Source organism: Gracilinanus agilis, chromosome 2, assembly GCF_016433145.1.
Source record: "Gracilinanus agilis isolate LMUSP501 chromosome 2, AgileGrace, whole genome shotgun sequence".
NCBI classification, from domain to species: Eukaryota; Metazoa; Chordata; class Mammalia; order Didelphimorphia; family Didelphidae; genus Gracilinanus; species Gracilinanus agilis.
Window position 1 is genome coordinate 282,739,941 of NC_058131.1, and position 72,089 is coordinate 282,812,029.

Here is a 72,089-nt window from a genome sequence, read left to right on the forward strand (position 1 = left end):
ATGCTTTTTGTGGCAAAGCCTTTGGTAGATGTCCTCTTGCTTATACACCATTTGAGAACTTACAAGTTGATTTTATCTTTATGCCAAAAGCTGGACAGTATAAATTTTGCCTGGTCATAGTTGATCAGCTGACCAGATGGCCTGAAGCCTTTCCTACTGCTTGGGCCACAGTGGCTTTTATTGCCAAAATCCTCCTAAAAGAAATTATTCCTTGTTTTGGACTGCCAGCACAGATTGATTCAGATAGAGGAACCCATTTTATGGATTCGGTCTTATCACAAATTTATTCATTTTGTGGGATAACTCCTAAATTTCATACACCTTATCTTCCCCAGAGCTCCAGCCAAGTTGAATGGATGAATAAAGAACGTAAAATTAGGATTAGCAAATTGTGCATGGAGACATCTAAAATGGCCCAAAATTCTCCCTCTGGCTCTATTTTATCCCAGAAGCCAACCCAGAGGTGATTTGCACACCTCACCATTTGAGATGCTATTCAGACATCCACCTATGCAGGCTCAACCATTTACCCCTGCCTATACTTCATTGTTAGGAGGGGATACAACCAATGCCACACACATCAAAGAATTACAAACCAAATTGTGAGAGCTCCATGATTCTGGACTGTTCAGGCAGGTCCCATAGACTTCTCGCTTCACTAAACACAGGTGATAGCAGGTACATAAAGAACTTCAAATGCCCCGGTCAACTGAACCTGCTTATGATGGACCATTCCAGGTCCTATTGACTACTCCAACGGCTATTAAAATTGGGGAGGACTCATGGATTCATTGTAGCCATGTAAAACGAGTGTCTTCTGTTGATACTGAATAATTGACCTGTATTGAAGTTGACTATTGATTGTATTTGTGACTTGCTACATCTGTACTTTGTATTTTTTTTCATTTTGTTATTGTTGTTGTTTCACTGTATTTGAACATATATTACCTCTATTGAATTGACATGTATTGAATTGATTCACATTTTGTGCTTTTTATGAAATTTTGTGTATTTTTTTAAATGTATTATTGCTTTTATAACTCCATTCTTTTACCTCATTTGTACTCACATTGTGGATCATGGCTAAGTTAAGAGGAAATGCATCTAAATTCTTGGGTAAGAACCTTTATATTCTACCCCTCCTTAAGTGACATGAATTGCAAGATACATATACTTATATTTATATTTCTTTTCTCTCATTGTCACTGATTATAGTATATATATATATACATATATATGTCTTAAAATTTTAGCACATTTTTTATAATTACATGTGCAATTTTTATATTTGTCCTAAGCATGTCATTTGTCTAAATTGAAAGAGTTTTTGATTATTAGATTAGTGTAGGTTTAGTATATACATTTGTTCTAACTGTAACTACCTGCCCAAAAGCCTTAGACTATTGAAACTGCCATTGGTATTTTGCTATTATGGGACTTAGTACATATGTCTGATTCTACGAAATGTCTGATTCAATGAAATGGGATCAACAAAGAAGTACAGATTTCATGAATATAGTGCCAAAGAAGCACATACCTGCATGATGCTAAATGAGCACACAGGTCAAAAAGAGAAACCAATCCTACTAGGATTGCTAAGACTTCTATGCCAATAAAAAGGACTTGAACCTAGTATGAGCATTGAGGTTGCAATGCTTAACATATGTTAAGACGTCGGACTCTTTGAACTACACTCCTTATAAAAATTTATATGTCAAGTACCTAACAATTGGCTGTTCTGGCTCCATATTATATCCCTGAGAAGAAATGATGAAAGAAGAAAAGAAGAAACTATGTAATATCAGACCAATAAATATAAATCTAGTCCTTTTTCCTAATTTCTTACTATAGTGGCTGACTGTGGTACTGGCTGCTAAGTGGGTAAGTGCATGATATTGGACATGGATTACTTTAATTGGACATTATTCAAAGATCTAGTGTGATTTTCTATTTTTTTTCTTATCTAGAATTTTTTCCATATGAAATTTCAGGATTGGATGTTTAAAATTTTTCATCCACTACTTATTTGGCTTTTTTGTGCTAAATTTTCTGATGAATTTGATTGGTAGTGATTCATATGCCTCATGCCTCAACCATGTTTTCCCTGTGCGATTTCACTGTTTCTTCCTATCCTCCTCAGGGGGAATGTGTTTTTATTTCATATGGAGAATTTAGGTTGTTTCAGAAAAGAAGTTTACTGCCTCCTGGAATTGAAATGGAGATGCCCATAGAGACCATATGGAGAAAGCATGATCCAGGAGTGTAAGAGAGCAACTGGATGTGAAAAATTTTGAACTTTGGGGGGGTTTTAAATTAATTTGTCTGGTTTTAAATTAATTTGTTTTAAATTAATTTGTTTTGTTAAATTCACCTGTTTTGTTTAAATGAATTTGTTTTATGTATATATTTATTTTGTTGTGAAAAAAAAGGGGGACTGCCCCCTGAATATTTTTTAAAAGAAGCACCATTTGATTTCTTTATATTGTAAAAATTGTTAACTTTCTCCCCTTGTATTGATGTATATGCCCTTTATTTATTGTGATTGTAAATTTCTTTATGTTTGTTATGATCCATTGGGGAGATTGGTCTCCCAAAGGAACACAGGGGGGAACGTGTCATTTGGAATGGTTGTAAGCCCTGGAAGACTACAACTCCCAGGACTCTCTCTGTTGCAACTTCCCCTGACAACTCCCACTTCCTTTGTGGGAGGTGTCAGGGAAAGTATAAAAGGAAAAGTTTGGTGCCTTTTCTCTCTGTCCACCCTGGAAGCAGTGCTCTCTATCCTGAGACCCTGATCTCTCTCTTGGAGCCTTTTTCCCTTTCTTCCTACCTCCTAGTTTTCCCTAGACCTTTCCCTTTCTAATTAAAATCAAACCTAGTTATTCAAACCCTAAAGTTGCTCTCTGATCATTCATTTGAGGGCTGTGGTCAATTTCCCCCATGGGGGGAGAAAGGACTGGGGACCACTACCTTCCTTTCCCTTCTTCTACCTTCCTCTCTCCTTTCTCCTATCCTCCTACCTTCCTCCCTTCACTTTACACACACACTTCCTTCCTTCCTTCTTTCTCTTTTCCTTCCTTCCTTCCTTGCTCCTTTCTCTCTTTCCTGCCTGCCTTCCTGCTTGCCTTCCTTCTTTCCTTTTTTTCAGAATTAAATTATCTTGGTTTACTCATGAATAATTAATATTCTCAAATTATATAGGTCCATCTTGTTTTGTATAAAATGTGTTTTGTAGTAATATAATTCCTGTTTATCTCTAGGCAAGTAGATTCTTGAGCATTTTATATTTTCTGTTGTTAGTTTAAATGCAATTCCTCTATCTCTTCTAGCTGGATTTTATTGATAATATTTAAAGTGCCTCAAAAGTCTTAGTGCAGTTTTACATATCAATAGCTATAGATTAAGTAAATGCTAATGACTTATATGATTTTGTTTTATATCCTGTAAATTTACTTAATTGTTTAATGAGTTTTTAAGTTGATTCTTTGGGGTTCTCTAAGTAAATCATCATATCATTGGCAAAAAGCAATAAATTTGTTTCTACTTTACCTATGATTATTCTCTCTAACTCATTTTTTCCCTTATTTCTATAGTTATCATTTCTAGCATTATATTGAATGGTAATGTTTTACCCTTGATCTCTTTGGAAAAGCCTCTAGTTCATCCCCATCATAGATAATGCTGGTTCTTGGTAAAATATATGCAACTTATGACATTAAAGAAAGATCCACTTATTCTAATGCTTTTAAATATTTTAACAGGCATTTTGTTGTTTATTGTTAAAAGATTTTTCTGCATTTTTGATGTAATAACATTATTCTGTTTTTTGTCATTAATATAGTCAGTTTTATAATCTTCATAATATTGGACCAGACTTGAATTCCTAGAATAAATTCCATAGTGTATAATATTTGTGATATTAAGATATTATGATGCTACAGCATCCTTGCTAGAATTTTATTTAAAAATTTTATATAAATATTAATTAAAGGTACTGGACTATAGTTTTCTTTTTCTTTTTTGACTCTCCCTGATTTAGTTAATAAGATCCAATTTGTATCATAGGATTTCATAAGACCTCTTATTTTCCTATTTTTCTTTTTTTTTCCCAGTTAATTTGAATTAATTATCCCTTAAAAGTTTGATAGAATAAGCTTTTAAATTCACTGGACTCTAGATTTCTTTCTTTGAGAGTTCATTTATGACTTGCTCTTTTTGTCTAAAATTGAGTTATATAAGTCCTGTGTTTCTTGTTTTAAAAACATTTACATTTTACATTTTTATAAATATTAATTTCTTTCATAGAGATTGTTAGGTCACTAGGCATACACTTGAGCAAAATAATTCCTAATAATTTCTTTGATTTCTTTTTTGAGTATGGATTTACCTTTTGATACTGTCAATTTGGTTTTCTTTGTTTTAAAATTGTTTATCTATTTTATTATATATCTTGTATTTTATTTTTAAAATTACCTTCTAATTTAGTTTTTTTTTTTTGCTTTAAATTTCACTAAACTGTTTTATGATTTTCAGGATTTCTATTTTGTTACTTAATTGAGGGAAGGTTTGATTTGTTGGTTTTCTAGGATTTTTTTTAGTTGCATTTCAATTTGTAAATCTGTTCAGTTTCTCTTTTATTAAACCACTATTTATTAGTGGTTAGAGAGATACATGTTCCTTTAAGGTCTTGCTTTGACTGCATCCCCCAAATTTTGATATATTGCCTCATTGCTGCCATTATCTTTAATGAAATGATCTGTTGTTTCTATGATTTGTTCTTTCATCCACACATCCTTTAGGATTAAGTTATTTAGTCTCCAATTAGTTTTTAGTAATTTCTTTAGCAGTCCTTTATTAAATGTATTTTATTGTATTATAGTTTACAAAATATTCATTCAATATTTCTGATTTTTCTTCATTTGTTTAACTTTAACAAATGTTCAGTTTTTGTGAACATGCAATGCACAGCAAATATATATCATATATTTGAAAGTGTCATGCACAGCATACATATGAAATATAGAGACCCAGGATATATACACATACATACACATATGCATATATATTGTGTGTGTGAGTTCCTTTCTGGATTTGTATCCCTGTTTCCCATAATAGCTCTTTATGGAGGGATTCTTTTTAGCTTAGCCCTTATTACAGTCTACTTCCTGACTTCAGACTATTTTAGAGCCATGCTCTCTGTACTTCAAGAAGAAAGGACTGGGCTGAGCTTATATCCTTTTAATTCCTTCTTTTGCTCTATTAGGATATTGAATTTTATGTTCTTCCAAGATCTCAAGGACAGCACAGTCTGGAGACCTGCAAGCTTTCAGTGCTCTCAAAATGGTATGAATAGGACAAAGTCTGATCACTGCCCTCCTGGTCTAAGTGCTACAACTTCCTGATCTTGGTTTATGTATGAGCAACACACCTGTGAGCTTTCCCCAAGTTGGAGTGTTAGTGGACTGAAGTTAGATTTAGTCACTCTCACTCAGATGGAAATCTCTGAAGGTCCAGAATGACAGAACTGTACATTTCTCTTTCGTCAGGGATTCCTGTCCTAATCATTCTCCGGAGGCCTAAGACTGGATTGGAGGCTAGAAATGAGACCCTTCTTTACTCCTGGAATCAGAATCACACATCTACTGGTTGCTTCTGAACATGCTCCTCTCGGAGTCTACAGCCTCCTATTTGTTTCTCACCCTAGGATACCATCCCTTGGCATAAGCTCCTTCCCCCTTCAACTCTATATCTTGGACTCACAATTTAGTTAGTGAACATCAGAGCTGGCAGCTGGAACTAGTTCTGCCAGTTTTGAGCTGTGTGACCATGGGCAAGTGACTTGCAGTTAAAATTTTATCATCTCTCAAGTGAGAAGGTTGAATTAGAACTCTATTTCCTACCAGCTCTAACATTCTATGACACTTGTTTAAAATCTTTTTTGACTTTTGAAGCTGACAACTTGGCCTCTTCATATCTTTCCAATCTTTTTATATCTCACATTCCCTCCATAATCCCACTTCCCAACTCTGTGATCTAATGACACTGGCCTTGATGGTCCTAGAACAAAACACTTCATCTTCCAATTCAATTCACTTTCACAAACTATCTCCCATGCCTAGCATGTTCTCTCTCCTCATTTCTACCTCTTGGCTTCTTCCAAGTCTTGGCTAAAATTCCAGCCTCCACCAAGAAGCTTTTCTTGAATTAAGAGAAAGTGAATTCCCATTCTAAATAGCTACAAAATATATAAGGTATCTTAGGATCAATCTACCAACAGACACAAAAGTCTTATATAGATCCAATTACAAAGTGTTTCTCCAAGAAATAGAGAATAACTTAAATAGCTGGAGGAATATTCTGTATGCATGGCTGTGCCATGCCGATATAAAAATATATATATTATAGCAGATGTTAATTTACAAATTTATTACTATACTCATCAAATTGTCAAAGGTATACTTAATAAAATTTGGAAAAAATAATGACAATTCATTTGGAAAAAAGATCCAGAATTTTAAATGAAATGATAAAAAAAAAAGGTAGAGAAGAAGGGAAATGGTACTTCCAGTTATCAAGCTATCTTATAAAGCAGGAATCATCAAAACTGTCTTATATTGGTTAAAAAAAATAGATCAGTGGAAGAGACTAGACAAAGAAGAATAAGAAATAATGGAACTCAATAACCTGATGTTTGGAAAGCTAGGAAAGATAAGTTACTTAGGGAAGAATTTCCAATTTGATTAAAAAAAAAACAACTGCTGACCCAGCTGTGTGACCCTGGGCAAGTCACTTGACCCTCATTGCCTACCCTTACCACTCTTCTGCCTTGGAACCAACACACAGTATTGACTCCAAGATGGAAGGTAAGGGTTTAAAAAAAAAAACTGCTGGGAAAAATGGAAAGTAGTCTGGCAGCAATTAAGCTTAGACCAACATCTTACACCACACTCTATATACTTTCAAAATGGATATGCAACCTTAATATTAAAGATAATAGATTTTAAAAATTAGAAGAGAGGAAGATCATACATTCACACAGTTATAGGCAGAAGATATATTCTTAATCAAATACAATATAAAGGTAATACAAAAAACAAAACAGATAACTTCAATTACATGAAACTGAAAAGCTTCTGTACAGACAAAATTAATGTACTTGGAATAAGAAGAGAAGCATTTGTATGGGAACAAATCTTTGTTTCAAATTTCTTTGATAAGGATTTGGTATAGAAGATATATAAACAATTACGATATATAATAAATTGTATGGATATAGTTCTGTATTATAGTATATCTAAATCTATTACTCCATCAGTCTATCTATTTATCATTAAAAGTCATTTTCCAATAGATAAGTGATCAAGGTGATCATAGTTTTAAAAAAAAAGAATTACAAAATATAAACAACCACATGAAAGAAATCTCTGAATCATTTGTAACAATACAAATAATACAAATCAAATCAATCCTGAGATTTTACCTTATACTCTTAAATCTGACAAAGATGACAAGAGATGGAAATAGTAAATGCTGAAGGAGTTGTGGGAAGATAGGCACTCTTGTGCTTTGTTGTTGAAGTTATGAATTAATTCAACCATTTTGGAAAGCCTGTTTAGAATTATGCAAATAAAGTGACTAATATGTTCATACCTTTTGTCCAGATATTCAATTATTAGGTTTATGCCCAAAAGAGGCCACTAATAAGAAAGTACCCATATTACATAAACATATTCATAGAGGTACTTAAAGTTTATTTTTATTTTCATGCAAAACAAACTTCCATATTGATCATTGCTGTAAGAGCAAACTCATACATAAGCAAAACCCAAAAATAAAACCATAAATACACTGATGTGAAAGATGGCTCCAATAGTTCTTTCTCTGGAGATAGATAGCATTCCCCATTGTGTCTTTCAGGTTTGTCCCAGATCATTGCATTGATAAGAGAAGCCAAGCCCAATATTGCTATTACTGTGTACAATGTTCTCCCAGTTCTACTTATTTTGCTCTGCATCAGTTCCTGCAGATCTTTCCAGTTTTTTCTGAGATCATCTTCTTAACATTTCTTATAGCAAAACAGTATTCCATCACCAACATGTACCACAATTTGTTCAGCCATTCCCCAATTGAAGGACATCCCCTCAATTTCCAATTCTTTGCTACCACACCACAAAAATTGCTGCGATATATATTTTTGTGCAAGTAGGTCCTTTCCCCTTTTTTTATTATCTCTTTAGGATACAGACCCAGTAGTGGTATTACCAGATCAAAGGGTATGCATTGTTTTATAGCCCTTTGAGCATAGTTCCAAATTGCCCCCCAAAATGGTTGGATCAGTTCACAACTCCACCAACAATGCATTAGTGACCCAATTTTGCCACATTCCTCCAACATTTACCACTTTCATTTATTGCCATATTGGTCAATCTGATAGGTGTGAGGTGGTACCTCAGGGTTATTTTAATCTGCATTTTATAGCAATACATTTTGTGATAGTACAGAATTGGAAACAAAGTAGATGTTCATTGATTGGAGAATGGCTAAACAAATTGTGGTATATGAATGTAATAGCATATTTTGGGCATAAATTATGAAGAATGTAATGAATACAGAGAAGCATGAAAAGATTTATAAGAACTGATAAAGAATAGAGTAAATAGAGTCAAGAAAAAAAATTGACTAGAGCAATGTAAATGGAAAGAACAACCACACACAAATCAAAAGAGAATTTTATAAAATTATAAAGAACCAGCATGGCTTGAAAGAAGACATGCAAGAAGATACTACTGCCCTTGCCATTTGGTGAGGTTGGAAGTCCTTAGTGTTCCATATTGCACATAGCTTCAGTGTTTTTTTTAACATGTTGATTTATCACTAATGCTAGGTTGCCCCCCCCCTTTTTAACACTTACCTTTTGTCTTAGAATCAATACGGTGTATGTATAGGCTCCAAGGCAGAAGAGTGGTAAGGGCTAGGCAATGGGGGTCAAGTGACATGCCCAGGGTCAAATAGCTGGAAAGTGTCTGAGGTCAGATTTGAACCCAGGACCTCCTGTCTCTGGGCCTGACTCTCAATCCACTGAGTTACCCAGCTGCCCCCCACCCCTTTTTTTTCTTTAACAAAAAATACTATTTGCTATATGGGGTAGCTGTCTGGGACAGGGAGAGGGAGAGACACTGGGGGAAACTATGGCAATATTAAAAAGATACCAATAAAACCTTATTTTAAAAAATACTTTCCCAATTTTCCTTAATTTGAGTGCTTTCTTTATGTTGATTTCCTCTGATTTGCCCAGTTTACATCTTGTTGGTACATAGCTATTCGTATGTTTTTCTCTGCTATGTTACGATTAAAAATAATAAAGGCTGCTATAATAATATAAATTAGTATTTTAATGAAAGCCATGCTGATAGAGATAAAATCATTAGACCATGCACATGTAAGTATTCAAACTCCTGTGTGCTCAGGCAGCTAAAGAGACCAGTTCAAAGTCACTTCCCCCTATTTAAAGCTGTCCCTCACCTTGAATACGTAATCCAAAACAGGAAACCCGTTGTACCACGGGAAGTGTAGTTTTTAAGGTCCCCACGTGTCCATAGAAAATATATATATACTTTTAGATGGCATTTACCAAATTCCAATTAACAGCTAGACAAGTATTTCTAGAGCTTAGCACAGTGCCTGCCATTATAATAGGTGCTTCATAAATGCTTGTTGATTGACTGACTGACTGCTGCATGTCAGGCGCTGTGGTAGGTACTGGAGATTCAAAGACAAAAATGAAAATAGTCCTTCCCTTTTAGGAGCTTGCTTTCTTCAGATCTGAAAGGGGTCAGCAGCAAGCGTGCAGAACCCTTGTTTCCACTGTAGTGCAGAATTTGTGTCAAATGACATTTCTGAGTATTATTAATATGTAATAAGAAAATGTTTTCTCTCAAAAGGATTTGCTATATTCCCATAGCCATCCATTTAGCAGCTATTCACTGAGTACCTACTGTATGCTGATCACGATGAGAATAACAACAATAATATAGCTAACGGTTTAGAGTCTCTTAAGGTTTGAGAACATTGTAAATGTGTTAAAACATTTGATCCTCACTGGCTCTGTGAGGTAGACTGATTGTTATTGTTATTTTGAAGATGAATAAACTGAGGCATCTTTTTTGGTACGTAGGTAACACAGTGGATAGAGTATTGGGCCCAGAGTCTAGAAGATATCTTCCTGAATTTGAGTCTAGCCTCAGAAACTTCTTAGTTGTGTGACCCTGGGCAAGTCATTTATCCTATTTGCCTCAGTTTCCTCATTCATCAAATAAGCTGGAGAAGGAAATGGCCAACTACTCCAATGTCTTTGCCAAGAAGACCCCAAATGGGGATGTTGACTTTAAATGATCACCCTATTTTAAATATTAATAATATGGAAATAGAGTTTGAACAATAATACATGTAAAACCCAGTGGAATTGCTCATGGGCTCCAGAAGGGGGAAGGAGAGAAGAAAGAATATGAATCATGGAAAAATATTCTAAATTAACTCATTAAATAAGTTTAAAAAAAAGAATTTGAGAATGGGGAGCAGCTGAGTGGCTCAGTGGATTGAGAGCCAGGCCTAGAGACAGGAGGTCCTGGGTTCAAATCCAGCCTCAGACACTTCCCAGCTGTGTGACCCTGGACAAGTTCCTTAACCCCTATTGCCCAACTCTTACTGCTTTTCTGCCTTGGAACCAACACACAGTAATGATTCTAAGACCGAAGGTAAGGATTAAAAAAAAAAAAAAAGACCTCAAATGGGATCACAAAGAGTCAGACATAACCGAAACAACTAAATAAAAACTGAGCCCAAGAAAGGTTAAATGTCAGCCCTGGGGAGAATACGAAGAAATAACAAAAGGTTAGTTTCTGCACTAGAAGACATTATGGTTCGGAGATCAACATATATTTTCTAGAAACATTTCCCCAAAACTGAACAGTGTAAATCAATGAGAATTTAGGATTCTGTTAGCTGAAATCTCTTTTCTGTCCAGCTTTCTGGTATCTTACTCATAAGGCATACCTGGCTGAAGTAAGCTGGGGTCAGGGATCCGGAGGTCAACGCAGGCAGGCAGGTAGTGGTAAAAAGAGTCTTGAAATAGAATGCTTTGAAGTAGGACAAGTTCCAAGCCTCCCTCTAGGGCTCCCTCCATCCCCACCCTTGTCTCGTCCTCAAGCTCATTCAAGGGCGGTGGGATTCCTTCTTGCTGGTCTCCATCTGGGGGCCCTCTAGAGTGACAACGTTTTCAGAACCAAACATCGGGTCACCTGTTCTGCCAAAGCTGTGTGACCCTGAGCGAGTCAAATAACTTTTCTGTGCTTCAGGCAACCTCTCAGGGTTTTAAGTTACAGACAGGTTGCGGTGTGTCTTGGTGGGGAGGATCCCTCCGCTCCTCTGCTCGGGTCTGACAGTGGGGTTCCCTCCCCGCTCTGTCCCCCGCCCCCCCCCCCATTTATGATTTTATTAATCATCTTTGTCTAGCTGCTCAAAGTGCCCGTTAGTGTCTGCGGGGCAGGGTCCGAGGGATCATTCATTCATTTAAGGAGCATTCAGGGAGTAAGGGCTCCGCGGCTGATAACTCAGAAGCGCTTCAGGGAAGGGAGAAACGAAGTGATTGTGGAGGTCCAGGGAAGGGTTTTTATGAAGCCGGGTGAGGAGGGAGCCGGGATCTGGACGCCCGCGGCCCCTTGGAAGCCAGCCAGTCCTCGATGCCACTCTGTAGATAAGGAAACTGAGGCTGGGGCTCCAGCGCAAGCGCCAGAAGCATCAGAGCCCCTCAGCCCGACCATCTGTCACCACAGAGGAACACATATGCTACACTCATGACTCTGGATGTGTGGAGTGGGGGAGAGGGCGAGGATCTCAATGTTTCTTCAGCCTGCCTTTCTCCATCTCGGGCGACTGCTGTATATTTTTATTGCGACGCTTACTGCCTTGATTCATTCGGTTACTATTTGCTGAAATATTGGAATTTCCTCGGCATTTCAATGGTTTATGGGAAGAGGCGGCATGGCAAGTGTATAAGAGAGCCAGCGCTTTGTGAAAGGTTCGGGGACGTGTCCGGGGTCGTGATAGGTCTGGACCAGACTCGGCGGGCGCTGCATGGAGTGTGGAGCTTCCAGTCAGGAAGACTTCTCTTCCTGAGTTCAAATCTGGCTGAGGAATGCTGGGGAAGTCACTCTAACGCTGTTTGCCTCAGTTTCCTCATCCATCAAATGAACTGACGAAGGAATTGGCAAACCAGTCCAGGATCTTTGCCAAGAAGACCCCAAATGGGGTCCCAAAGAGTCGGACACTACTGACCAACGACAACAATTTGTTGCTGGCTCATTTCCGAGTTCTTTATGCTCATGCTAAACATTTTAAAGTTGGCTTCCCAAGACTATTTCAGCCGTCTTTCTCATACATCCTCCACGATGATCTGTTAGTGTCGGTTTATCAGCTAGACTTCCCGAGCATTTAGAAAGGTGTATTTTAGGAAGATAGCTTAGGAAGAACAGTCGAATCCCTCAAACTCTCAGACTGTGGCATAGTCTCCTATCAGAATGCAGGGGAAAGTTGGCTTAGACTTTGGGAGTCCATGTGTCGAAGGGTAAATCATAGCTGCCAGTGACTGGAAGTCTTTTCCCCCTTTCTGAAATTCCCCATAGGCTTGGTAAAGCCTTTATTCTGGGCTTCCTGTTGGGATTCTGAAGCTGACATTCTTCTGTGTGTCTGGTTTGTCTAGGCTCCTGATACAGAAACTGCTGACAACATCTGCTGTCCCAGGCAAAGGCTTCCAAATTTATGACCCTCTGAAGTTTGATGGGGGAAAAGAAAAGACAGATTAAAGTTGACTTTTTTTTCTCAGTGGCTTGATTGGGATGACTTCTACCACTAAGCTGCTAGGAACAGGAATATTCTCAGTTGAATTACTTTGCTAATTTTAAATTTATTTATTAAAAAACCCTCACCTTCTGTCTTAGAATCAATATCCTGTATTGGTTCCAAGGCAGAAGAGCAGTAAGGGTGAGGCATGGAGAGTTAAATGACTTGCCCAGTCACACAACTAGGAAGTATCTAAGTCTAGATTTGAATCCCGGACCTCCTATCTCTAGGCCTAGCTTTCAATCTGCCCAGCCACCTAGCTGCACCCTTCCTTGCACATTTGTGTAAGACCTACTGGATGTGATCAGATTCTTTCAACTAATTAGGACAGACTTTTTGTCACGCCTATTTGACATGCCTTTGGTTGTTTGATTTAATATATGTTTTTAAATGTATATAATTTTTAGATTTCTATATTGATTTACATATTATTATCATTTTATAATTTCAAATATATAATAATATCTAGACCTTGTTCACATCTATTCACCTTTCTCATCATTGACTTGATGGAGGTTTTCTTCCCTGACAAAGGTATCAGGGCATGACATTTAAAAAAACATTCTTACCTTCTGTTTTAGAATCAATATTAAATATTAGTTTTAAGGCATAAAAGTGGTAAGGGCTAGGCAACTGACATTAAGTGACTTGTCCAAGGTCACACAGCTTGGACATGTCTGAGAGCAAATTTGAACCCAGGATCTCCCATTTCTAGGCTTAGGCTCTGTATCCACTGAGCCACCTAGCTGCCCCCAAAGCATAAACATAAAATCTTGTTAGTTACTCTAAGTGCATGTGAGAATTTGATAGGTTAACCCAGTCTCCCCTGACACTTACATTCACATTTTGCAAATCTTAAATTACTTTATAAATGATAGTTGTCGGCATTATTCCAGCATGGTCCTACCTGCTAGGGCTTATGTTCAGTTAGGATGGTTTTCTGGACTCCAGAGTTATGCCATCACTACAACAGGGCATCAGGATAGGGCTTTGACTACACCAGCTTCTCTTTCAGAGTGTATTTCTTCCCCCTGCTTCTCTGTGTACTCTTGGTTCCAGCCATAGAGAGATACTGCCTAGTCAACTCTCATCCTGCCTCCTGTCCAACACCTGCATTCAGTTGCCTCCTAGGCTCAGAAGGCGCCCTATACTTTCTTCTTATTGATATCTTTCCCATACCCAGCACAAGGCACTTCCTTCTCTATGCTATCTTCTCTAATTTCCTCAGTGACAATGGATAAAGCAACAGGCCTGGAGTGAGGAGAACCTGGGTCCAAATCTGACCTCAGACACTTCTTAGCTGTGTGACCCTGGGCTAGTCATTTAACCTTGATCACCTAGCCCTTGCCACTTTTCTGTCTTAGAAGTGATGCTAGGACAGAGGGTAAAGGTTAAAAAAAAAAAGTAACCCTCCTTGAATCTTTGATTCCTCTTTTATATTCGAATTATTTGTGCAGAGGTCTGATTCCAACTTATTTAATGATAAGTTTTAGAAAGGCAAGGGAGGATGCCTTTTTTCAGCTTTGTATCACATTCCTCCCAATGGCCACTCGGTGCCAAATACGGGGCTTCATACACAATAGGAACTTAATATTTTCCTAATAGTTGAGTCCCAAGGCTACAATTTTGAGGCCAGGCTGCCTCCTTGTGGTCATTGATTATATGTCCTCTGTTTGAGGAGAGCTTTCCTTTTTACCCAGAAGTGCTTTCACATCTCCTGAAAGCCTTCTTCAGGCTTTGCAAGAATCAGAAAAGTATGTAATACTATGGAGTGGTAAGAAATGACAAACAGGTTAATTAAAAAAAGTGGAAAGACATATGTGAAATTATGAAGAGCAAAAGGAACAGAAATATTGTTTGAAGAAAACTGATAAATAGAAATCTGCATGACTTAGTTTTATACATACTACACACTTACATACATACATACACACATACATATATATATTGTCAAATGTTGCCTTTTTTAGTGTGGGGAGGGGAGAGAGGAAGATACCTGGGAGTTTTAAAGTAACAAACAACTAATTAATTTTTTTTTTTAAGAAAGAAAGCAAGATATTATTAAAAAAAAAAAAGAACCAGGAAAGTGGAGCTCAAATTCTTTTTAGGTCCTTATCCTACTCATATCCCCATCTAAGTCCCCATGATCATTCACAAACAATGAATGCTTCCATCTCTCTTCCTACACTCTTGGACCAAGTGTCCTGGCCATTGAGATTCCTAGAGCCATAGGCATCAGGAAACTGTTTGAGATCATCAATTGTCAGAGCTAGAAGGGACCTCAGAACATAAAATCTCTCTCCTTAGCTTTAATCTTGCATCTCTAACCTGTGTATTCACGCCCACCTAGATTCCTCTTTGGTACTGAGAATTCTTTATATCCAAAACCAATTCAACATCATCTTGACATGGGCATTGTGCAGAGATGGCAGCAACCCTGTACCCCTTGACTCTGGCAGGCTGTGAGCAGGGGAATTCCCTTCCCCCTTCCTGCCCTTGAGACCCCAAGGCAAGGACCCTTGTCCTTGGAATTCCTTTGAGTTGAAATAGGCAAAGAGATACACCTCCTGGACACACCCAGACAGTCTAGGCCCTGAGGGTCTAGGACGGACCCTGCACCAACTCCCAGCCTGAGTGCAGGGAGTCATGTACACACTACCAGAAAGGATACAAAAGAGCGAGAACTGGGGGACTCGGGGGAGCCTCCCATGGCTGCTCCACTCATGCTGTCTTGCTGGCCATTAATCCTATCTTACTAATAAATCTTTCTTTTTTACTTTTAAGCTAAGTCTGGAGTCCTCTCATTCTTGAGAATGGTTTCCTTCCCGAACCCAGGGGTTCACCAATTTGCTCCCCTATAACATTTTGGCGCCCAACGTTTTTGGCTCTCCTGGAAGCTGCTCCTGTTCCCGGATTGCTCACGAGGACATAGCTTCTCAGGTAGGAAGGAGCCTTTCTTGGACTCCTGAAACCCCCACCTTACCCTTTGGGCTCAGAGCCAAAGGCCATGTCCAAAGCTACTCCCAAGGGTAATATCCTTTTGTGCCCGCCACTGCCTGGTAACTCACCCATTCCTCAGCCTAGCCCACTCCATCCTGGGAACGGACTGAGCTACGGTGAGAGGGCTCACCTTTTCCCCGTGAGAGAGGTGCCCTCCCGAGATGGGTTGGCCCGGGTACAGGTTCCTTTCTCTATGACAGATCTAGCCCAGATTAAGGAGAAGTTGGGTCGGTACTCTGAGAACCACACCAGATTCATTGAAGGGTTTAAATCCCTCACCCTACAGTATGATCTGTCTTGGTCAGACGTGCACATCATTCTTGCTACTTGTTGCACCCCAGATGAAAAGAAGCGAATCTGGGACTTGGCCATAGCAGTAGGAGATGAGAAAGCCCTCGGTGGCACATGGGCAGGGGTCCCAGGCCCTACTGCTGTCCCTGTACAAGACCCTAGATGGAATTATGGAAATGAGAGCCACCATAGGCAAAGAAACCACATGTTAGACTGCATTTTCCAAGCCATGGAGAGAGGCATTAGGAGGCGAGTGCACTATAGCAAACTTAGGGAAGTTACTCAAGGTAAAGAGGAGAATCCTGCTCTCTTCTTGTCCAGACTAGTAGAAGCTATGAAACAATATACAAATGTTGACCCCGACACTGATGAGGGGGCAACTATCTTACGCTTCCATTTTATAGGACAGTCAGCCCCAGACATCAGGCGGAAACTGCAAAAGCTTGATCTGGGACCCCAGACTCCAACTAACCAATTACTAGATGCTGCTTTTAAGGTGTTTCACAACAGGGACCAGGGAATGGAGGAAGGACACACCCGAGAGAAACTGCTTGTAGCCGCTCTCACTTCTTTGACCCTGACCCGTGGGCAGAAGCGGAGGGGCTCTTGCCATGCCTGTAGACAGTATGGGCATTGGTCACGGGAGTGTCCTTCGAAGGAAAGACCACCCTCGTCTCCGTGTCCAGCCTGTGGGCAACAGGGACACTGGAAATGTCAGTGTCCCTCCTGGCAAAGACCCCGACGACCCAAGAGGCATCCCCCTATCTTCCAGTCTCCTGAAGGCCCGGAAAAGGGGTGCCTTAGGGCCGGCTTGCTCCCGGTTTCCATCACAATGGCTGAACCCAGGGTTAATCTTGAGGTGGAAGGTAAGCGGACTACCTTTCTCAAAACGGGACCTACTTTTCCTGCCCTTCCTTCACACAATGGTCCTACATTGCCTTTGCAGCATCAGGTAATTGGGAGAAGGGGGGAGATACCTAGATGTAGGGACACCCTAGCTGGTGCCCATGAAGACAGATTATCACAATATACATTTCTGGCCATCCCTTCTTCAATATGTCCTTTATTAGGAAGAGACATAATGGAGAAGCTAAATTCTAAATTGTTCCTTATCTCAAATCAAAGTTCCCTAGACACTCCTTTGCAAAGACCTCCCACTATCTCATCCAAACTCTGGGATAAAGTACCTTCCATTGTTTGGGATCAAGGCATTCCAGGAAGAGCTACTCAGTTACCCCTTAACTCTCCCCTCCAGCCAGTGAAAAAACCCAATGGGACTTGGCCTACGGTCCAAGACCTTGGGCATATTAATGGAGCAATAATTTCTGCACACCCCATTGTCCCTAGCCCATATACAATCCAAACTCAGATTCCAGGAAACTCTCAGGGGTTTTCTGTGATTGGCTTGAAAGATGTTTTCCCCTGCATACCTCTACACCCAAAGTGTAGATTCCTTTTAGCGGTTGAGTGGGTTTTCCCCTCAGACCCCAGACCCCAACAAGTCAGGCGTTGTGCCCTTTCACTGGACCTCAGAGACAGCCTGCACCATTTTAGGGCTGCCCTCAACAAAGACTTTAGAGCTTTAAAAATGACTAATAGCTCCATTTTACAATACATCGATGACCTCTTGATTTCTAGCCCACCAGAGGCTGCCTGTGTCATGGACACAATTTCCACCTTAAAATTCCTAGGATTTGTAGATGAGAGAAAGCAATTTGCCCTCCGCGTTTTAGCTCTGTACCTGGAACCTGATCTGAGGCCAGTGGCTCAAAGTAACAGCACTGGAGCTCACAGACCCCCTCCTCTCCCTAAGCCCATCCTAAGGAGAGGGGAATCACCAGGGGAAGATTGGCAGATCGATTTCACCCACCTGCCACCTTGCAAAAGGTGCAAGACCCTAAAAAGATCCCTCACCATGCTATGTGAGGAAGCAAAAGCTGATTGGATCCAATCTCCCAAAATAGCCCTTACTAGAATCAAACTTGCTCCTCCAGCAGATTTAAGACTAAGCCCATTTGAGGGGAAACCCTTTCTTTTAGATACAGAAATTATTCACGGTTTTGTTCAGTTTTCTAAACTATTCAGGCAGATCCACCAGCTCTGGAGGGAATATGCTAACAAGATCCTTCCCAAACCCTCAAGAGAGGAGAAAGAGGAATCCCTCCACCCAGCCACACCTGGAGATTTGGTATACCTGAAAACCTGGAGTAGATCGAACCAGCTAACACCCCGACGGGATGGGCCCCATCACCTAATTTTGTCCACTTCCACAGAAGTAAAATTAGAGGGGCAGAATACCTCTCATATTAAACCCTTTAACCTCCCCGGGAAACAGGTGGTGAAGGGGGAACAGATGTCACTCATTCCTGTGAGCTGCTGGAGGACCTCAAATTCCTCTTCTGCCAGAAGAACGAGCCTAAGGATGCTCCGGAATGGGTAGACCCCCATCCCCTTTCCTCCTTGTTCCCTTAAATCTCTTACTCCTTTTCTTACATTTTTCTGATTCTTTAAATCTTGCCAGCCAGACAGAAAACCCCCTGATTTAAACCCTGTGATTTTTTTTACATTGTCATTTCTTTAGTTGCTTTTAGGATGAAAGCTCTCTCTCATCATGGAAGATGCCACTCCCAGCCTGGATCTCTGGACATTGCCTAAAGTCGACACCTCTCTCCCTTCAACATAGGCAGGGCCAGCTATACAACCATACCCAGCTTGGAAGAAGCTACAGAAGATTGAGACCTTCATCCCTTTTCCCTTAGATATTTGGAGAGGGGGGAGATGACATGGGCATTGTGCAGAGATGGCAGCAACCCTGTACCCCTTGACTCTGGCAGGCTGTGAGCAGGGGAATTCCCTTCCCCCTTCCTGCCCTTGAGACCCCAAGGCAAGGACCATTGTCCTTGGAATTCCTTTGAGTTGAAATAGGCAAAGAGATACACCTCCTGGACACACCCAGACAGTCTAGGCCCTGAGGGTCTAGGACGGACCCTGCACCAACTCCCAGCCTGAGTGCAGGGAGTCACGTACACACTACCAGAAAGGATACAAAAGAGCGAGAACTGGGGGACTCGGGGGAGCCTCCCATGGCTGCTCCACTCATGCTGTCTTGCTGGCCATTAATCCTATCTTACTAATAAATCTTTCTTTTTTACTTTTAAGCTAAGTTTGGAGTCCTCTCATTCTTGAGAATGGTTTCCTTCCCGAACCCAGGGGTTCACCAATTTGCTCCCCTATAACAATCTTTCCCTCTAAACCTGCCCCTCCTGACAGCTTCTCCAGATTCTATTGACAATGCTGCATAATTGATATAATAATTGATCATTATAATAACTGGTAATATAATAATTGATGTAGACTCAAAACCTTGGAATTACCTTTGATTCTTCCTTCTCCCTCCTCTCCCATATCTAAGCAATCTCCAAGTGCTTGTCGACATGGAATCTAGAGACCCCAAACTTGTGGCTTGGTGAGATCTGATGAACCCCAAGTTTTAGAAATAGCTTGTAGGTTGGAGACCCCAAAGCTCGTGCTTGTTCCCTGTTCCCGTGAGAATCCACCCTAAAGGGAATCTCAGGCTAGCAGTTGCAGACTGAATAATGGACCCTAGGGTAAATGCTAAATACCCTTTTGTCCTAGGTAGTCTTCCCCATTGTATCAGAGACCCCATCCCAGGAAGACACACCTGGGTAGGGACCATCCTTTAGTATCCATTGTGTAAGCAGCCCCTTCCCCTACACCCTAGCCTCTAGCTATGATTCCTTTCCCAAGCTTGATTGTATCCTGTCAGTATAATGTCAATCATCTTTCCCAGCCCCTGGAACTTCCCAAATGGTATATAAGTTCCCCAATTTCCTTTGTTCCTGGGAGTTATCATCTAGCGCGGTGTCACTCCCAGGGTGATCAGGGAGCTGAGCAAAGTGTTCATTTCTTGGACTCTGCACAAGGCGCAGCTCTGCAAAAGAGGCCAGGTAGCCCTCATCCCCCTTTCCCTTGATTAAAGAGTGATTTTATGACTATTTAATAGTTCTGCATTTTTTCTATATTAACATGCTTTTGATAATACCTCTACCACAACTTTTGCAGCTTTCTCCCTTTTTTCCACTCATATTGCCACCACTGTAGTTTGGCCCTAATCACATTTGGCTTATACTATGGTAATAATTTTTGAAAGCTCTTTCTCTTTCCAGACTCTCTGATTTTCCATTTGTCCTTTTTATAAGCTGACCTGAATAATCTTTTAAGGCATAGCTCATTTACTTCCCTCTCAAAAATTGTTAATGGTTCCCTTTTGCCCTTGGGATAAAAAATATAAACTCCTTATCTTTTCATTTAAGGTCTTCCACAATCTAGATCTCATATTCCCTTTAAACTCTTATTTAAAATGACCCCTTTACCCACTCTATGTATCAGTACAGGCATCTCTCCCATCCCTTCTCAGTTTAATCTGGAATTCTTCTTTTCTACAAAAAAGCAATTTTGTAGTAGCAAATGAATTAGAAATGAAGAAGTTGTCTATCATTTGGGAAACGGCTAGCTAAAGGTTGATATGTGAATGTAATAGAATACTATCAAGCCATTAGAAATGATGGATAGTTTCAGGACACTCTGGGAAGACTTCTATGAAATGATGCAGAGTAAAGTGAATAGAACCAGAACATTTTCTACAACAAACATTGTAAAGGCAGACAACTGAGAAATGCAATGATCGACCAATGTTTTAGAGGACTGATGATGAGAATGTTCCCTGCTTATTGGCAGAGGGATGATGGACTCCAGGTATAGAATTAGACATACACTTTTTATTTATTTAAAAACATTTTTTTTAAACCCTAACATCTTTATATATATATATCCCTCTATATTAATTTTATTTGTTACAGGGCTAGGCAATGGGGGTTAAGTGGCTTGCCCAGGGTCACACAGCTAGGAAGTGTCTGAGGCCAAATTTGAACCTAGGACCTCCTGTCTCTAGGCCTGGCTCTCAATCCACTGAGCCATCCAGCTACCCCCTAGACATATATTTTTAGACAAAGACAAGAGGAGAATTTATCATGCTTGATTCAATTTAATAAATATTTATTAAGTGCCTACTGTGTGCCAGCATTGTGTGAAGAATTGAGGATAAAGATAAGGAAAAAACCAAGCCATTTCATACACTCCGGAGACTAAAGGTGACAATGTAATCCAGCAAGATAGCATACAAAAGAGAAGTGAGACGATAGGGAAAGGGTTACCAGGAGGCATCTAATTCTGTGTAGGTGAAACTAAGTAGAGTTTTAAAATTATGATTAAGTGTATTTGTCACAAGGGTTTTGTTTTTCTTTTTCTTTCAATGGAGGCTTGTGGGAAGGACAGAAAATAAATGCTTGTTAATTAAACATTAAATTTTTTAAGAAGAAAAGGAAAAGCACTTTCTCTATGAAGTCTTTTCTGACTCCTCTAGCTGAAAAGAATTGCTCCCTCCTCAAATTTGGCTAGAGAATTTTGGTTGGATTTCTCCTTTGTCCCAATTATATTCTACATTGTATTTTACAGGATTTTTACAGGATTATAGATTTAGAATCAGAAGGGAACTTTGATGCAATCAGTTCAATATCTTTATTTTACAGCCTGAGTTAAATTTATTTGTATATATGCCTCATCTCCCTGAAGCAACATGTTACAATGGAAAGACTGTTTATGAAGTCTGAAGATCTGTGTTCAAGTGTTGCCTCTGCTACAGTGTGACCTTGGGCTGTTAACTTAGAAAAAACACAGAACTATTAAATAGTCATAAAGCCACTCTTTAATCAAGGGAAAGAGGGAACAGGGCTACTTGGCCTCTTATGCAGAGCTGCACCTTGTGCAGAGGCCAGGATTGAACACTGCTTCACTCTGCTCCCTGACCCCCTGGGAGTAACACCCCGCTATATGACGACTCCCAAGGAACAAAGGAAATTGGGGAACTTATATACCATTTGGGAAGATCCAGGGGCTGGGAAAGATGATTGACATTATACTGGTTAAGGATGGGATTTACAATCAAGCCTAGGAAAGGAATCATAGCCAGAGGGTAGGGTGCAAAGGAAGGGGCTACTTACAATGGATACTAACTAAAGGATAGTTCCTGCCCAGGTGTGTCTTCCTGGGAAGGGTCTTTGATACAATGGGGAAGACTACCTAAAGCAAAAGTGTATTTAGCATTTACCCTGGGGTCCATTATTCAGTCTGCAACTGCTAGCCTGAGATTCCCTTCAGGGTGGATTCTCATGGGAACAGGGAAGCACAAGCTTTGGGGGTCTTCAGCCTACAAGCTATTTCTAAAACTTGGGGTTCATCAGATCTCACCAAGCCACAAGTTTGGGGTCTCTAGATTCCACATCGACAAGCTTAATAAGTGAAACTTTTCCCAATACATAAGATTTTATTTTGGCCCCTGTAAAGATTTCGCTATAGACCAAGGAAGTAAAAAAACAATTGAGCAAATTACAAAAGCTTCTCTCTTTTTACTTTTTGTCCAGATATTTTGTTTGAGAGATAGTCACTCCTTTTGAAAATAGACCCAAAATCCAACATTACAGGTTTCCACTAAAACAATGATGACAACAAAAACCAAAAATAAAAACTTTATATTGAATGACTAGAACGCTAGGAGACAAAATGCCTCAGTTAAGAGACACTTCAGAGCAAGGGTCGGCAACCTTTTTGACCCGGAGAGCCATAACCCACTAAGGAAAGAGGAGGATGGAGGCGGAAGGCGGTAGAATATGGGGCGGGGACTGAAGGGCCCCCTGGGGGCACATCCTGGGGCTCGGGAGGTGGAGTCAGATATGGCTCAAGAGCCTTACGTTGCCGACCCCAGCTTTAGAGACTAGTCTAGGTCCCTCACTTTACGGACCTTTGAGAGAGGATGTTACTTGTTCCAGGGATTCTTTTTCACCTGAAGCCAGGTATCTCCAGTTCTCAGCCCAAACTCTTTCCACTTGCCCTGTGCTACTGGTGCTACCCGGAGGACACAGGGATCCTCTCACCCACCTAAGGCTAGACCTACAGGTCAGCTGGAGGTTCTGATCAGCCCCGCCCCGCTCCTCTTCAAATAGCGCTGACCTGCACTGCGTCTCCGATCCTTTAGAGGGCGCAGGGCAGCGGGATCCCGCCTCTCTAATACTCTTCCGCCTTCTCTGTTCTTTTCCTTGCGGCAGCTGCGATCACTTCCGGTGCCGGATTCTCAGCAGCCTCGGACGCGAGATCGATGAGGGTGAGCGGGCCCTGGCCGCTGGAGCGATTGGGGGCATTGGGGCCGGCGCAGTGCTGAGGGAGGCGGGCTGGTTGCCCGGGCCAAAGCCTCAGGAGGGTGGAGGGCAGAGAGCAGGGCTAGTCGGCCGGAGTTAGTCGGAGCTGACGGAGCCGGGCCGTCGCTGCGCGGCTCCCGCGCCAACCGGACTGGTGGCATCTCCTGTAGACCGGATCCGAGAGGCCCGGAGTCCAGCCCCTGCACAGCATCCCTGACAGGTGGTCAGGTCTGATCGACCACCATCGCTGCTGGAGAGCTCACTACTTTGTGAGGCGGCTCATTCTCTGGTTAGACAATTCTAACCCTTAGAAAACCCACTCTTACAAATGGCCGCTATCTCCTTCCCTGTTACTTCCTATCATTGCAACCCGGCTCTCGTCAGTGTAAAGTCAGGCCTCTTTTTATCTTGGAGTTCAGCTTCATGCCCCCTTCTCCAGGAGGCGGCCCTCCCTTCGTTATTTAAGATAACTCACTTAACCTATAGGAATAGAATGTTCTTTAAAAATAAGTACTTTTGCCTTAATCGTTCTCCTGGTTTTGTAGACGAGGAAATTGAGGTCCAGAGGAGCAAAGTGACTTTCCTAAAAAATGCCAGAGGGGGAGATCATTCTCCTAAAGTCAGTTCTTTCACCGCTTGTCTTCTCACATAACATTGATCGGAGGTCTCATACACTAGCATGTTGTGTTCTGTATTCTGAAGATGATATGGAGTGCAGTAAAAAGAGTAGATTTGACTCCTGCTCTCTCACTGTGTAGTTTTGGGCCCTTCCCTTCATTTTCAAGAGCTTTCATTTCCTTTCACTAGATACTATTATTGAATGCATTATTGCAGATAATAACCACACTCCTAACCCCCAACCCAAAATACTTTGCTATGTGTCTTTAACTTAAACTACATGGTAAACTTTGCCACATACTCAATGGGGCAAATAACATACCCACTCTGCCCTCAAGTATATGCTTGGCAAATGCTGAATTGAACTCAGCCTACTTGGGGCTTATGGATATCGGTTTCATACAACACAATGTATTTGAGTTGCATTAATTTGGCATACATTTATGGTGCTATGTGTAGAGCATTGTGTCCCAAAATGGGAAGAGAGGCAGGTAAGATGATACAACCTTGCTGTCATGGAGCTCACAGGTTGGTAGGGGTATTAAAAACTATATTAGCACATGTAGAAAGTATACAGAAACTGTAATGCAGAAAGAATCACAAGCAGGACTTGAGATGCCAAAGAGGAAAGAGAATGTATTTTATGTGGAAGAGGGGTTAGACCTGCCCCACCTGGGACCTTTAGAGGGTGGACAAAAAACCAGTGGGGTAGAAATTACAGTGAGACCAATTTCCAAATAGTATAAGGAAAATTTGCCAGCATTCAAGAACTCTCCAAAAATGTATTGGGCTGGGTTGGAAGATCACTGGGGAACATCAAAGGGAGGCTGAAAGACCACTTTTTAGTATGTGGTAGAGGGAATTTCCATTCAGAAATAGGTTGGATAAGATAACCTCCAAAGTCTCTTTCAACTCCCAGAATATTTGATTCATGCATTAATTTATCAAATATCTGCTTTGTGACTTCACTGTTCTGGGGGCAGGGAGAAACAAATAAATTAAACAATCTCCACTCAGGAAAACTTATAGCATTAGTCCTTTTTTTAAAATTATTTTCATTTAAAATATTTCCCAGGGGCAAATGGGTGGCTCAGTGGATTGAGAGCCAGGCCTAGAGACCGAAGAAGGTCCTAGGTGTGACCCTGGGCAAGTCACTTAACCCCCATTGCCTAGCCCTTCCTGCTCTTCTGCCTTGGAACCAATACAAGTATTGATTCCAAGATGGAAGGTAAGGGTTTGTATAAGATATATATTCCAATTACATATAAAAAAATTTTTAGCAATCACTCAAAATTTTAAGTTCTATAGTTCACTCCCTCTTTTCCTCCCTTCCTTGAGAAGGCAAGCAATTAGTTATCAATTATATATGTGAAGTCATGCAAAATATATTTCCATATTAGCTCTGTTGCAAAAGAAAACAAAGTTGTTTTTTTTTAAAGTATGCTTCAATCTGCATTCAGAATTCATCAGTTCTCTCTGGAAGTGGATAGCATTTTTCTTCACAAATCCTTTGGAATTGTCTTAGATGTAGCCCCCCACAGCTTTTGGTTACTGATAACCCCTCTCTGAGCCTCACTATCTGTAAAATGGTGACGACGATACCCAGCTATAGAACACTGACAAGTTTCTTACAGGCCAAATGATAGAGTATTTTCATTTGAGTGGGCTTAGGAGGCATTCTGATGGTAGTGGATATTATCTCCTGGGCTAGAGCTCAGGAGACATATGTCTGTCACCCTTCTCCACCAAGAATAAGCTGTATGAGCTCAGGAAAATCACTTGTCTTCTCTGGTCTCAGTTTCTTCAGCTTGGACTATAATCTCTAAATTATTGTTCAGTTCTTAATAGTCTGTGGTTCTCTGGTTTTTATGCATGTCTTATTTTTTGAAGTGATGTAGAAGTGCTCAAAGGCTCCATGGAAGGAATGAACCCAGATCAATCTCTTGATTTCAGAGGAAACCAGCCCTTAGCTCTTGCAACTCATGCAAGAGTTTCCTTTGAGAACTCCGAACAAGTTGCCACGATGCCCTTTCTACATGGCTTCCGGAGGATCATTTTTGAGTACCAGCCTTTGGTAGATGCAATTTTGGGATCTCTGGGCATACAAGATCCTGACAGACAGGACAGTCTGGAGAGGTAATTCAGTTCCTTTCCTCTATGGTTTATCTAAAGCATTGAAGGCTACCTAATGTTTATGGCAAGTGGAGATTTCCCCTTTCTGACCATGAATTCTGTTCCTGGGGCAAACATGGGAGAGCCAGTGCTAGTCTTTAGGAAGCAGTAAGTAAGGATATTGTATTGGAGGAGGGGGTGGTGTCATAGACCTAGATTTTAACTGACTTTGTGATTTTAAGGAAGCCTCCATTCTTACCCCAGTGTCTTCGTCCCTCTGTATCTTAACATCCTCTATCTGCAATAGAGATGAATGGAGGTAGTGCCTTTGTTTCAGGACTTCACATTCAGTTATGTCTTGGAAGGCATATGACCTGAATTTCTGGTCATCAGCTTTATTTTTAATGCATCAGAGGAGCAAACCCTTACAGAGTACTGTTGATAAATCATTTTGGAAGGTGAAGAATCACTCCCCTAATGTGCCCTCTGTAGCAACCTACATTTTCACATATTGGGTTTATTTAAAAACTGAGGCACAACTGGTAAAATCCTATTTTGTCTCAGACAAAATGTTATGGTTATGTTCCTTTAACCACTAGTGTTGACTTAGCACTTAGGGTTTTGGCCAGTGGCAGTGCATGAACTCATGTAGGGAAGCCCCCAGATAATCTTTAGAAACGATTCGTGGCTAAAGCATCTATCTGTGTTGGAAAAAAATTAGGAAAACTATATACTGTCAAAGTGGGAGGAGTTAAGTTAGCTCAAAAGATCCTTTTTAGCTCTAACATTCCATAATTTAGACATGTGGTTTAACTTTAATGTAAAGAGGGGTCTGTTGAAGAAGCAGTGAGTTAAAAGGGATAGCAATAATTGCTAGACTTATATTAGCTTTTTTTCATTCTGGAATTACTGGGATCAACGACTAAAGAAGGTAGATTGAGTTCTTGGCATTTTACTTTTAACTTGATGTCTCAGTTCTTTGACATTGTGGAGCAAACAACTAACCCAATCTTAAGAATACGTAGAGCTTCAAACTGAGGACATCCCATCAGGCAGTAATCTGAGAAAGCAACTAGAGAAGCCAGTGACAGGAACCTAGGACTTTGCAGATCTCCAGTATTCAACCCTGGCATAAGTTGGGTTTCATTCAGTGGATAAACATCACTGCACAGAAATTTGTCAGAGAAAATTTTCTTCCAGAGCTGAGCTAATGCCACTAATGGGCAATTTTAGTACAGGACTAAACCATGATATTAAAGCACTGTTCTTTTTAACATAGGGCAGGTCATCAGGAAGGGATTACCCATTCATACCACATGTCTTATGTTTAGACTTCTTCCCAATGTATTCCTTTATAACCATCTAATTTCCTTTCTGTGTCTCAGCCCAAGTTACTTGGCTAATGATGGCAGTCGGGTCCTTGTTCTCAATGAGCTGTTGGAGAGGGAGGCACATTCTCCTTTTTACCAGGAAGGTGTGAGCTATTCCTTGCTGAAGATGGCAGAGCTTGGACTGACACATGCAGCTGACATCCTGCTGCAGAATGGAGCCAACCTCAACTTTGAAGGTCAGTTGATTAGTGGGGTGTCATTCTAACCTGCTTTCTTTGACAGTCCTTTTAAGAACTGAACAGGCAGCTTAAGAGTGCAATCATGCCTTGGTGTAAAGGCCAGGTCTTGGATGTTTCTGGTCCTTTGATTCGTCAGGTACCACTTTCATTTTTACTGTTTAAACTCTTAGAGCAGCCACATTCACATTCAACTTGTGGGCAAATGCCTAATGGGGGGATAAGAGGACTTGGCTGAGCATCTCCGACTTTCCTTTCAAATGGTTCTCTTGCCACCTCTGTTCTAGCTAAAGCCACGTCTTTGCTTCAGCTCCTCCTGGGTGATTGATTTAGCAGCCTTTCCCCAAGTCCCCAGTTATGTCGCCTCTCCCATTAACGTTAATGAAAATGCGCCTGCTGGCACTGAGCCCAGGGCTAAGAGAAGATAATTTCTTGCTGCTTTTCTCTGAGCTGTCTTGCAGTTTATTTGTTAATACCGTGTGGAGAAGAAAGCAGATAAGCTGCTTTGGGCATAAATCATGGCACGAAGGCGTTAGTTTCCTGTCGTGTAAATGGCCACAGAACCAGGCTGCTCCATGCAAAGGAGAATGTGGTCCTTGGATTACATGGGGTAGGTAGGGTCTGGGCAGTGGGCAGTCATGGGTAATGTATAGCTGGACAAGGCATTTTAACACAGTTGGGCCATTGGTGATTTGTAGCTGTTTTAATTACAGATAGTGGGGTTGGATAGAGCATGCAGTGCTTGTTCTCAGGACTGGCTAGGCTCTGTCCTGCTAGTCAAGCACTTTTGGTTTGCAAAAGCTTCAAAAGGGAGGATTTGGCTGAGAACCCTTGTCTTGAATCTGAGCCAGTAAGTGGGAGGAAAGATCCTGGACAAGTTTAGGGGAGGAAAGGTCCTGCCTGATTACCATAGGACTGAATAAATGGTTCTGCTAATCAGGAAGGAATGCTCCTACTGGTGCCCCAGATAGTTTTTGTTCTCTCTTAATAACTCTTGCTCTTGATACCCTTGCTGTGGCTGGCAATACAGCTGTAGAACCTATTACTGTGAGACTAAAGCTGGGCTCTGGAGCCAGATGTCATGGGATAGCATGTGTATGTTGCTTTGGATCTTGGACTCTCATAACATCTTTGTCTCTAGATCCTGTCACTTACTATACTGCTCTGCACATTGCTGTCCTCCGTAATCAGTCTGACATGGTAGAGCTGCTGGTGCATCATGGAGCTGACATTAACAGGAGAGACCGGGTATGCTGGTTTGGGATAAAGAGGGTGGGAAAGCTTGGAGGCCCATAATCCATGCTAAGAATGGCATTTCTCCAGTGCTATTTGTAATGTCTCATCAACAGGAACCCAACCTAGATTCTTTTTAAGTCTAACTAACCTCTCCCCCCCCCTCCCCCATGGCTCCTGGTTAACCTCCTTTATGTTCTTCTGGCTCAGATCCATGAGAGCAGCCCTCTTGACTTGGCCAGTGAGGAACCTGAGCGGCTTCCCTGCTTGCAACGACTCCTAGACCTTGGGGCTGATGTTAATGCTGCTGACAAGCATGGTTGGTAGCTCTTGGAAGATGACATTCTATGAACATGAATTCTCCCCTACCCCCCCCCCCAAAAAAAAAAAAAAGAGTAACTTAGAATTAAGCAGAGGAGCAGCTAGGTGGCTCAGTGGATTAAAAGCCATGACCAGAGACAGGAGGACCTAGGTTCAAATTTAACCTCAGACACTTCCCAGCTATGTGACCCTAGGCAAGTCACTTAACCCCCATTGCCTAGCACTTACCACTCTTCTGCCTTGGGACCAATACACAGTATTCTAAGAAGGTAAGGGTTAAAAAAAAAAAAGAATTAAGCAGAAAGTGGATGGTGACTTATTTTATAGCAAGCATAGGCCCGTGGACCCTAAGACTGCCAGGTTCTATTCAGGTTACTTTTACTAATATAGTTTAGTCCTGAATAAGGTACTTAGCATCCATTTTCTTCTTACTAGAGTGTCAGGTAACTGATTTGCAAAGGAACTTGAAACATACAAAGCTTTATCTCCTCAAAGCTGGCAAAGGGTACTAAAAAACAAAGGGGCTCTACTTAACGGTTCCCCAGGCCCCTTCCAACTCTGGTACTGATCTGTTAGCTCCCACATCTAGATTCACAAAGGGGTGCCCACAGAGGGCTCCACCCACCCTATGGTTGTTTTCCCAAACTAGCCCAGATTTTAGAAAACTCCTTAGGCTAGATTCTACAATCTTGTTTTTAAAATATTTTGATGACCAAGTCTCAGTATAACTGGTCTCCTTTGTAATCTTTAGTTTATGTATTTTAAAAACATTCTGAGAATCTGTGATACAGATTAAGAATCCCTATCCTAAACTCAAAAAGTACCTTTCCTGTAATTGTATGTCCTTGTTTTGTAAAGAAATATTTAGCTCTTTCTATGCTATCCTCCTAACCCAAGCAACACAGAGGTGCCTTCTGGAGAGTCCAGGAGAGCAGCGGCTCTGGAGGCCTGGGTATTTTCAGAGCCAGTCTCGATCATGATGCTGAGTATATTTACTGTATTGTCCTTCTTTCAGGAAAGACGGCTTTGCTTCATGCATTAGCCAGTAGTGATGGGGTCCAAATCCATAACACTGAGAACATCCGGCTCTTGTTGGAAGGAGGTGAGTGGCTAAGACTAGGTGTTGTGGCAGCCCATTTTATATGTAATAACTTCCACTCCCACTTCCCTCCTCATGCAGTTTTACACCATACTAGTTTCTTCAGCTGCTAGGCACACAATTTTGTTATTCTCTTTTTAGGTTTGTATCTACTATAAAGAACTTCTTTAATCATTTCAGTTGTGCTTGGGTGTATTGATCTCTTGTAACCTGGCCATATTAGCAGTGTGATCTTCCTCTTGTGTTCCAGGAGCAAATGTAAAGGCCACCACCAAAGATGGTGACACAGTCTTTACATGCATCATCTTCCTGCTTGGTGAAACAGTGGGAGGGGACAAAGAGGAAGCCCGCATGATCAACCGGTTCTGCTTTGGTGTCACTCAGCTGCTATTGGCCCACGGAGCAGACCCTAGTGAATGCCCACCCCATGAATCTCTCACCAATATCTGCCTGAAGAACTTTAAGCTACACTTTCCACTCCTACGCTTCCTTCTGGAATCTGGAGTCCCCTACAATTGCTCACTCCATGGCCCGTCTTGCTGGTCTGGCTTCCATATTATCTTTGAGAGACTCTGTTCCCATCCAGGCTGTCCTGAAGATGATAGCCACTCTGAACTCCTGCAGAAAGCAGAGGCTGCTTTGGAGCTTATGGTAGCTAGTTCCCAGAGAATTCAGCTGCCTAGCAACTTTGAGGTCAACCCTAAGGGCTGCCTAGCAGAAAAGATCAAGGCCCTCTATTCCTCCTTAAAGCAACTAGAGTATTGTCCCCCACCCCTCAAACATTTGTGCCGTGTGTACATTCGCCAACAACTCCGACCTTGGCCTGTGGATGTCAAGGTTAAGGCCCTACCTCTTCCCGACAGGCTAAAGTGGTATCTCCTCATTGAGCACAGTGGTTCTAATGATGATGATGTCTGAGGTGGCCCAGCAAGCTCTTTCATCTTCCATTTGTCTTCCCCCAGCCCTGTCCTCCTCCCCCTCCCCTGGATCTCTGAGATTTCCCAGGTTGCAAGGCACAATGGTTGGAGGCAGCTTTAACTTGACAAATTGACCATTTGTGCACAAAATGAGTGTTAGGTCCCTGGGTTCTGGGAGGAGAGAGGGGGTAGCCCTTTTTCTCATTTATCTCCATCTAAACACAGCTGAGATTTGGGAAAAGACCTGGTTCTTCCTGGTGCTAGGAAAGATAGGTGGGTATTCCCTAGGGTTTCTGACTGGGGTGCTTGATGATAGATGCTTCACTCATTCCTAATATAAGATGCATTTTTGAAGGTGGGTTTGCCCCATGGGCTGAAGATTAGATTCTAGGCCTGGGAGGTGCTATGATGTCCTTTTATTTCCTCAGATTTAAGTGGAAGAGGAATTTACTTGCTGTGTAACAAGTCACTAAACTTCACCTCTAGATAGTATTGGAGGGAACAAAAAAGTCAGCCTATGCTGGTAGACGACTGCTATGAAACTAGGTTTTAGCAAGCATTTGGTCTTCTAGGAGCTGTAGGAAATTTACATTCTTCCTGGTTGGAGAAGCCACAGTAAAAAGTAATTTTAGGTAATCCCTTCTAATTTAAGGGACTTAAAGAAGTAGCCAGCCTCTTTTAATAGCTAAAGCCCCAGAAATTGGTTTTGTTTCAGGGTGAGAGGTATGGGAGAGGGCAAAGATAAGGTTGGTCATGTAACCCTTTGCCCTCCCTCTATTTTTTCACCATGGGTTCTCTTAGCTGTTACTTGGCAGTTCCTGCCAAAGTGCCTTTTGGGTGGCAGGGGAAAATAGCTACTGGAAACTTATATAAATCCACTTACATCCACTCCCATGAGTGAAGATAAGCTCAGACCTCTTTCTAACAGCACTGCAGAGATATGAAGCTGGGGGTGTTAGGTCACAATGCATAGGGCGTGAGCTACCTCACCTTGTCAGTGGGTAGTAGGTAGTATGTACAAAACCTAACATTAACATGCTGATATTCTCCCTAACCCTAGTGCAAATTATGGTTAAAGTGCCAAAACCAGGAGCTCTTTTCACTACTGGAAAATAAAGTGCTATGTATGATACTACTTGTGTTTAAAAGCAATTACAAGTGTATTCAAGTATGTGGCCTTTATCAGTCAGTCTTGTCTTTGTGAGGAAAGCCTCAAGTATGGGAAATCACCATTTAGTTCTGTTGTTAAGTCCAGACTGTGAAACTTCACTGCCAAAATCCATAGTCATTGTTCTCCCCTCCCCCAAAAAACTACAAAACTTTTAAGTCATGCTGGATGTTTGAAGACGTATAAAACTATACTATTATACTGCACTGATGTTTTGAGTAATCTAAAAGCAATTAAATGAGATCTTTTGTAAAATTAAACACTGACAAAGTCTCTTGTCTCTAACTTAAAGGGGGTTTTAGGGTCACATTTTCTATTTTCTCCTGTTAAGAATACTGAAGTTTTTGTCAGGAACCAATGAGAAAAAAAGTAGTTAAAGTCTTGGGTGAGACTGTCGGAGAAGTAGCCTAGATATTAGCAAGAAAAAAGTACTCTGCTCACGAGTAACAAGGAAAGACATTTTCATTTTGCCTTACACAGGGGTTTTTAACACTGAATGAATTTATCTTTTATTTCGGACTGAAAATGACACTTAACAGCTTGCCACAGAAGAACCACATTCAAAAAGCAAGGCACAATGAGTAGTAAAACCATAAGCAAATTCTCTGCTCTTAATCTGAGAGCAACTGTTGGGGTTTTAACCCTTTTCCTAATTGTTACATTCATTAAAGAGGGAGACAAGCACACAAAATAATGAAACATCGAACAGTCCCACAACATAGAACATCCTGATCCATGTTATTAGATCCATGTTACCAAAGTGAGGCTTGGCTTAACCAGGGCTGTGAAAGTATTTGCCTTTACTCCTAAAAGAATGAGAACATTTTGCTTCCCAGTAAGTAAATAACAATGGATTCCTCTTCAATGTCCACAGAAGCAAAGTCAAAGATCTTATTTCCTGTTAAGGCAGCCAGACCTTTGGTTTAAAAAAAAAAAATAAAATAAAGTCATCTTGTTGGATCAATGTATCAAGTGTTTTCCCAGACCCATCATCACATGTTACTGGAAGAAAAATAACAGGTGCCCATATAGGCATAAGGAAAGAGGGGGAAAAATTTAGGAGATGGTTATGATCCAAGCCTACTCTCCCTATTTTGCTCACAAAAAATTGTTGGCTGGCACTCTGCTTCGAAACCCCTGCTCCCCACAACTCGCCTTCTATCCTGTCCAGCAGCATTTTACCTCCCGTGTCTGGGTTTTCTTTTAAATACAGAATCTATACAGAGTAAACTGACAGCAAACATACAGGTGTATTTAGCAGCCTTCACAGGACTGTTTTCTATACTCCTGAACCATAACACAACACTGTTTGACCCAACAGCTGTCAGTTGGCTCCACCCCGTGCCACCCCCCTATCCCCCCCCAACCCCACACTGGTCCCTTCTTCTTGTATCTCTCATGCCAAACTGGGTCTCATCTCATGGCAAAGCTGTAGACTTGATAAATCTCATCAGGGAAGTTTTCTTGTCTCTCCTCAGCCAGGAGATTAAGACCTGCATGGCGAACAATCCTGCGGACCACCTCCTGATCCCGGCACACACTGCTATCCACATCATCCATGATCACACCCTCCTGGGCCATGTTGTCCTTGATGACAATGATGCCATTGGGCCTCAAGCCCACTTTGCACCTTCTTAGGAATTCAGCAAGGTGCTGATCAGTAAGGTGACCTAGGGAAGGTAGACAGGAAATTAGAGGTAGAGAAAGCTGTTATACCACTTCATACAGTACTAGCTCGCTAGCAGATTTCCATTCTCATAGGCAGTCTATATGTAATCACAAAGAGGAGACAATAAAAATAGCTTAGGAATATGATGAAGGTCACTCACTTTAAACTGTTGGTGATAGCATGATTTCCCATGGGACTGGGGCTAAGCTCATTCTTCTTGGTGGGGCTTGAGTCTAGTTGGGTGATTGCTTTTATTACTGTTAGAGATGGTGGCCTGTAACTGAGGTAGAGTGCTCTCTAATAGAAAAAGGGGCACAGCTAATGGCTCAAATAGGGCTGGTATAGAAATCATCTAATTACATAGCAGAACTATAGACTTCCTATTTTGAGTTTCAGATCTGGGGTATTTGGCTGGTAAATAAATGGCAAAAGGTACAAAATATTGTCAAAGCTATGTCTGTGACCTATAGAAGAGTCCCAGAGAAATGAAAAAAACATCTCTCTCAGGATGGGACTGGAAACTTAGGACTTTAAAATTCTTCCTTGGTCATTTTACCTGATATTGAGTATGTCACTTTAAAACTTAATACCTGCCAAAATTTGTTTCTGACAATTAATGGTTAAGATATTCTCTCCAAATGGACTATTATAAAATTAAATAACCAAGTCAACTATCCATCAAGGGGAATTCTAGATTCTTTCTAGGACAGGGGTGTTTTTGGAATGATGAAACCAATGTTTTCAGTGCTATACTATTAACTGGGATAGCATGGCAGAAGCAGAAAAGGAGATCAAAGAATGACCTTCAAACTAGCAGGAATATAATTGGTTCAGTGGCACTTTCTCCTCATTCCAAAACAAAGAAACCAAAGCAAGGATGAGAGTTCTTACCTATAACCCATTGGATCCAAATAACATCATAGGAGTTTGGCTCTGGACTGAAGTCTTGTAGACCACAACAAAAATAGTTCCTCACCCTCCTGCCCTCCTCTCCCAGGTAGGTTTTGGCCTTAATCAGGAAATCCTCTGTGACATCAACCATATCTACCACTTTGAAGAGAGGCAAGAGCAGCCTTTTGGTGATTCGACCAATGCCAGCTCCACAGTCCAAAGCACAGTTAGTCCCTGTTCTATTTGGACCATCCTGAAAAGAAGAAGGGGGATAGGATCAGTAAGAAAGGGCAATGAGACCTCAAGGACCCTTTGAAAACAAAGAGGAAAGATCATCTAAGCCAGAAAGAGGGACAAACTAGAACTAATATAGTAAGTTGTCAGCCCATCATCTTGACTGATGATTAAAAGTACCTGTGCAATTTTATTTATTCATAGTTCTACCACCGCCCAATTGGGTTAACCTGAACACATATATTCCTCTCTTGGTGCTTACTTTCTAAGAAGTATTTCTCAGAGCTATTAAGGGAGTTAACATATTAATATCTGTAGTTTTTCAACATGGAAAGTATTTTTTGGAGTCACTGTATAGAAGTGGGTTTTTTATGTGAACTTTAAGTTGAATAGATGATGGATGTTATATATAAGAATCTATGTGCTGAATGTTTCTGTGCCATAATGATGTAGAATTTTATTCTAACCATTTGCTTAAAGGGGCACTGGCAGTAGACTAACAATAAAGTATTCTATAAAGAGCCAAAAAGAAGTATCCGATACCAACTAACCATGGTCACAGAGCTTACTATGGATCTAACAATGAGAGAGATCAGGCAAACTAGAAAATAGGTAAATGTATGGTCCAGAGAGGTAGCAGTGAAGACCTAGGGTATAAGGATGATGAGAATGTGTTGAGGGACAGCTAGGTGACTTAGTGGATAGAAAGTGAGACCTGGTGATGGGAGGTCTTAGGTTTAGACCTGGTATCGGACACTTCCCAGCTGTGTGACCTTGGGCAAGTCACTTAACCCCCACTGTCTACCTCTTATCATTCTGCCTTGTAACAGATACTTAGTTTCAATTCTAAGGCAAAAGGTAAGAATGAAAAAAAAAAAAAAGAGGATGAGAGTGTGGTTGCTGTGTTGTGTTACAAAGACAAAGAAGAGGATGGCTTTTCTTGAGACTGGATCTGGCAATGCCACTAAAGTCCCCCCACTACTGCCATGAATTTGGAAGGTTCCTATGGCTTACTTCATAGTCACCTACATGTGTGACAAGACAGAAGACTCTTCTAGGGTTTTTTTTTGGTAGCTGGGAGAGAGGAAATATAAAGACTCTATAGTGTTAAATGTAAAGACAACTAGCTGGTTTGAGCTTTTTTGAAACATTGTAACAGCTGCTTCCCGATATTCCCATTCAAATCACATTGTACCATGACAACCAATATGTTTTCCACCCCACTCCTGCCTGTAGAATACCCCAGACCTGCCTACCCTCAAAAACCTCTGCAGGAACTTCTTGGAGCTGTTGATGTCGATGTTGGAGATATGGCCATACCCTCCAAGCATGCCGTCCACTGTGGGAGGGACATCTTTCCAGTACTTCTCTGCCTTCAAGTAGAATTGGCTCTCATCCTCCACAACCTCACTTGTCATGTTGCAACCAACTCAGAGATGTTTTCTGGGAGCCCTTGAAATCAGCTGTGGATCTTCTCCTCAAGAAATAAAAAAAGAGCAACTTAGAGCAATAGCAGAGACCAAATTGATCAGAAAAGGTCCTCTATTTCACACCCACATCATTTACTCTCTAAAATGCCAGTACACACGATCTTCTGGAAAACATTCCTTTGTAATAAACAATTTCTACTCCTACACAGAGGAGAAAATGATTTGACTGAGGGAGTAAGAAAGGGTGAACATCCCATTAAATTCTTGGATCATTCCTTCTCCATTCTAGGACGAGTGTCTGAAATAATATACAAAATAACATTTTTTTTGATAGAGAATGGAATTAAAAAGGAAAATATGCTACCTACAGAGATTTAAAGGAAAAATAGCAATTATGATACATAAGAAGGCAAGTTCAACTTTTATTCAAGGCACAGGTCTTAAAATGCATGGGAAGTTTAAAATATTCATGCCTTGGCTACAATAGGAAGAGAAGTAAATAGAAGGCTTAAACCTATGTTTATTTCTCACAAACACACACAAGTTATGAAGATTATATATCAAAGGGGACCATAAATCTCTGTAAACGAAAAGAACCTCAGAGGCCATCTAAGTCCAAACCTCTCATTTTCCAGACGAGGAAATTGAAACCTAGAGAGGTTAAGTCACTTTGCCAAAATCTCATACTTGGTAAATGTCAGAGGTGGGATTTCAACTTGAGTCTTCTGATAGCAGTTGGTGCTCCTTCAATGTACTCATGCCTCTGATTTTTCTGGGGCTTATTAACCTTCTTCACCTTTTCTTTCATCTCAAAAAGGCTGCACTGAATTAAGGAACCTAGATACCCAAGGGATAAAGCATTTGTCTACAATCATACATTAATGAGTACTGAAATATGGAACACTATTCTATGTGCCTTAAAAGACTCTTAAAATGTAAACTAGAGATATCTCATTAAAAAGGACAAGTGACCTGGGCACAAACTCTAGGTCCTCAAAATACCTTTTTGAGAGTAAAAAACCCAACACCACGAAGAATGGACTGAAGGCTCTTCACTGGCTGATAGTAAGTTATGTTCTATTGGCTGTGCTGGGTCTGCTAAAACTAAGAGCCTGAGGCTCGGTGGACATTATTCAGAAAAGCACATCTCTCAGGAGCAGGCAGCTTTTAAGCTCTACACCTCTCTTGGTGATCTCATTAGCTCTCATGGGTCCAATTATCATCTTCAAAGACTGCATTGTAATAGAGATTAAACATGTTCAGAGGTAAGTAAAGATAGGGCATATACCAAACAAAGATGCAGTAACTGAAGATACTGACAACTAAGGGAATTAGGAAAAGACCTCTTGAAGGTGTTGGTACCTGAGATGGTTACTGAAGGGAGATAGGAATTCCAAGAGTTTGAAGGGAGAAGGGAGACCATTCCAGGCATGGATGACAGTCTGTACAAAGGCACAGAAATGAGAGATAAAATTTCCTATTTACAAGGAACAACAAAAAGGCCAGTTTGACTAGAGAGTAGAATGTGTGAAGGTATGTATAATCAAATCTGGAACGGAAGGATGGTGTCAGATTTTGCAGGACTTTTAATTCCAAAAGATTTTAAAATTTTACCCTAAAGGTAACAGAAAGCCCCAGAAAGGAATATCAACCTGAGATTTGTATGAAAACTCTATTAGAGAGGGGATGATTGGACTCAAGATCAATTTGGAAGCTATTTTAAGAGTGCAGGTGAAAAAAAGAGATCAGATGTTGTAGTGGAGAGAGAGATAGAAGGGAATGGGACACAAGAAATGTAGAAGAGGTGGAATCAACTAAACTTAGCAACTGACTGGATTGTGTGAGTGAGAATAAGTGAGAAATCAGATGAAGCAGAGATCACTATCCTCAATAGTCTGCAACCTCAGAGCTATCCCAAACTATTCACTCACTCTCAGAACAACTCAATTCAATCAGCTGCCCCATCTTGTCACTAACTCACTTTAACAAATTAATTTCTCTATCAACCTCTCCCTAAGTGGACTATTATTAATTGTTCTCCCTTCTCCAATCCATCTTGCACACAACTGTCAAAAAAATCTTCCGGAAGCCTAGGTCTGACCCCATCAATACCATGAACAAATCTTGAGCAATTCCTTACTGTTTTTAGGATAAAATATAAATTACTCAGTCTGGCATCTAAGCCCTTCAAAGTCTGGGTGCAGTTTGTTTTGAGACATTTCACATTAGTCCCTTCATGATTTGTTTTAGTCAAACTTGCTTATTTATTAGCTCTTCCTTGAACTCAACATTCAATTTCCCACTTCTGAGTTGTTGCAGTCTTCCAAGTTACTTCATTCAATTGTTTTTCAGTAGTGTCCAACTTCTTGTGACCTCTTTGGGGGTTTTCTTGGCAAAGATACTAAAGTGGTTTGCCATTTCCTTCTCTGGCTCATCTTACAGATGAAGAAACTGAGGCAAACAAGGTTAAATGAATTGCCCCAGGGGGTACTACTAGTGCCTGAAGCTGCATTTGATTTTTTTTTTTTTTTTTTTTTTTGTTAAAACCCTTACCTTCCATCTTGGAATCAATACTGTGTGTTGGTTCCAAGAGAGAAGAGTGGTAAGGGATAGGCAGTGGGGGTCAAGTGATTTGCCCAGGGTCACACAGCTGGAAGGCGTCTGAGGCCAGATTTGAACCTAGGACCTCCTATCTCTAGGCCTGGCTCTCAATCCACTGAGCAACCCAGCTGCCCCTGAAGATGCCTTCCTTTCTAAGCCCAGTGCTTTATTCCCTGTGCCACCTATCTGCCCCAGTCTTCCAAGGCTGGAATTGTTATTTTCCTTACTTCCTAGAATTTTTAGCTTCTTCTAAAAAGGCTTCATAGTTAAACTCATCCTGATCCTCCTAGCAAGGTCTTCCTTACAAATGTGTTCTTCCTCAAATTAAATTTAAGTCATCTAAATTTAGTGCATTTAGTACACATACTGTCATGTTGTAAGTCTCCAGTAGAATTTAAGGTCTTTGAAAGCAGCATTATTTTTCATTTTGTCTTTGTATCCATATCCTTAAAGCTTGTGCAGTATCTTAAACATAACAGCTAAATAAATGCTTGAATTTTGCTGAAATGTTAGTTTCTTGCCTTCTCAAAGAAACTTGAACTCTTCCTTCCACAATGAAACATGGGCCCATTTCTGTCAGTTCTTAGCCCTTCTGTTGCCATTTTTTCCCTCACTATGACTTCACTCAGGCCCATGGCTTCGATGATCATGATTGTAGCTCCCCAATTAAATATCCAGTCCCAGCCTCTTTTTTGACATTTCAGTTCTAGATCTTTAGGTAACACTTAAAATTCAACATATCCCAAATTACGTCATCATCCCCTCCTTCCTCAGTATCTGCTCCTTCTGCTTTCCCTATGTTAATAGCCACACCATTCTCTTTGTCGCCAAAGCTCAAAACCCTAGAGCAGGGGTCGGCAACCTTTTTGGCCATGAGAGTCATAAATGCCACATTTTTTAAAATGTAATTTCGTGAGAGCCGTACAGTGCTCACAGTGCGCTCCTGTAACAGCGGCTGAAAAAAAATTGACTTTATGGCTCCTGCAGAAAGAGCCATATCTGGCTTGAGAGCCATACATTGCCAACCCCTGCCCTAGAGGAATCTTTTATTCTTCCCTCTTTACTTACCTTCATCTGCTGCCAAATACTATCTATCTACATCCATCCCCACAATGTCTCATTTACTTTAACACATTAGTTTCTCCTTTTATACCTCCTTCCAATCTCTTTGTGTCATGCATATGTATATATATTTTTAAGTGAAGTTGCAGTCAGCTCAGAAACAGAAATTGTTTAACCCAGACTAGAGTTTCCTGCTCTTAGGAAATTCAAGTCAAAAGCAAATAGAGAGGGGTGTTGTGTGAAGTAGATAAAGGGCAAGGAGTCAGAACTGGTTTCTTTCTTTACTGTGGACATAAACTTACAAGTTGATGTGGTAACAAGCAATACAGAAAAGTAGCACTGTTTTTTTTTTCCTTTTTCTGCTGCATGTTACACTGTGTGGATCAACTTGTGGATGAGTATGAAGCAGGCTGCAAATGTTATCCTGGGTTAAGTGTATAATTGGATTTGAATAAATTATGTGAGTAAAGAATATAGAACCATAATATATCTGTCTCTCAACACATAGCATTGTTGGGGTGGGGAAGGGCAACAGAACAGTTAATAAGTTGTAATTCATAATTCCAACTGTCAAGCAGGGAGGGGGCCCCAAAAAAGGTTAAACCGAGGGTACAGAACTGGAGAGAGGCTGTTATGTGACCATCTGGGTAACAGGCTGTGCTGGATCTTGGATATAAATACATCCAACTGCCCCCATGATCTTGCAATGTCAGTCTGTGTCTCCCACTCACAAATATATCCTCAAAAAGGCAAGGAGACATTCTACTCAAAATAGCTGAAAGAGCCCTAGAATTTTCCAATGTCCTGAGATATGTAGTGGGAGAGCTAAGAAAATGGTAACCAGCTAACATCTAAAACAATGCCACTCCCCCTCCCTCAAGAGTTTCATTCCCCAGCAACTAAGAGGAATAGTACTGGCCCAGCTAATGTTTACCTAATTAGGGTTTGGGGGCTGCTTGACTTTGGTTCCAAGGCAGGAGAGCAGCAACTGATGTTAAGTGACACAGCTAGGAAATGTCTGAGATCACATTTGACCTCCTGTGTCTAGGCCTAGCTCTCTCTCTCCAATGAGCTAACTAGTTGCTCTGGCTAGTAATAATTGGATCTGCAAAAATATCAGTTTAAGGTTGAACATAGGCTCAGAGATTGAGAGCTCAAAAGGACCTACCCTCTGATTAGCTTCAATTTATTTCAAATAGAGCTCATTTAGAGTTATTTGAATGTTGTCTCCCTCCATTAGCTGAGTTTCTTTGGAGCAGAGAGTGCATTCTGCCTTTGTGTGTCCAGTGCTTAGCACAGTCTCGGACACAACAAACACTGAAAAAAATGTGAATGACTTGACTGACCTTACCGGTATTCTAGACTAGTGATGTCAGCTAGAAAACGATTCATACTGATGCATATTAACTTGGGAAACTACAAATTAATGTTATCTAGTGTTGTATTTCATTTTTATTTAAAAATTTCCCAATTACATTTTAATCTGGTTCAGCTGCACTCAGAAAGTAGGCAGCAACTGCCCAAAAGTTTGACACCTCTGTTCTAGACCAACTTCTCATTATGGGGATTAGGAAAACAAAGACACTAAGTAGGCTGCAGAAGTAGGATTTGAATCTAGTGTTCCTTCTATGTATTAGGATTTTGTAAGATTTGGTTATATTTGGCCATACTACATTAATGGAATTGTAAACCTACACTGGCAGGACACTACTAAGGGAGAAGCGGTTGACCTTGCATATAAAAATTCAATCACATTAAGATATATTACAGAGTCTACTTGAATATCAAAAAATGCTCAGTCTAGCTGAGGGACATTCTATATCCTGCCAACCTGGGGCAATAACTCAAGATGCTACAGAAAGTGAGTCATAGGAGTAACTGTTACAGTGTGGCTTGGTTTAAAAAAAAAAAAAAAGCAAAAAAGCACCAGACTAAAAATGAAGAGATCTGGTCCTAGCTCAACCACCTGGGCAACAGATCATTGTACTTCTTTGAAGTTCCAGTTTCCTAAACTAATAAAACATGGATGCTACTACTGGTGCTCCTTGTAGCACATGGGATCATGATGAACAAATGAGATAACCCCATGCTCAATGCTAAAAATGAAATTACCATTTGCACTACTTCCAATACTGTGATATCAGAGAATGTCACAGAAGAGAACTTAGAGGGGCTGTTAGTCCAATCTCTCTCATTTTATATAAGACACAGGTCCACAGAGAACTTTACTCACTGGGCTCAGGAGGTGAATTAGCAAGAGAGAATAAATTAACACTATGGATGGAAGTAAGAAGGCTCAGTTTGGAGAAGACTAGGATTCAAAACCTCTCTCTGACCTACAGGCAGATTCTTTCACCTCTCTAGTTTCATGAAGTTCACCTATTCCAACCTTATATACCAAGGTCCAGAAAGGTTAAGGGTCTTGTCCAAGGTCATATGGATAGCAAGTAAAAAAAGGTAGGATTCAAACCCAGGTCTTCTGACTTCAAATTCAGTGCTCTTCCTACTATATTTCTTCTGTAAAATAAGGATAATATTTGTACAGAGTTGTCATAAGGAAAAACATACAGGTTGAGTCCCTTGAATCTCTGACTTACTCTTTCCATCAATGCACAAATAAAAATTGTCTTTGAAATGACCCCTGGATCAGGCCAGGAAACTATATTAGGTCTGTCTCTATGAAGGCACCGGGATGAGATGAATCAAAAGCACTGGCTATATCTCACCTTCCGACAAAATAAGAGTTTATATATGTTAGCAAAAGTCAGACACATCTCATTTCTTTGTCTGGAGGCTGGGGTCATGGAGAGATAAGCAATCACGCTTAGTCACTTAGTCCGTTTAGGTTACTTTATGTAACCACTTCTAGAGGACACTGGGCTGATACTAGCTAGCATCTCCTTGCTCCTCCCCACCCTCCTTAATCCCAAAGCCTCGGAACTGGGCGGGAGGGAGAGGGGGAGTTAAAGATCAACTCTGAGAAATGCTTCTTCACATTCCCAGCCCTAGAAACTCACTGCAGCAGGCACCTTGGGCTCAGCACCAGCTCCTATCACAGGAGGTGGGCCAAAGCCAAAGTCTGTACCTTTGTGGGTAATGAGCTAGGGGAGAGAAAGAGAGATTTCTTGCAGCTGCCTGGGCCCAGGTAGTTGAGAAGGGGCCGACCCCAGAAAGGGGCAAAGTAGAAGGAAGAGGAGGCTGGGGCTCCCAGAGAAGTTAAAGAGAGGCGGGGTCTCTGCGGCACACACTCCTCGTGGGGCGGGAGGGGGAGAAGGCACGTGGTTCCCAGGGACGCAGGGTCACGTCGACACCTACTCCAGGAGAGGGCAGGGGTGGGGGCAAGCTGGCACAAGGGGCTACGGATCACGTGGTTAGGCAGGGGGCTCGCGGGCCGGGGGGGAGGGGCTGGGGAAGCTGAGGCCGTTGGGAGGAAAATCTCCCCCCACCACCACCCTCACCTGTCGCCGCCCTCACAAGGGCTCCCCTCACGCTACTCACCCTCGGGACAGAGGGCGGTGGGTCACCTAGGGCCGGGTGGGAGGGGGGGGAAGCAAAGGCAACGGCTGCGGCAGCCCAGGAAACCTCAGCCTCAAGACCGAGACTCGGGTTTGGCGTCGGTGGCGAGCCAGCGTGCGTTCCCTTTGTCCTAGGTACGTCATTTCCTCCGGCTGGGGGCGAGGCGGGGCCACGGACGCTGGTGCCGCCCCCTGGTGGGCGTGGCACGCTCACTGGCGCCACCCACCGAATGGCCCCGCCTTCCAAGGAATTCCGCGTGCGTGGGGCAGTCGGGAGCCCTTCCTACGAATAGTGTGCTGGAAGTCCCAGATGGTTTTTGCCACGTCTTAGGCTTCGGGGAAGGAGGAAAGGTCCACACAGCACAGTGAAGTGCACTTCTCGTTGCGATATCAGTCCGCAAAACGAGTGCATATTCTTGGCAAAGGCATTGCTTGAGTTGGCGCAACGCACAAACGGCTGCAGCCCGGGCAGTATCTGAACGGCGCAATATCAGAGAGGATTCTGTGTAAATGTACTACTTAGCGCACTACCTCTTAGGCAGCTGCTGTGCCCAAGAGATGCTGTATCTGAGCAAATGCAGCATCCAAGCAGCTTCAGTATTTGACAAGGAGCAGTTCTCCATCCATCTATGAGCAGGTGCAATACCTGCGTGGGTGCAACACCAGTTAGGGACACAGGGTGGCAACTCGAACCTAGGTCCTCGGGAGCGTTGGGTTGGGAGTGGACTGTGTGCCACTTGGCCCCTGTTCTGGTAGACAGGATTTCCCAGAAGTGAAGAGGAAGGAGAGGATGTAAACCTTTCTTGCAACCTTTCTCACCAGGCATTCAGGCCTGGCCCCCAACAAGTCATGATTGGTTCTAAGCACTGGCACCTGTCAGGTTAATGAAAGGCAGAAGAATGAAGGAAACTCATCACTGCTCAGAGAAATTCACATGCTGGGAAGAAAGGAAGAAGGGGGGAGAGTAGCAAACAAGTTATCACTTCTCAAATGTTTGGGAAGGGATGGGAGAGAAGAGGTGCCAATTTGGATCATTGAAATCAGTGCTGATCATACTTTGTCATGGGATCATAAATGGGGTTAGTTTGGTGTGGCCTCTGACTTAAGTGATTAACCTTTGGAGTGGTTTTGCAATTCCACCGAGGCTGTGGGCACCTGATATAGTAACTACAACAAAGGGTTAGTGAGGGCTTTATCAAAGCTGCCAAGTATTCAAGGGTTTCAAATCTCTAATGGTGGAGATGGGATCGATTTCTAACTTCCCCCTTTAATCTAGCCTATCCTCTAAATATACTGCCTCTACCTTCTTTAACACCTCCAGTCACCTGCTTTCCAAATACCTGCTACCTCTTTGCTCCTTCCAACAATGATGTGCATTTATTAAACCCTTACTATGTTCCTGGCTTTGATTATCCTCTTAAGCCGGCTGGTATTCTATATCCCTAATCCTTCTCTATTCATTTCTACCCATCACCCTACTGTCTCCTTCCTCTAAACCCCATATACCCTACCACTTAATTTTACCATAAACCTTACAAACTCTGAACACCCTTGCCTTCTCTTTCTCCTGTACCAGCACTTCCTGTAAATCTTGAGGGCCACCATTGTATGGTTTATCAAAGTCGTCTCACTCTTACCCCTTTTTGGGCTGGCATAGCACAAAGGAAAAGATCTTTTTTTCCTTCCCAATCCCATGAATGTTAAAGTACAAAGGATACCTCACCTGAATCCCAGATCTTTCACTCTCCTTTCATATACAACCCTGGTAATACCTATCTGCTTATTTCTCTGACTTTAGCAATTCTGGGCTCCATTTTCCCTTTGCTTTGAGAAAGCAAAATGAGACAGCTCAGCCTTGCCAATTCCTGAGCCATGGGATGCTTACCCTGGCTATTATTGCATCTCCAGGCCCCAAAGCCCTCTTTTGCTGGTTTACTTGGACAGGCAAGGGAGATAGCTACATGGAGGCCTAAAGCAGATCAAAGTCCATATACCCAACTGACACTAATTATTCATAATTAGTTTTAAGTTCTAAATTGGCTTGTTTTATCTTTTCCCAAGCACCTGAGGGCATTATACATGGCCCAGTTTGTCTGTAGAATATGAACTAGGGAAGATGTTAATGAATAGGGTTAGGGGGTTGGGATGGGGAAGAACATTCCAGATAGAGGGAACAAAGATACGGAGAAAAGACTAAGACAGTGATTATTAGTCTGGTTTGGTAAGAATGTAGGGCCTATATTATGGAAGCAGGTGGAGTTTTGGTAGAGAAGGGGCTGGTGCTAGACTTAGATGGTCCCAAATCCAGTGAGTGAAGTTTTCTGAATAGAGGAGTGTTACAAGTCATAGAATGGTGATCTTTCTAAAAGATCTTAGATCTGGCTGTGCGGGATGGATATTAGGGAGAGGAGACTATAATCTAGCAAATATCTAAATGGGGCAGCTAAGGGGCACAATGGATAGATGCTGGGCTTGAAGTTAGGAAGAAATCTTCATGAGTTCAAATGTGGCCTCAGACTCTAGCTGTGTGACCCTGGACAAGTCATTTATCCTTGTTTGCCTCAGTTGCCTCATGTGTCAAATGAGTTGGGGAAGGAAATGGCAAACCACTCCAGTATCTTTGCCAAGAAAACCTCAAATGGGGTCACAAAGAGTCAGATACAACAAAGTGTCTGAGAACAGGATGACTGACATTCTACCAGAACAATTCTTCCTGGCTCTTAGAAGTCCAGAGGGACCTCAGGCAGATCTGTTAACTCCCAGATCCATCTGTTTTCTCATTTATAAAATGAGTTAAACCAGTGATTCCCAAAGTGGGCACCACCGCCCCCTGGTGGGTGCTGCAACGATCCAGGGGAAGCAGTGATGGCCACAGGTGCATTTATCTTTCCTATTAATTGCTATTAAAATTAAAAAAAAATTTAATTTCCAGGGGGCTTAAGTAATATTTTTTTCTGGGAAGGGGGCGGTAGGCCAAAAAAGTTTGGGAACCACTGAGTTAAACTAAAAGGCACCCGAAGTCCCTTCTGGTTCTAAATCTATGATCCCATGAACTTTGTGTGCCCTTCTAGAATAGCCCCTACTCTGCAAGGATCTGGGTTCGTGCTGCCACCCTGTGGTCTAGGCCTAGATTGCACCACCGAGAAAATCACTTCACAGCCTAATAGCTCAGTCTGGTGAGGTGAAATCTCACTCCGGCTTTTCTGGGATCATGGATGAGGTCATTCTTGCCCCTTGAGGGTGGGGGTTATGGGTGGGAAAGTGATGAACAAAAGTGTTTGAGGGCACCGATCCAGAGAGCTCCTTACCTTCACCAACCCCCAAGTTTGCAGTCTTAGGAACAAAAGCTGGAGAAGCTCAGGACCACTGTCTGGATTCTCCCATCACTAAAGAAACCTGGGCAGAGATCTCTCCTTCCATCCCCATGATGTGGCACTCGGCAGTTCTGTGGCTGAACACTGGAGAATGCAGAGAAAGCTGGATCCATGCCCTAACCCTTGGGAAGCTCCTCCTATGAGGGATGATAAGAAGCTCCAGGGTGGAAGACATCTGAACCCCTACAAATCAGTTTCCCTAATGAGGCCTTGTTGGATTAGGTTAAATGGGCGCCGAGGCATTATCCCCGATGAAACAAGGGATAGTGATGCAGCCCAGCATCCAGATGTGTCTTGCTTTCAGAGTTAGCCTAAGGGAAAACATTTGTCCCTTTATCAGAGAACTAATGAGAAATACCCTCCCCATGAGCCTGCATGGAGAATATTGGGCAAGAAAGAAATAGTCAATGACCTGGACTCAATATTGATCTGGGGGTAATATGAAATATGGACTGTGAATCATTGGAAAGTTATGGGAAACTTCACCGGCTCTGTCCCTACCTCTTATCTGGAAATTTCCTAGCATAGTCCAGCCGTCTGTATTTATAAGACATAAGTAATCGGCTTTCCTGTGAGCGCATGGTTTATAGTAAAGTCAAATTGCAAAACAGCCATAATGAAATGCTTGTCTCCATCATCCCCCAATCTCCTCCTCCTTGTTCTCTCACATGTTCGAAGTGCTTGGTGGTGGGAGGGGGTAATGGGACAGTCCTGCAAACCTCCTGCTGCATGTCATAGAGAGAGGAAAACAGGGAAAGAGGGAGATGTTAGTGTTCACTCAGGAAGGCTTGGACATCACGGTGAAGAGACCTGGGTTTCCCCTGCCCCAGGACACTCCTGTTGCCAGCTTCATGAAAAGTGACAGTGACCAACCCTCTCGACCCCCTCTGGATTTGGTCTGCTGCCACCACAATTCTGGTCCTGATGCTGCAAGTAGAGTTTCAGGCTCTGGCCCCCCGCTGCTTCCTTCAGACTCGTCTCCATTCTCCAAGGCTGATCCTGGTCACATCAGAGGTGTAGGTCACAGCCTAACAACATAAGGACCTGATTCTCAAGTCTGCATTCACCCATATAGTGGGCAAGTCCATTCCCTTTACTATGTGTCTTACTTAGAACAGGTAAGGTTTGGAATAGACTTTCTAAAGTCTCTCAAGGAAAGGAAGGGGGGGGGAATGAGGGATGAAGAAGGGAAGAAGGGAAGGAGGAAAGAAGGGAAGGAGGGAGGGAAGGAAAGAAAGAAGAAGAAGAAAAAAGACAAAGGGCAGGACTGGATCATGCCCAGAGACTATCAAACCCTTCAGTCTGTCTGGGTGGCTTCCTAGGAGCAGACAAAAGTCTCTAAGTAAAGGAGAAAAGAAAATAGGTTTACATCAGACCCGTGTAAGCCAGTAGTGGTCCTATAGCCTTGAGTCAGGCCCCAGAGACAAGAAGAGTCCAGTGTAAAGAACACTTTCGTTTGGGCTCCAGGTATGGGGCCAATGACCCCAGTGTTGAGAAGTCATCTCCCTGCTGCTCCCCATTCCATCTCCAGGCTGTTCCCAACTGAGCTCTCCTTGCTAGATGAGAGTCTTCTCTGTGGTTAAATCCTTTAGGGGAGACTGCATAGCTTGCCTCTTGCCTATCCCAATGCAAATAAGTGCTGTCACAGCTTTAACTGAAATGAAAGCTCCTCTGAGAGTTGTTGCCACCGGCCTACTCTTTGTTCTCCTTATCACTTCTGGGCCATGTATCACCTACCTTCTTTCTATCTTTCTTTTCATTAGAAGTTCATGCTATCTGTTTATAGGATTACCACCGTTTGCAGTCCCCCAGGACTGATTCTAATCCTCATAGTTGACTTCCCAGGAAACACTGGCACCTGGCTCCCATTCCACTTCTTCACCATGCCCTTTTGCAGCTTTACCATCCTCCAAGGGAGGCATCACTGAGGAAAGGGCTAGTTTGCATCTTGATGTTTACTAGCAGGATGATGCTGAGCAAGTTACTTTACTATTCTGTGCCTTGGTTTTCTCACCTGTAAAATGGGAATAATTATGCTTATATCACCTACCACCCAGAGTTGTTGTGAGGAAAATATTTTATAAATATTAGTGCACCATAAAGATTTGTTGGTATAGTGATAATTCTTAACCTGGGGTCCATATTTGAATTTGAATGGGGAGGGGGGGGTAAAGGAACCTTTATTTTAACAAAGCTTTAACTGAAACTTAGCATTTACTCCAATTATTTAAAAGCATGATTCTGAGAACTATTTATATAGTGATTTAAGGTTTTCAAAGCACTTTACAAATATCTTATTTGAGCCTCAAAGCAACCTTGGAAGGTAGGTGCTATTATTATCTATTCTTTACAATAAGAAAAATGAGATAAAAGTTTAAGTTGACTTGCTCAGAGTCACACAACTAATAAGTATCAGAGGATAGATTTAAACTGTGTCCCTGACTTGTACTCAATTCACTGCGTACCTCCCATAGGCTTTACCAGAATGCAAGAAAAGTCTATGACACACACAAAGGACTAAGAACTACTAGGTTAGAGGGTTAGGCCTTGGATTAAGGAAGGTCTGGGTTCATTTATTGCCTTTGACATACTAGCCATGTGATTTATCCTCTCAGTGTTTCCAGATAACACTTTAAGATTATGAGTTAGAGAGATGATGTTGATCTGTTTTGATAGAAGGAATTTCCACACAGGGAATTCCTTCCATTGATGAAATCATCAGTTCAGATCCCTTTTTCCAATACCTTCAGCCATGGTGAGGCCCAACAGCCACTATTGGTGTAAAAATTTAAATAAAAAAAATTAAGCCGAAACAAACATTTATGCTGTGCTACACAGTAGTGATCAAAACCTCATCTATCTCTATGCTTGAAAATCAACTAAGGAAACAACTTATGGTTGTTCAAAAATTAAAAAAGAAAACCATGACAAAAAGCAAGTAAGAGGTAGAAAAACTAAAGGAAAGGTTCTATAAAAGGCCATTAAAATTATTAGTTCAAAGGGCTTCTCAATTGAGCCTTCCCCAGAGGCAGCTAGGTGGCCAATGGACTGATTTCAAATCTGAACTCATACACTCACTAGCTTTGTGAGCTTACCAAGTTCTTTAATTTTTATATGCCTCCATTTTCTCAATGATAATATATATCATAATATAATATCTACTTCATAAGGTTATTGTGAGGATTGAATGAAATATTTGTGGTTGTTCAGTCATTTTCAGTTACATCCAACTCTTTGTGATTCCATTTGTTTTTTTTTTTAATGCACAAGCTCCCCTATTATCCCCTATTATCAGACCCAAACCAGTGGATACATTAATTCAAAGGAAAGACATTTAATTTTTTAAAATAGCAAGGAAAAAATCATCCTATGGATACTGGACAAAACAGCCCACAGAGTCCCATGTCTCTGGTTCATAACCTGGAAATTTCATGCTCCTAGAATTGTATCCTGGCTAGAAAGTCTTCGAGCCTGCCAAGCTGCTGCTTGCTGCTTCCTTCAGATCTGCTGATGCCCATTGCTGAGCAGGCACCATCTGATTCTCCACTGAGCTGCCGCTGTCAGATTGGGTCCTGATTCTCCACTAAGATGCTGCTACCACCACCTGTTGCCTGTCTGGTGAACTGCACCTGCTTCATAGCTTTTCTTGCTAGGTAGCAGGATTTTTACAACTCTTTTGTGAGGCTGCCTATAGCCTGCCTCAGGAAGATTTCAACTTTTTTTTTTTTTTTTTTTTTAAAGACTCACAGTTGCCCCTAGCCAATACAATAAAAATTCTTCCACTAATGCACTGTTGGTGGAATTGTGAATTGATCCTATCATCCTGGAGAGTAATTGGAACTATGCCCAAAGGGCTATAAAATGGTGGCTACCCTTTGATTTAGCAATGCCACAACTAGGTCTGTCTCCCAAAAAGGTCTAAAAAAGGGACCCATTTGTACAAAAATGTTTAGAGCAACTCTTTTTGTGGTGGCAAAGAATTGGAAATTGAGGATAGCTAAACAAGTTGTAGTATGTGATTGAGTTTGGAGTGGCTCCTTTCCAAGTTAACCATTAGCCATAGAAACTCAAGAAGATGTTATAAGTGTGTGTGTTTATGGCCCTGTCTGCTGCTAATGGTGAGTCATCCTTGTAAATAAAATAAATATCAATAAGTTTACGTGCATAATATGCAAATCTTTTGAGTGGTATTCCAAGAAATAAGTTTAAGAAGCAAAATAAGTCCATAAGTAGATAATTCAGAAGTGATTCTATATAGTTCTATTAACTTTGCTAGGAGAAATCTGAATGATATTCGAATATTCTCCAATAATGTTTGCTGGTCTTTTCCAGTATTTGTATACAGGGGATGATTTTTCCTTATTTACCTTGCTATTTTAAATTTTTATTTTTTTTAAAAAGTCTTTACCCTCTGTCTTAGAATCAATACTAGGTTCCAAGGCAGAAGAGCAATAAGGCAATTGGGGTTTAAGTGACTTGCCCAGAGTCACACAGCTAGGAAGTGTCTGAGTCTAGATTTGAACCCAAGATCTCCTGTCTAAGCCTAGCTCTCTATCCACTGAGCCACCCTAGTTGCCCTACCTTGTTAATTTTAAAAATTAAATGTCTTTACCTTAAATTAATGTGTTCTCTGGATTGGTGTGATAATAGGAGAAAAAAAGGTGGGGGCTTGTGCATTATGGTTTTGAATATATGCTGCCCCCAAAAAGACTTCAAATCTGGATATAACTTTTAGAGGCCTTAAGATATATCCATGACAAATTATGCCCCCTCTCCTATTATGCCATTTCAGGAAAAGCACAGATTTCCTGCAGACCCCTTCACCCTTTATACTGCTTTCTGATATTTCGTGAGGCTACCTTGTTTGGAATATTTTGCCATTTTCTTAATGATACTTTGCTTATATTTTAATTTGATACTGCTCTTGGCTGCCATACTGCTCTAGTTGGCAAGGAGAGTTTGCTGACTAAGAAAGTTTTTGAGGCCTTCATGGTCTAGTGGAAAGAGTGTTCAACTTGGGAGTCAGGAGAGACCTGGGTTTAAAATCTGCCTCTGCCATTTACCAATTGTGTGACTATGTACAAATCTTTTAACCTCTTTGCACCTCAGTTTCCTCACCCATAAAATGAGTTTAATAAATATTTATAGTATTCATTGGACAGCGTTGGTTATTATCAAATGAGACAACACATGTAAAATGTATTGAAAATTTTAAAACGATCTAGTCACATGCTTTTAAATGTCTATTTATACCATGATGTCAGCAATAACTATCACTAAGCACTGGAGCTAGAGTCAATCTAGTGTCCAAAAATGTGGCTTTGGATTTACACGAAGTAGGTTCAATCTTGGGAACGTCTCACCATTTTTCTCTTTCTGTCATGCTTCTACTGAGGGTTTATTTTTTTTTTCCTGTGAACCTCAGAATTTCATTCATTTTAGCCTCACCAGGGTTCCACAGAGAGCACTAGAATTTGTCATAGTCCTTTTTTCAATATATTCCACCACTGAATCCTACCACATGCATGATGGAGGGAAAAAAGTTAAGCAGAAACAATTAATGCAGTGACAGTGTATGCGACATTCTGAATCCATATTTTCCCATCTCTCAACTAGGAGGAGGGAAATGAATTTCATCATATTTTCCCCCCAAACAAAGACTGGTTATTACAGTTAATCAGACTAGTAGCTTGCCAGCTTCTGTTTCTGTTGTTTAGACATTATGTATCTTGATCTTTTAGTTCTACTTCATTTTTTATTAATTCACAAAAGTCTCATGTTTCCATATATATAGTTTCTCATGGCATAGTAGTATTCAATTAAATTTATGTACCAAAATTCATTCAGCCATTCCCTGGATGGTGGAGTTTACTTTGCTAGTATAAACAATGTATCAATGATATGTTTAGTTATATATGGGGCATTTTGGTTTTCAACCTCACTGGAGTACATGTCTATTAATGAGATTGCTGAATCAAAGGCTAGGAACAGTTTAGTTCTTGGGTAATTCAAAATTTTTTTTCATGAATAGTGGGACCAATTCATACCTGTATCAATAGTGTATTCATGTGCCTGTTTTCTCACAGCTCCTCCAGAGGTTTACCTTTCATTGTCTTTGCCAATTTGATGAATGTGAGATGTGTGTAAATGGAATTAGTTCATCCTCATTCATTGTTTAGACTCTAGCCATCAGAAATAATGCCACCCCACCCAACTTAGAATTAAGTGGGGAGAAGAGGGCAGCTGGGTAGCTCAGTGGATTGAGAGCCAGGCCTGGAGACGGGAGGTCCTGGGTTCAAATCTGACCTCAGATACTTCCCAGCTGTGTGACCCTGGGCAAGTCACTTGACCCCCATTGCCTACCCTTACCACTCTTTTGCCTTGGAGCCAACAGTATTGACTTCAAGATGGAAGGTAAGGGCTTAAAAAAAAATAATTAAGTGGGAAGGGGAAGGTCTGTTACCCACACGTGATAGTAAGTAACAAATCAAAAACAACGGACTGCCCTTTGGGCAGTCCAAAACAGTGTTGAGGCTGTCTGTCCACTTAAAATTGGAGGTGGGTGCAGGAAGTGAGGAAAGATGCTATCTTTTAAATATGATGGTAACTTCCTGTGGAGGCAGTTGGCGCTTTGAACTTGGTGTTGAAGGATCTCTGGTGAGACCTCAGACTGCTTCCCTTTGAATTGTCACATGGGTAAGTTAGGCTGACTCTCTCTCTTCCCTTGGTGTTTCTGGAGGCTCTAACCTCAAGGAGGCCTTTCTTCTTAGAGGAGGCCTTGTGGCTAGAAGCCTTGTTTAATTAACCTCTGTGCCCCTCTGCTGGGGCCTCTAAATTCTTACCTAGTCCGGGCCTCTGGTCCAGGACAGAGTTTCTGTCTTTCAACTTCCCTATCTTCAACCTTCCTAATTGTAAATAAACCACCATAAAAGTCATCCTGACTTGGGTCTATTTTAATTTGAAATTGCGTTAATCGACTTCTGGCAACCATACCTTAAATATCTAGTTTTCCCCTCTTACAGTTGAAATCTTAAAGATATTTTAATTTACATTTCTTATTAGGGATTGAGAACATTTTTTCCTTTTTTTTATAGCCTGCAATTATTCTTTTGAAAACTGTTTGTATCCTTTGACCACTTATGCATTGGGAAATGACTACTGGAAACATTTAAATTTAGCTTATGTCCAGATCTCCTTATGCCTTAGGCCTCATGCCTAGGTCTCTGCAAAAAAGGAAAAAGCCCCTTCCTGTTCCTTTGCAAGCTTTCAGATTAACAATACATTGAATATAGGGCAGTTCATTTAACAAAAATGGCAAAAACTTTTATTTGAACCCATAAATTGTAAGAATAATTCTTTTTTCTTCTCTGGTACCTTCATCTCTCATCATCTAGCTTTAAAATACTATCCTAAGGTGACCTCTTTCCCCTTTGCAAGGAGAAAGCACTCAGGCTTTTTAAGAGAGTTGAAATTCTCTTTCTTCAATGGACCCCACCTTCCCAGGACCTGATAACAACCCTCTACAGAAGAATGGTACTATAGGATTCCTCTCCCACAAAGGGAAAGCCCTTAAAGGTTACTAGAGAGTCAAGCGACCCTTGCTTCACGTGAACTTTTCATTTGCCTATACAATTCTTCAGATTTATAGTAGCACCCTGGTTGAATTCTTCCACTTCCCTGACCCCTGGAAAGGGGAAAGCATTCAGAGATGCTAGAGAGTGAAACAAACTGCCCCAATGTTGAATCCCACGTCTTGCAGGGACCTAGATAGTCCTCTAAGTGTGTAGCACCACCCTAGAGCTTTTCAGCAAGTTCACAGGGCTCCTATAGAGGCAACTTCCTTTCCCTGGACTACAAGAGCCATGTAACTCTATTATTAATTAGGGACAAAATCTTGGTTTACTCCTTTACATCATGGCTTCATCTCCTGATGATCCTTAGCACATTTTTCCTAGTCCCAATATTCCTCCTATTGGTCTTTTTAGTAAATTACTTAGTTTAGGCATCTGTCTTGTCCAGGCAATGGATAGTGTGCCCTGGAGAGTTGTCCAGGAATTTCTCTCCTTTTCCAGAGATTCCTTACTGTCACATTGGCTTTATCTATTGTTATCTCTGGAGCTACATGGTTCCTTGATTGACTTGGTTTCCTGGAGTGGCAGCAGGGTTGTGTCTGCTTGACTTCTCTTTGGATCATATTTCTGGTTCTCTCCATTGCTTGGTCTAATTCTCCCTTTTAAAGACCAAGTTCAGGGGCTTAACTCTGGTGTGTGACTAGTCATGACTTACTTAATCATCCTTAATATAAACACTGAAGGCAAAGTGAGTTCACATTTTATCAATGCTAGAACAAAGTCTAAAATATGGGAATGATTATATATTGTTTAGGGAGATAGCTTCAATACCAGAAGAAACATATTGTAATTTCAGATCATAGATAGAAGGCTGGAAGAGATTTCAGGAGCCATGTAGCCCAGCTCCTTCATTTTACAGATGAAAAAGTCCTAAACAATTTAAATGACAAACCCAAGGTCGTAAAGGTAGTAAGATTCAGAGTTAGGATTTGAACCCAGGTCCTTTAACTCCAGAGCCACTGTTATTTTCATTGTATCATTAATCTTGGATGAGGCTCCTCCTGGATGAACCTAAGTAAACATTTCTCATTTTCAAAGTCTGCAGCTTATTTAAATAGATCCAGTTAGAACTTCTATTATTTTATGAAGTATGTTTTTCTTATTAATGAACAAACATTTAAGGGCTTACTTTGGTACCAGGCATTGTACTAGGCACTGAGAATATTAATACAAAAGTGAAATAATCCTTGCCTTCAAGGAGCATACATTCTATACAAAGAAACTATATATACATATATTAAAAATATGTAAACATAGGGGAATGGATGAATAAATTGTGGAACAAAGATGTAATTTTTTTAAGCCCTTACCTTCCGTCTTGGAGTCAATTCTGGGTATTGGCTCCAAAGCAGAAGAGTGGTAAGGGTAGGCAATGGGGGTCAAGTGACTTGCCCAGGGTCACACAGCTGGGAAGTGTCTGAGGCCAGATTTGAACCTAGGACCTTCCATCTCTAGGCCTGGCTCTCAATCCACTGAGCTACCCAGCTGCCCCCAACAAAGATGTAATTTAATACTATTGTGCTATAAGAAATGATGAATATGAAGAAATCAGAAGAAAACATATGAATTGATACAAAGTGAAGTATACAGAATCAGAAAAATAATATATGTGCTTAAGTACCAACAGGCTAGTCAGGATCACAAAAAATTTAGCACCTGCCACTCTAAAAAACAAAGAGCATATGATATGATATATCCAAAGGGGGAAAAAAAGGCTTACAAGCAAAAATAATTTACCCAGCAAAATGGAATTTAATCTCACAGGCAGAAAAAATGAATTTTTAATTAATAGAGGACTTCCAAGAATTCCTTACAAAAAGTTCAAAGCTGAATAAGAAATGTTGTAATGCAAATGCAGAATAAAGAGCAACATAAAATGGTAAGTACAAGTGAGCATTTGGGAAATCAAATCAACAAGTGTTCATTGCCTCCATGTGAAGTGCTGGGGATATAAAGAAAGCCAAAAACAGGCTCTACTCTCTAGGTGGTCTTGGTCTAAGGAGGCAAGAAGACAACATGCAAACACCTACATAGAAACAAAGCAAATATATGATAAATTAGAGATAATCTCTGTGGGGTGGAGATGGGGGGTGGAGCAGAGCCTGGAAGACAGCTAGGTAAGCCAAGAAGCTGAGATTGAGAAGAGGATGAATAGGAGACAGCCAGTGAAAATGCACAGAGTTGAGCAATGGAGCATATTGTACAAGGAATAGCAAAGAGGCCAATATTGCAAGGAAGGAAGGAAGGAAGGAAGGTAGGAAGAGGTCATGTTATGAAGGGCTTATAAAAGACAAACAAGATTGTGTATTTGTAACTGTAGACTTTATAAGGAGCCACTGGAATTTATTGACTAAGGGGTGGCATAATCAGACCTATACTTTAGGAAGATCAGTTTTACAGATGAATGGAGGATGGACTGGAGTAGGGAAGAGAATTGAGGCAGGAAGACTAACTAGATGGCTACTGCAATAATCTAGTGTGAGGGCCTGCACTAGAGTGGAAGCAATGGCAGGGGTATCAGATAGTTTTATCTGAGAGCTGTCTTGAAAGTAGAAGTGACAGGATTTGCCATCTTACTGGATAGGAGGGATAAGAGAGAGTGAATAGTTAAGGATGACACCAAATTGTGAATCTTGGTTCCTGGGAGGATGATGGTGTCTTTGTAACTGTAATAAGGAAGTTAGGGAGTGGGGAAAAGTTTAGGGAGGAATGATAACAGATTCTACTTTGGACATGTTGAATTTAAGACATCTCTGGGACAACCAGTTCAAGATGTTTAATATGTAGTTGGACAAGCAAGAGGAGAGAGGCTCTGGCTGGTTAGGGAACATTTACATCTTTATAAGGATGAAATGTTTGCATTCTAATGGGGGAGGAAAGGATATAGCAAGCATCCCCTAAAAACTATAAATGTCAGGAGTAAGAGAGTCAAATAAGATAAAGTGACAGAAAGTAATTTTTCATTAGGTTTTGATGATCTTATGTAGGGGGAATAGGATACTTAAGGGGAAAAAAGGGAAGGAATGGGGGTGTGTGGAGAGTACTTATCTTACATTATCAGTGGGTACAAATATAAGTCTATAGAAAAAAAGGAAGGGGTGTGCAGGTGTTATTTGAATCTCCTTTTTATCTGAACTTGTCAAGGGAAGGTAGAACATACAGAGCTTGGTGTATACTCTAACAGGAAAACAGGAGGAAATAGCAAAAGGGAAAAGAAGGGGAACAAGAGGTAGGGTAAATTTAGGAAAAGATTAGTCTTAAGCAAAATAAATCCTAAATTTGCGGGGTGGAGCTTCATGAAGATGGGTTCAAGAGGAAAGAAAGGACAAGAATCTGTAACTGGGTTCTTGAGGAGGGGAAGAGAAGAAAGGCAAGAGAATGGAAGTTATTGTTCAAAGGAAGCATTGATTATTGGTGCTGAGCACATTCTTTCATGCTCCATAACCTTCTTCTATGTAAAGAGGAGATGGGGAGCAAAGACAATAAAAATTACATGAAAATAGGATGAGGAAAATATACAACTTAAAGATTCTGCATAAGCAAATCAATGCAATTTAAAGAAGGGAAGTGACTAACGGGAAAATATTTACAGAATTTACATTTCTCTAATAAAGGTCTCATACCAAAACATATAAGGAATTTGATTAAAATGACAAGAATAAGAGTCATTCCCTAATTGATAAATGGTCAAGGATATCAATACAGAATTCTCAAAGGAAGACATCCAAGCTATCTATAGCCATTTGAAGTAATTCTTCCAAATCATTAATAATTAAAGGAACACAAATTAAATTAACTATGAGGTTCTACTTTGAGAAAATTGACTAAATAAATAAATAAAGAAAGAATATTACAACTCTTAGAATGTCTTTGGGGAAATAGGCACACTGAATTCACTATTCATGGTACTGTGAATTGGAACAGCCATTCTGGGAAGCAATTTGGAACTATGCTTAAAGTGTTACTAAACTTTGTATACTCCTTGACCCAGCAATACCACTAATCAGCCTATATTCCAAAGAAATCAAAGAAAAACCAAAAGTTTATAATAGCTCTTTTTGTGACAGTAAAGAAAAGAAAACTAATGGGATATCCCTCAATTGAGAAATGGCTAAACAAAGTTTTGGTATATAAATGTAATGGAATACTATTAAGTTGCAACAAATGAAACAATTTCAGAGAAACATGAAAAGACTTATATGGACTGATGCAGAGCAAAGTTAACAGAACCAAATGAACAATTTATACCATATCAATACTATAAAAACAATTTTTAAAATCTTAAGGACCAGGGGCAACTAGGTGGCACAGTGGATAGTGCACCAGGCTGGAGTTGGGAGGACCTGAGTTCAAATATAGCCTCAGAAACTTCCGAGCTTTGTGACCATAGGCAATTCACTTAACCCTGTTTGCCCAACCCTTGCCTTTCTGTTGTAGAGTTGTTGATAAGACAGAAAGTAAGGGTTTAAACATTAAAAAATAAAATAAAAACGTAAGGACTATGATCAATCATGATTGCAGACAGCCAGTGATAAAGCATGTTTTCACCTTCTGACAAAGGGGTCATGTACTAATGTGCAGAATGAGTAATGAGAAGTTTTCAGACATGGCCAGTATAGGAATTTCCTTTCCTTGACTAGTTTATTTGTTAAAGGGATTTTTTCCCCCACAGTGGGATATAAATTTTATGGGAGAGGAAAAAACCAATATTTGATAATTGAAAAATATAAAATTATACTTTAGAATATTACCTTTAGAACAAAAGAGAAAACAATATATGCAAGGAGTACAATATATACAATAAGCAAATAGAAGGAATATTACTACCAAAAATATCAACACTGAAGAAGATACATGAGAATGCACATTCCTTCCTTCTTTATGTGAGATGTTATAAGTATGGAGCATGATATATATTGTCAAACTTAGTTGATATGCTAGTTAGTTTTGTTGAACTGATTTTTTTCCTCCCTTTTAAATTCTTTGTTAAAAGGGATGTCTAGAAGAGAGAGAAGAATATTTTGGAATGTGAAACTTATAAAAACAAAAATATCAATAAAAGGCTTAAAATTTTAGAATAGCAACAATGCCAGTAAAGTGGCAGTCTACAAAATTGACCCACAAAATTAAATAGCATTTTTATAACAAAATCTAGGAGGCAATAATAGAAAGTCCCATTCAAACAACACAAAATACATAAAATAAGCAAGAGTCAATATAAGAAAGCCTATCTAATACTTGTAAAAATGCACTTACAAAGTGCTCCTTAAAGAAATAAATAGCAACTTAAATGGCTGAAGGAATATTCAGTGCTCATGACTGGGCTGTACCAATACAACAAAAATGATAATACCAAAGTTAATTTATAAATTTGATGTATAACAATAAACTCTCAATGGGATAATTTATACAACTAGGCAAAATAATAATGAAATTCATTTAGAAGAACAAACAATCAAGAATATCAAGGTTATAATAAAAAAAGAAATGTAGGAAGGAGGGCAGAATAGCATTTCTAGACCCCAAATTATATTATGAAATAGCTGTCATCAAAACCATTTGGTATTGGTTATAAAAAAGAAAAGATGATCATTGGGAAGACTAGACAAGGAAGAATCAGAAATAACAACTCAAAATCCAATGTTTGCTAAACACTAAAACAAAAATTAACTAGAAAAGAACCCCCCCCCCCAACTTGACAACAAATGAAAGGCAATCTGAAAGAAATTAGGTTTATACCAATATCCTATACCATATTCCACAATAAATTGAAAATGAACATATGACCTGAATATGAAATATTCTACCATAATTTTTTAAAAGATCAGAAAATTTAAGAGAAAAGATAATTTATTTTTCATAGTCAGCTGGCAAACATTAAGTTTTCATTATGTATCAGGCACTGTGCTAAGTTCTGAGGATATAGAGAAAAGCCAAAGCCTGATCCCTGACCTCAAAAAGTACACAATCTAATAGAGGAAACAGTATGAAAATAACTATGTACTTACAAGGTATTTAAAGTATAAATGCAAGTTAATCTTGGAGGGAAGAAACTAGTAAGTTGAGCAAACTGGGAGAGCTGCCAACAAAAAGGTAGGTTTAGGCTGAATCTTGAAGGAAGCCAGAGTGCTGAGAAGTAGAATGCAAGGAATAACAAGTAGGCCAGTATGCCTGGATTGTAGAGAGAAGGATAAACAGAAGAAAATAAGATGAAGGTAATACAAAGTAATCATAACTTTGAGTGTGAATGGATGAACATACCCATAAAACAGAAATGGATATCAGAATGGATTAGAAAATGGAATACAATAATCTTATAATGTTGTTTATAAGAAACATACTTGAAGCAGAAAGCCAGAGTTAAAATAAGGAGCTGGAGCAGAATCTGTTGTGGTTTAGCTGAAAAAAAAAATGACAGGAGTAGCAATCATGATCTCAGACAAAGAAAAAGCAAAAGTTGTCCTAAATAAAAGAAATAATTTTAAAAACTCCTAAATTTCACTAAAAGGTACTATAGACAATGAAGTATTATCAATACTCAACATATGTACCATATGGCATAGCATCCAAATTCTTAAATAAATTATAGAAGGAAAAAGAGAGTAAACGTATACTCATTGTGGGGGAGGGGCTCAATTTTCCCCTTTCAAAACTAGATAAATCAAACTATAAAATAAATAAGAAAAAATGAAGATGAATAAAATTTTAGAAAAGTTAGTCATGATAAACTACTGGAGAAAAATGAATGAAAATAAAAAGTATAACTTTTTCTCAGCTTTACATAGCACCTTTATAAAAACTGACCGTGTATTAGGAAAGAAAAATCTCATAAATGCACAAATGCATAAATATTAACTGTACCTTTTCATATCATAATGCAATAAAAATTACATTCAATAAAGACCTTAGAAATATGGATTAAATTAATTAAAAATTAAATGACCTAATCCTAAATAATTAGTATATCAAAGAACAAATCATTGAAACAATAATTTCAATAAAGATAATGACAACAATGAGACAACATACCAAAGTTTATGGGATATAGCCAAAGCAGTATATAGGGAAAAGTTTATATCTCTAAAATGCTTATATCAATTAAAAAGAAAACAAGCAGATCAATAAATTGGACAACAAAACAAATTAGAAAAAGAACAAATTCCAGTTAAACACCAAAATAGAAACCATGAAAATCAAAGGAGACATTAATAAGACTAAAAGTTTAAAAACAACAACAACAAATAAAACTAGGAGCTGGCTTTATGGAAAAACCTAACAACAATAAAATTGATAAATCACTGACTAATTTGCTTTTAAAAAAGAAGGAAGAAAACCAAATCATAAAAATCAAAAGTGAAAAAGGTGAATGAACCACCAATGAAGAAATGAAAACAATATTAGAAGGTACTTTGCCCAATTAAATGCTAATAAAACTGATAGTATAAGAGAAATGGAAGAATATTTACAAAAATATAAATTGTCCAGATTAATGGAAGAGGAAATAAAACACATAAATAAACTTATTTTAGAAAAAGGAATTGAACAAGCTATAAATGAACTCCCTAAGAAAAGCAAAATCTCCAGGACCAAGTGGCTTTACAAGTCAATTCTACCAAATGATCAAGGAACAATTAATTCTAGCACTATATAAAGTATTTGAAAAAAAAAAAAGGTAAAGAAGGAGTCTTATCAAATTCCTTCTATGACACAAATAGGGTTTTGTTAACTAAACCAGGGAAAGCAAAAATAGAGGGAAAAAACTTTAGAGCAATTTTCCTAATGAATATTGATACAAAAAAATTTTAATAAAATATTAAGAAGAAGATTACAACAATATATAACAAAAATCACACACTATGACCAGGTAGGGCTTATACCAGGAAGGCAGGACTGATTCAGTACTGGGAAAACTATGACCATAAATTACCATATTGATAACAATAACAGAAACAATCATATTATCCTATCAATAGATGCAGAAAAAGCTTTTCAAAAGTATAATAACCATTCATATTAAAAACACTAGAAAGCACATGAAAAATGAAGCCTTTCTTAAAATGATAAATAGCATCTATCTAAAACCAAGAGCAGGCATTATATGTAATGAGGATAAACTAGAAGCTTTCCCATTAAGATCAGAGGCAAAGCAAGGATATCCATTATCACTATTATTCTTTAATAAACTATATTAAATAGTATATTTAGATATACTATATACTATATAGTATATAAATAGAAGTGCTAGCTATGGAAATAAAACAAGAAAAGGAAATTGAAGGATTAGGAATAGGCAATGAGGAAGCAAAACTATTGATCTCTGCAGATGATATAATGCAATTCTCAGAGAACTGGCAGGAATCAACTAAAAAACTATCTGAAATAATTAACAATTTTAGCAACGTTGCAGATACAAAATGAACTCAATCAGCATATCTATTACATATTACTGAAAAATTCCAGCAGGAAGAAATAGAAAAAAAATTCCATATAATTATACATTATAAGATACTTGGGAGCCTACCTGCCAAGATAAATCCAGGAACTCTATGAACCCAATTAAAAAATACTTCACAACAATACAAATCTAAATAATTCAAGAAATATTTGTTGCTTATGGATAGGCCAAGCCAATATAATAAAAATGGTAATTCTACTTAAATTAATTTACTTACATAGTACCATAACAATTAGGGTAACAAAGAATTATTTTATGAAATGAGAAAAAAATAATGAATTTCATCTGTAAGAACAAAAGATCAAGAACATTAAGAGTGGGGAAAAAAATGAAGGAAGGTGGTCCAGCAGTACCAGATTTTAAACTACAGTACAAAGTGGCAATCATCAAAACAATCTGGTACTGGCTAAGAAACAGTGGACTAGATTAGGTACACAATATATTGTAGAAAATGAATATAGGAATGTAATGCTTGATAAACCCAAAGATCCAAGATTTGGGGTCAAGAACTCAAATTTGACAAAAATTGCTGGGAATAGTAGAAAACAATTTCACTAGGACTAGTGAAACATCTCACACTATATACTAAGAGAAAGTCAAAATTGGTACATGTTTTAGACATAAAGGGTGACAGATGCCATTAAGTAAATTAAGAAAGCATGGAATAGTTTACTTGTCACATCTATAGATAAAGAAAGAAAGAATTAATGGCCAAACAAGAGATAGATTAAAACTGATAATTTTGATTATATTAAATTAAAAGTTTTTGCACAAACAAAACCAATGCAACCAAAATCTAAAGGAAAGAAACAAAGAAATAATTTTTATATGGAGTTTCTCTGATAAAGGCCTCATTTCTCAAATACACAGGGGACTGAGCCAAATTTATAATAATAAGAGCTATTTTCCAGGTGATAAATGGTCAAAGGATATAAAGAGGCAATTTTCAGAAGAAATAAAAACTATCAATGAAGTTGAGGTATAAGACTATGATGAAATACTATTTGTGTTATAAGAAATAATGAGAGGGATGGCTTTAGGTTATATTAGAATAATAATCAACTGTGAAAGACTTAGCTACTCTGATCAAGACAATTCCAAGATTCCTAATAAAAAATGATGTCTACCTCCAGAAAGAGATGATAAACTCTGAGTGTAGTTTGAAGGATACTTTTTCATTTTCTCGTTTTTTTTTTTCGGCTAATATGGAAATGATTTGCATAACTTTACATATTTTAATGATTTTAATTGATATTGCTTGCCTTTACTATGGGGAAGAAAGGGACTGGAAGGAGAAAGAGAATTTGGAATTAAAATTTTTAAAAAATCAAAGTTAGATTAAGAATATGAGAAGAAAAGGAAGAAGACATAAGAAGCATCCTTGCCATTCCTTTTCAAAAAATGGGAGACCATGGAAGTGCATATATTGTCAGACTTTTTTGATATGCTGCTTAGTTTTGCAGAACTTTTTTATTCCCTTCCTTTCTTCATCCTTTATTATAAGGAATGACCTTTTGTGAGGAGACGGAGAGAATCCAGTGAACATATAGATGATGTAATAACAAGATAGCAACAAAATTCACTTTAAAAAATAAAAAAAAAGTTAAAGTTATTTAATGGTGAGGGGTGGCATTAGTAATTGAGAAAGATAAGAAAGCCTGCAAGTAGGAGGTGAAATTTGAGCTGTGTTGAACCAGGGATTATATATGAGAGTTGCTTCTGAATAACCCTCATATGGGTAATGAATCATTTAATCCTGAGCTATGTTTTCTAGTCTATTTTTCCATCCTCCCCTAAACCCACTTTTCCAATGAAATCATCAGCTACCAAGATCTATGTTGACTCAATTTGGTTGTTTCTGTCAAGTCCTTTACAGAATTTCTATGCTTCTTTAACCTCTGCACCAGAAAGTGACACACAAGCTTCACCTTTCTTTATGCCTTCTTGCCTATGGTAAATTAATAATTAAGTATTGCTGGATGAGATGGACCAAATGCCCCGTGAAACAAGTTTGTTGTTACTGTTGGGTACACAAGGAAATCAACCTCTAACTCACTTATTTGCTTCTTTAAAGCCCGTAGGACATCTTTCCATTTGGCTCAAATTTTATTATGTCCTTGTCTTTCATTTTTAGTATTATGACTGTGTTTCCTACAGAAGTTTATCAGGTCTTTGGTCATTGTACAAAAAATCTACACTTGGAATATTGTGGAGAGTTTTTGACTGAACCTATGACAGTGTATAGAGTTCTTCAGAAGGAAATCTCATTACCTCTGGAGATCAGCACTTTCTCAGCAATTTAGAGAGTTGCCTGGGTCACTAGAGGATAAGTGATTTGCCTGGGATCATAAGCCAATATGTATTAGAGGTAATTCTTGAACCCAGGTCTTCCTGTCTCTAAGACCGTTTTTCTGCCAATGGTTAAATTAATAAATTTAGATTACCTAAAAACTGCTTGAAGCTAAGAACCCTATATTTCCTTTTATTTCACTACCACAGCTGCCATAGGCAATTTTATATATTTACATTTTATGGCTCACTGTGGCCAACCTTCCTACTATGATGTGTTATCAGGGGATTTTTAGGATGTAATAAGGCAATCTGCAGGATGTAATATGGGACTGAAGCTAGGGGTAATAGCTGGTAGGAATAGGGATAAGGCAAGGCAAGGGACCCAAGGCTGGAGATAATCAAGGGACTAGGCTATAGGTAGTAGCTGGTTGGAAAAGAGGATAGGCACTGTGGATAGGGGTTTGTGAATCCCTAAGGCAAGGGATCCAAGGCTGGAGGTAATCAAGGGAATAGGTTAGGTAGTAGGGAAATTAAGGCAATATGGTGGATAAAGAAGGTACAATGATGAAGGTTGGTAGTTGAGGTGGTAGGAGAAATAAGGGAATGTCTGAGCTTAGGGAATATAACACTGTGGTACCAAGGGTTGCAAGGGAGAGGATGAGTTAATCTAAGGCAGGCAGTAGCAGCAGGGAAACACAGACTGGATACTCAGGTTAGAGACAAAACACTGAAGGGAAATAGACTGAACCCTTCAAGCAAAAGGACACTTTACAGAGCCAGGTTAGAGCCAGCCAAGACAGATTGAAACTGACTTGAGGCTTTAGTAAGTTTCACAGGAAAGGACTGGAAGAAAATACTGAAGTTACACTTCCTTCAAAATGGATACCCTCAGCTTCCCTCAAACTCCAGAGAGTATGTTATTCCTCTCTCTCTTCTCCCTCTCTTATTAATCAACTAAAGAAGTAGCCAAAAGGGTTTGATTAAATACAAACAGGGGTTTATTGTCTTCTAGGATAGATTGGCAGGGTAGAGGATACAAGGTAGCCCTAACAGCCCCTTCGAGAAACTTCAGGTGGGGGAAGGGAGGCAGGAACGTGAGACTGAGAAAGGACCTGCCTTAACTCAGCTCTCTGGTGGTTTTGTAATCAATGGGGTTAGGAAAGTTGGATACAAAGATTCAATAGATAATTTGTTGCAAGGGTAAGCCCTATTTGACTATTTAAAATATCAAGTTTAAACTAACACTCCGAACTACCCTCCTTTCAAACCCTCACAGGAATTCAGGCAGGGAAAATGAGAAGGTGTGAATAAGGTATGGTAGGGAGATTCAAAGGAATTAACTAAATTAACAAATCTCAAAAGAAAAGCTGCAAAATATAGGCCAGGTTTCAATCTAAAGAAGGAGCTCAGATGGACCTGGTTCTCTCCACGAGTTCCCAGGACCAACTGTCCTCTTTCCCAAGATTCTAAACTCCTTAACTGACAGAAGAATTCTGCAAATCAGTTATGCCCCCTCTCTTCACCATAGGTGTTACTGTGGTATGGGATTATCCTTGGGTTTTTTAACCTTGTACCTGCAAAATTTATCAATTCTGGCAGATTCTGCTAAGAATGAGGGCTTTTTGTCTGGTTCTGACAATAAATCAAGAGTCAACAGACCGTTTTTTTGCAAATGCCCAGATAGTAAATGTTTTAGGTTTAATAGACCAAGAAGCAAAATCCAGGACTGGAGATTCTTATATAAAATGAGAAAAGAATTTCCAGAAAGTTTTATTGATGAGAGGAGATTAAAAACTAGAATCCCACAGAATACTATATATAATAAACACACTTAAAGCAGGGAGGCACACACAGAGTAAAAGTAAGGGGCTAGAACAGAATCTACTATGCCTCAGCTAATGTAATAAAACAGCAGGGGTATATTGTGAGGAAGTTTAATAAATTGTTATTTATTAGGCACACAGGTAGCAATCATGACCTCAGTCAAAGCAAAAGTAAAAATTAACTAATCAAAAGAGATAAGGAAAGAAATTACATCTTCATAAAAGGCACCATGAACAATATTAGTACTTAACATATATGCAGCAAAGAGCATAGTATCCAAATTCCTAAAGGAGAAGTTATATGAGTTAAAGGAGGAAGTAAATAATAAAACATTATTAGTGAGGGGCCTTAACCTTCCTCTCCCCAAAGTAGATGAATTTAACCCCAAAATAAGCAAGAAATAAGTTAAGGAGATAGAGCTTTAGAAAAGTTTTATATGATAGACCCGTGGAGAAAACTGAATAGGAATAGAAAGGAATATCCCTTTTTTTCTCAGTAGTACATGGCACCTTCACCAAAATTGACCACCTAATAGGACATAAAAACCTTACAACCAAATGTAGAAGAACAGAAATATTAAAGACATCTTTTTTAGACCATGATATAATAAAAATTACATTCGACAAAGGACAGTAGAAATAAAGATGAAAAATAAAACTTAATAATTTTATCCTAAAGAATGAATGGGTCTAAGGACAATCATTGAAACAATCCATAATTTCATTAAAGAAAATGACAATGAGGAGACAATATACCAAAGTATATGGGATACAACCAAAGCTGTACTTAGGGGGACATTTATATCACTAAATGCTTACATCAATAAAACAGAGAAAGAGTAGATCAATTAATTGGATATGCAACTACAAAAACTAGAAGAAGAACAGTTTTCTTAGCAGGTTTTGTCAGTGATTTATATAAAGGAAGGTGGTCTAGCTGTACTGGATTCTCAGATTATACTATAAAGTGGCAATCACCAAAAATCTAGTATTGTCCAAGAAACAGAGTGGTGGATTGATGGAATAAGTTAGGTAATCAATACACAGTAGTTACCTAGCATTAGATAAACCCAGAGATCCAAGCTTTTGGGGGGAAAAGTCACTGACAAAAACTTGCTTGGAAAACTGGAAAACAGTATGGCAGAAACTATGCATAGACTAACATCTCGCACCATATACCAAGACAAAGTCAAAATGGATACTTGATCTAGAAATAAAAGGACATCATAAACAAATTAGAGAAACATGGAAAAGTTTGCCTGTCAGACTTAAGAATATGGGAAGAATTTATGACCAAAGAAGACATGGAGAATATTACAAAAAATGAATGAATAATTTTGATTATGTTAAATTTAAAAATTCTGTACAAATAAAATAAATGCAACCAAGATTAGAAGGGAAACAATAAATTGGGGAAAAAATTTTTTTATAGCAAGTATCTCTGACAAAGGTCTAATCTCTCAAATATAGAGTGCTGAAACAAATTTATAAGAATACAAAGCATCCCCCAGTTGATAAATGGTCAAAGGATATGAACAGGCAGTTCTCAGAGGAAGAAATTAAAACTATCTATAATCATATGAAAAAATGCCCCAGACCTCTATTGGTTAGAGAAATGCAAATTAAAACAACTTGGAGATACCATCTCATGCCAATCAGATTGGCTAAAATGAACAAAAGGAAAAGTGATAAACATTGGAAGGTATGTGGGAAAATTGAGACACTAATACATTGTTGGTGGGACTGTGAACTGAAAACCATACTGGAGAGCTATATGGAACCCCTACCCTCATCCCCAGAGGGCTACAAACTATGCGTATCATATGCATACCCTTTGACCCACCAATACCACAATTATGTTTGTATCCCAAAGAGATCAGATATAAAGGAAAAGGACCTATTTGTACAAAAATATTTATAGCAGTTCCTTTCGTAGTAGTAAAGGTTTGGAAACTGAAGGGGTGTCCATCAATTGGGGAATGGCTGAACAAGTTGTAGTTTTGGGTTGTAATGAAATACTAATGCACCATAAGAAATAGGGAACAGGATGAGTTCAGAAAATCCTGGAAAGACTTCTATGAAGTGATAGAAAGTGAAATGAGCTTAACCAGGAGAACACTATATAGTAACAGAAATATTGTATGATGATCAATAGTGAAGGACTAAACTATTATCAGTGAAGCAAATTTCCAAGATATCCATAAGAGACCATGATGAAAAATGCTATCCATAGCCAAAGAACGAACTGTTAAGAGTCTGAGTGCAGATCAAGGCACACCATCTTCTACTTTATTTCCTTTATAAGTTTTTTATTGTAAGTGTGATATATGTATATATATGCATATATATGTATATATCTTCTGTCATGGCATGAGCAATATGAAAATATGTAATGCATCAAAACACTGGTATAACCTATATCAAACTATTTACTGCCTTCAGAAGGAGGTGGGGGAAAGAAGAGAGGAAGAGAATCAATCATAAAATGTCAGAAAAATTGTCAAAATTTTTTTTACATATAATTAGAGAAAATAAAAAAGAAAAGTTTTATTAATGAAATTCAAAATATAAAAATACTCAAGTATAGTTTCTTGTGATATGGATCTACTAATGAGAAGCATTTAATTTTTTGGTGCAGTGAATAACATTTTGTTTAGTTGAATGTCAGAGTTAGTGTTCCCTGACATCAACATTTATTACACGTGTGTATCTGTTAATGTTGATCTGTCATAAGATTTGATGTATTTCATATTTGAAGATGTCTTTTCACATAGTTACTGCCATATATTGATAACATGTCCAAGAGCATATGCTTTTAATCGAACATATTAATTGCTTGGAAGACATTTATAGAACCAGATTCTTCTCTTAATATTTACCTTTTAGTAAGTGTTATATTGGACATTAATTACTTCCAATTGATGATTAGGTGGAAACTCTTCAATTAAACAGTTTAATGGATTTTGAAATATGGAACTTTCTTTTGTACTTAAATAATGGTGGTTGAGGTGATTCTTTTCCATCAGAATAAAGTTAATCTCTGCCCTGAGCTCAAAAAATAGTTATAAAACTCCCCCCCTTTTGTTTTTTGTCATGATGAGTATATATATATATGTATATGTATATATGAAAATTTAAATTCCATGGTATTGAAATACATGTAGCAATCAAAACAATGACATGTTATAACTACATCATTGTGATTTGTAGCGGGCTGAGCAGTAATCAATGAGCTTTCTACCCTCTTTTGCAACTATGCAACTCAGCCTAGAAGTTGAGTGATTAGGAGAAGCTAGATATTTTAAAAAGGGGGAAGCTAGAAGGTTTGTGGGGAAAGATAATTGAGTTTAGTCTTAAGCATGTTGCCATTTAAGAGGCCAGTGAATAATCAAAATGGAGAACAACTTCCAAATATATCCTCGCCTACCCACTTGCCAATCCATGTCAGCACACAGGGGCTAAGCATTCCCTAAGGTACTGAAGACAATGTGGTATAGTAGAAAAGCCTTGGACGTAGGGGGTCAGGAGCCCTGGGTTTTCTGACATGTTTTCCTGCAGTCTTCAGGAGCAACATCTCTGGGGGCCTCTGCCTAGAGCCAAGGCTAAGAGGCATTTGTCCAGAAGGTTACCACTGAGATGTGTTGTATTGGTGGCCACTTTGCCTTTTACCCTCCTCACTCTGTATCCAATCCATGTTTTTCTATATGGGAAACAGTTGGAAATAGGTAACTAGAACTCTGGGACGAACTTAGGGTGAAGAGGAATAAGGGGCATAATGGCAACAGTCAAATCGCAAAGGTAGTTGAAATTGCTTAACGAAAAGTCTGAGAAAAAGAGAAGATGGGCGAAGGACAATTTCCCTCCTTTCTAAACTGGAGAAAATAATTTTGTGAGGTTTTGTATCCCAAAAAGATAAAAAAAAAAAAAAGCAAAAAGAGGAATGAACTATATGTACAAAACTATTTAAAGCAACTCTCTTTTGTGGGGCAAAGAATTGAAAAGTGAGGGAATACCCATCAATTGGAGAATGGCTGAGTAAGTTATATAGTATGTGATTGTAATGCAATACAATTGTGCTATAAGAAATGATGAGCAGAAGGAGCTCAGAAAAACCTGGAAAGACTTACCTGGACTAAAACAGAGTGAAATAAATGGAACCAAAAGAACACTAGAGTGACAGGAATACTGTATAATGAACAACTGTGAATAACTTGGCTCTTCTCTGTAATACAATGATTCAAAATGATCCTGATTTTTAAAAGTGCTACCGACTTCCAGAGAAGGAACTGATGGAATTTGAATCCAGACCAAAATGGAGGGGAGGGGACGAAGGAGGGAAGAAGAGAGAAAATTCAAGATTAAAAATTCTGTCTAAAATGTTTGAAATTTTTTTTACTTGTAATTGGGTGAACATTAAATTAAAAATAATTTTGTGAATGACCTACCTGCAGAGTTGTTATGTTTGAGGCTGTAATGTATATGAAAAGTACCACATAACTAAATTATTGTTGCAATGATGGGGGAAATAAGAAGAGACAGCAAAAAAAAAAAAAAAAAAAAAAAAAAAAAAAGAGAAGGAACAACCAGAGATAGAAAGAGAGGCCAGGAGAGAACGATG

At 39.7% G+C, this 72,089-nt stretch overlaps 2 protein-coding genes across 8 annotated transcripts; one reads left to right on the top strand and one right to left on the bottom strand.

Annotated features, from left to right (window-relative positions):
* Nucleotides 1-25,998: 25,998 nt before the first annotated feature.
* ASB6 (ankyrin repeat and SOCS box containing 6) lies at nucleotides 25,999-32,754 on the top strand. 3 transcript variants are annotated; one of them, XM_044661334.1, is made up of 6 exons: nucleotides 25,999-26,213; nucleotides 27,575-27,756; nucleotides 28,898-29,004; nucleotides 29,200-29,308; nucleotides 30,326-30,412; nucleotides 30,660-32,754. In XM_044661334.1, exons 1-6 carry the CDS (start codon nucleotides 26,002-26,004, stop codon nucleotides 31,325-31,327), a joined length of 1,365 nt encoding a protein of 454 aa, XP_044517269.1. In that variant the 5' UTR covers nucleotides 25,999-26,001; the 3' UTR covers nucleotides 31,328-32,754. The 3 variants fall into 3 exon arrangements, with proteins under 3 accessions (XP_044517269.1, XP_044517272.1, XP_044517271.1); XM_044661337.1 differs by lacking the exon at nucleotides 30,326-30,412 and having other exon boundaries at nucleotides 26,101-26,213; XM_044661336.1 differs by lacking the exons at nucleotides 25,999-26,213; nucleotides 27,575-27,756 and adding an exon at nucleotides 27,877-28,366.
* Nucleotides 32,755-32,977: 223 nt separating this feature from the next.
* Nucleotides 32,978-44,010, bottom strand: NTMT1 (N-terminal Xaa-Pro-Lys N-methyltransferase 1). Of its 5 annotated transcripts, none has more exons than XM_044663993.1 (4): nucleotides 43,880-44,010; nucleotides 36,545-36,762; nucleotides 35,055-35,307; nucleotides 32,978-34,164 (listed from the first exon to the last, which is right to left on the bottom strand). In XM_044663993.1, the coding sequence occupies exons 2-4, from the start codon at nucleotides 36,704-36,706 to the stop codon at nucleotides 33,908-33,910; spliced, it is 672 nt and encodes a 223-aa protein (XP_044519928.1). In that variant the 5' UTR covers nucleotides 36,707-36,762; nucleotides 43,880-44,010; the 3' UTR covers nucleotides 32,978-33,907. The 5 variants fall into 5 exon arrangements, with proteins under 5 accessions (XP_044519928.1, XP_044519927.1, XP_044519926.1 ...); XM_044663992.1 differs by having other exon boundaries at nucleotides 36,545-36,765; XM_044663991.1 differs by lacking the exon at nucleotides 43,880-44,010 and having other exon boundaries at nucleotides 36,545-37,352.
* Between the last annotated feature and the right edge of the window lie 28,079 nt (nucleotides 44,011-72,089).

What these genes read in the sequence shown, in the direction of transcription:
- ASB6 (XM_044661334.1), top strand. Translation starts at nt 26,002, where the DNA reads ATGAACCCAGATCAATCTCTTGATTTCAGAGGAAACCAGCCCTTAGCT. An exon ending in ACATTAACAGGAGAGACCGG is followed by an intron (nt 29,005 to 29,199) that starts GTATGCTGGTTT and finishes CTTCTGGCTCAG; the next exon opens with ATCCATGAGAGCAGCCCTCT. An exon ending in TAATGCTGCTGACAAGCATG is followed by an intron (nt 29,309 to 30,325) that starts GTTGGTAGCTCT and finishes TCCTTCTTTCAG; the next exon opens with GAAAGACGGCTTTGCTTCAT.
- NTMT1 (XM_044663993.1), bottom strand. Translation starts at nt 36,706, where the DNA reads ATGACAAGTGAGGTTGTGGAGGATGAGAGCCAATTCTACTTGAAGGCA. An exon ending in TCCTGCAGAGGTTTTTGAGG is followed by an intron (nt 35,308 to 36,544) that starts GTAGGCAGGTCT and finishes TCTTCTTTTCAG; the next exon opens with GATGGTCCAAATAGAACAGG. An exon ending in TTGGATCCAATGGGTTATAG is followed by an intron (nt 34,165 to 35,054) that starts GTAAGAACTCTC and finishes TACCTTCCCTAG; the next exon opens with GTCACCTTACTGATCAGCAC.